At 34.8% G+C, this 72,089-nt stretch overlaps 1 protein-coding gene across 1 annotated transcript; it reads right to left on the bottom strand.

The window, feature by feature from the left end:
* Positions 1-17,498: 17,498 nt before the first annotated feature.
* On the bottom strand, positions 17,499-69,135 carry LOC111055312 (sodium channel modifier 1). The gene is made up of 6 exons (XM_039440046.1): positions 68,901-69,135; positions 57,100-57,170; positions 38,514-38,602; positions 25,467-25,634; positions 22,932-23,172; positions 17,499-21,943 (listed from the first exon to the last, which is right to left on the bottom strand). The coding sequence occupies exons 1-6, from the start codon at positions 68,949-68,951 to the stop codon at positions 21,862-21,864; spliced, it is 702 nt and encodes a 233-aa protein (XP_039295980.1). The 5' UTR covers positions 68,952-69,135; the 3' UTR covers positions 17,499-21,861.
* Between the last annotated feature and the right edge of the window lie 2,954 nt (positions 69,136-72,089).

Here is a 72,089-nt window from a genome sequence, read left to right as displayed (position 1 = left end):
GTGGTCATTCACTGGATAAGACGTAGTCATTTACTGGATTACATCAATGATACTGGATTATTTGGTTGTTTCATCATTGAGGTTTTTAATGAGACACAATTATATTTGTGTTGAAATAAGCCTAATTTTCTTGTATGGCGCTACAGCCCATGGTGAGCCTAGGCCTCTGCAGCAATCAACCTCCCCGCATCTCTATCATTGACTATGCCTCTCGATCCCCTCACTCCCAAACTCCTAACATCATTCAGCACCTCATCCAGCCATCTTTTTCTGGGTCTCCCTCTTTCTCTCCTATTGTAAAGCCTTTCCCGCATCACAATTTTATGGATTCTGCCCGCAGTAATCCTCCCCACATGACCCAACCATGATGCTCGACGGAAAAAACCCTATAAGGTGGAAGTTTTGTCATACACAGATATAGCTGAGTAAAAAAGTGGAAAGAGTAAAGTGAAGAAGACTTGAAAAAATTGAAAACAACGACAATTAAGAGTGATTTGTCACATGATGTGAGTGGTGAGGTGATACATTGGATGAATATAAAGGTTTTATGGTTCCAGAAATCAACACCAAATTATATTTTAGTGAAAGCCAGTCATATAGACTTTAAAACTGATGTCCTCGAATAGGGTGAAAAAATAAGAGGAAAAACTTCACTTGAGGTGACTGCCATTCCAAAGAATTATGAAAGTATCCTTCCTGTTACTGAGAACAAGAAACATGACGTTATACACTTGTGCACATCTGGAGTCATCCCAAACATGTACCATGATTATTACATGAATTTACTTACTTCAAATTTACAAAAAGAAAATTTGCCAAAGCCAGTACATGATGGAATCTGGTACTGATGATAAGACTAATTCATGCAAATATTTGTTTCTTGGAATATATCAGCCTGAAAATATAGCTAAGCGTTTTATTTCTCTGACTTTTTCTTGTAATAGTTCAACCTAGAGTTTCCACTGAACATCAAGCTAGTTTTTAATTCATATGACCATCAATCTGCAATAATCTATTAGATAATTTCCACAAAAACACACTAACATTAATGCTAAAGTTGATGCCCAACACTGGTTTCCGTGCTTGCAAGATTATTTATCTTAGAAACAAAGTATATTTTTGTGGAAATTCTAATAAATTATCAGAAGATTGCAACTTCAAAACTTCGATCAGTAACTTAATATAAATTGATGAACATAAAATAATTTAGAAAATCTGTTTCACCTATTTCCAATATGCCACTTTTATGATATTATATTTATATAATTATAATAAAAACTATATTTCAATACTAATTTGAATAATAAAGAGTGGATGAACCGATAAAACCGTTTTAATAACAATGAAAGCATAGGCACTATGTTACTTAGTTATTCTGTTGAGTTGTATGAGCTCAGAGGCAAAAGGTTTCATGTGTACATTTTAGTGAATTTTTCACAACCTCTATTAATGGTATCATTTATATTTTTACTTTGGCTATTTAGCTGATATATTGTATGCATTAGAGTATGAGAATACATAAAAACACATCAAATCACTTTGCTTATATGATTCTTGATTCAAATAAAAATATAAAAACTTTTAGTACCCTTTTATTAAAAACTTTGAAATATTTTAATGACTAGTTTCGACCGTAGGTCATTTTCAAGTTAAAATGAGAAAGTTTATTTTAACTTGAAAATGACCTATGGTAGAAACTAGTCGTTAGTATTTCAAAGTTCAGTATTTCAAAGTAGGTACACACTGCCATGTGTACCATCTTTGGACCACACCAGCTTTCACCACTGGGCCATGTGCGCCAAAAATGGCTCATACGTCACGTTTCCAAGCTCTGTGGCACAGGAATGGTACACATTGTAATGCTCTATGCTATATCAGATGAATGCTGAAGCCTCAGAGAATAATAATGTGTTCTTACCCAGTGCCATTATGATATTTTTAATTAATTGTGGAGTTTTTTGAAAAATACAGTTTTTCATTTGTGCTCAGTTACAAGATGCTAAATATTTATATTTATTATAGTTTATTTTTGCTTATTTTTCTCAAATATATGTATAACATGGTTAAATACAGCTGAAGCAGTCATAAATATATCACAAATACTGCATTTAGAAGGCACTGACCTAGAATAAAACAGATGAAGATGAACAGAGGGTTATGTTGGTTGTTTTCATTCTGTGCTCTGTAGTGTATCGTTATTCTCAATAATAAAAGTATAAAATGGATGATTATTTTATTCCCAATGAAGAACTATATCGTGCTTTGGATGAGAGTGATAATGAAGATTTAGATATGGAGTTTGAATATAATAGTGATAATGATCCAGCATATGAACCAGATGACGATTCTGATGTGCTGAGGACAATGGTGAACACAATAATTATGTTTTACAAGGTGAACAATTTCAAGAAAACATAGGCGACATTCATCAACAAGCTGACAATGATGAACAATCTCCTGCAATGAACAATCAAATTGAATCAAATGCCAGAGGACAAGAGAGGTATACATGGGGTGCTGTTGGTGAGTTGGGCCAGTTGACTAATTTCGACTACAATCTCAATAACAAAGACATAGGATTGAATAGTGATGTCATTGATACAATGACGGACTGTGATCCAGTTGATTTTGTTGAACTTTTCGTCAATGAAGGAGTTATTGTTTTACTAGTTACAGAGACTAATCGGTATGGTAATGCCAATAAAGTTGCCCATGATCTTGCTCATGCTGGGAAAAAATGTACTTGTAGGATTAAGAAATGGGTAGAAACTGACTGCTATGGAATGAAATGTTTCTTAGGCATAATTATGTTCATGGGAATGAACATCATGCCCACAATTCCTCACTATTGGAGGACAAACAGCAAGTTTTTATCCATGCTTCCCAAATATATGCCAAGAAACAGATTCGAATTGTTACTATCCAATTTCCATTGTAATAACAACAATGAGACCCCTGTAGGTGATAGATTGCATAAAATTCAAGGTTTTATTGATATTATGGTGGAAAAATTTTCCAATTTTGTCATTCCAGAGCAGTCCATGAGTGTAGATGAAAGCATGGTTCCTTTTAGGGGACGTATTGTCTTTTGCCAGTACAACAAACAAAAGGCCCATCCGTATGGAATCAAAGTTTTCAAACTTTGTATAAAAGACTGCTTCACAGTTGCATATAAAATATATGCCGGTAAAGAGGCAACTCCAGGTACAGATGTTTCATCGAAAGTAGTTAAAGAATTGTGTGCCCCTTATTTGAATAATGGTAGGACAATATTTGTTGATAACTGGTATACCAGTGTCAAATTAGCAGAGAAAATTCTTCAAAATAAGACACATTTGGTAGGGACATTGAGAAAGAATAGGAAATTCAATCCAGAATATGTAGTGGAAAAAACTTAGGAAGGGGGAAGTTGTTGCTCAAAAAAACAATAAAAATATAGTCGTTCTAAAATGGGAAGATCGAAGAGATGTGCTGATGCTATCCACAAAGCATGTGGATAACTTGGTAAGTGTGGTGAAGAATGGAAAAGAATCCACCAAGCCACAAATGGTTATAGATTATAATTCAGGAAAATCATTCATTGATCTGTCTGATCAAATGAGTGCATACCATTCTGGCTGCCTCAGAAGAGGTATCAAATGGTATCAAAAAGTTGCTTTTGACCTTCTGATAAATACAACTGTGGTCAATGCTTGGTCAATTTTCTAAACAGTCACCCAGAAATCATTGACTATAACAGAATTCAAAGAGGCGATTGTTGATAGTTGGCTAGAAAAGAAAAATAGGGTTCAACTAGAAGCTAGACCTCCACCCCAACCAATTCCTGCAACCCACACCGTTATCAAATCTGACAAACGGCAACGTTGTAAGAACTGCTATAAAAAGATCGCTAAGACTTTCGGTCGTTCGGTTGCTATTTCCAAAACTAAGAGAGTTCAATCAAAATGTAATGTATGTGGAATTACAATATGCAAAACCTGCTTTTTTGAACAGCACAAGTCTGTCAAGAAGTGATCATTTTTATTACTTGTATAATTTACTTCTATTAGTTTATTGTAGTTATGTACTTTTTCATATAAAATAAATGTATAAATTGAAACTGTTCATCTTATCTCTCTTTGAATCCTTAGAAGATTATTTGATGTATTTTGGAAACATTCAAACTTGCACACATGGTGTGTGTTTGATGTGAACATGAATGTTTATTATCTTTCACAACTAACATTGTACAGTATCTTTCTTTATCAGTAATCGTTTTGTCTATACTGTGAAGCTCAAGTCTCCTTAGTTCAGTACATGATCATTCCATGTGTGCAGGACCTTAGCCTAAGTTAAGCACATTCATGATTTTTTGAGCCCAGATGAAAATGCTCCAATCAGGGGACGTATTGTCTTTTGCCAGTACAACAAACAAAAGGCCCATCCGTATGGAATCAAAGTTTTCAAACTTTGTATAAAAGACTGCTTCACAGTTGCATATAAAATATATGCCGGTAAAGAGGCAACTCCAGGTACAGATGTTTCATCGAAAGTAGTTAAAGAATTGTGTGCCCCTTATTTGAATAATGGTAGGACAATATTTGTTGATAACTGGTATACCAGTGTCAAATTAGCAGAGAAAATTCTTCAAAATAAGACACATTTGGTAGGGACATTGAGAAAGAATAGGAAATTCAATCCAGAATATGTAGTGGAAAAACTTAGGAAGGGGGAAGTTGTTGCTCAAAAAAACAATAAAAATATAGTCGTTCTAAAATGGGAAGATCGAAGAGATGTGCTGATGCTATCCACAAAGCATGTGGATAACTTGGTAAGTGTGGTGAAGAATGGAAAAGAATCCACCAAGCCACAAATGGTTATAGATTATAATTCAGGAAAATCATTCATTGATCTGTCTGATCAAATGAGTGCATACCATTCTGGCTGCCTCAGAAGAGGTATCAAATGGTATCAAAAAGTTGCTTTTGACCTTCTGATAAATACAACTGTGGTCAATGCTTGGTCAATTTTCTAAACAGTCACCCAGAAATCATTGACTATAACAGAATTCAAAGAGGCGATTGTTGATAGTTGGCTAGAAAAGAAAAATAGGGTTCAACTAGAAGCTAGACCTCCACCCCAACCAATTCCTGCAACCCACACCGTTATCAAATCTGACAAACGGCAACGTTGTAAGAACTGCTATAAAAAGATCGCTAAGACTTTCGGTCGTTCGGTTGCTATTTCCAAAACTAAGAGAGTTCAATCAAAATGTAATGTATGTGGAATTACAATATGCAAAACCTGCTTTTTTGAACAGCACAAGTCTGTCAAGAAGTGATCATTTTTATTACTTGTATAATTTACTTCTATTAGTTTATTGTAGTTATGTACTTTTTCATATAAAATAAATGTATAAATTGAAACTGTTCATCTTATCTCTCTTTGAATCCTTAGAAGATTATTTGATGTATTTTGGAAACATTCAAACTTGCACACATGGTGTGTGTTTGATGTGAACATGAATGTTTATTATCTTTCACAACTAACATTGTACAGTATCTTTCTTTATCAGTAATCGTTTTGTCTATACTGTGAAGCTCAAGTCTCCTTAGTTCAGTACATGATCATTCCATGTGTGCAGGACCTTAGCCTAAGTTAAGCACATTCATGATTTTTTGAGCCCAGATGAAAATGCTCCAATCAGCCCTGGAAACAGACCGATTGTTTGTTTCTGCCATAGCATTTCTACAGAAAAACAGACAGTTTCCAGTAAAAATCCTGTTTTTTTTTTGTAAAAATGCTATGGCAGAAACAAAAAATCGGTCTGTTTCCAGGGCTCTTGCAAAAGTGAACACTGTAATAGATTGAATTCAAGCTAATGACATTTGAAATGTTGTGGTTCATTTTTTGGTACACATGGCCCAAGAGTGTGAGAATCAGTCAGTCCATCAGGCCATGTGTACCAAAAGTGAGTCACACCTTTCTTCTTGCAAAAATTACTTAATGTTCAACTTATATTGAAATTAAAGTGGATTGGAAGCTCAATAAGAAGAAAAAAGTTGATACAAAGGAAAAAACTATGATGGCTTGAGTGGAAGTGTCACAAGATAGTGCTTGGCAGTCTACGTGTTAATAAAAAGGTACTAAAAGTTTTTATATTGTTTTTATAAAACACATGTCTTTGACATAACTAGTGCATTCTCTTTTCTAAGAACTTAGTACTCGATGTTCTTCAAACAGCAAGAGAGATTGCAGTCAATTTAGAACCTTTTGCAAATAAGACGATGCATTGGTCTTCGATTTCGATAGCACAACTGTTTATCGAATACAATTTATTGATTGTTCAAATTGACTGCAAGCACGTTGTTCATGAATTTCGCGTCAAAATTGAGAAAGTATACATTGTACTTATAAAAGTGAGGGATTTGTAGCCTAGTGCAGTTTAATATTACCAAAACATGATAAAATGTCTCAGTTTAAATCAGTGGATCATCTGTTGAATGAAGATGAACTGTAAGATTATTTGAATTACCGTACATAATTGATAATGGTTATGATTCTGAAGACAATTTAGAAATTGATGAAGATAGTTTGGATTATCTTGATGATGTTTGTGTTGATAGAACTACGACTACAGATTCGGAAAAGGAAAAAGATTTGACAACTGGACAATAACCACAATCAGAAGAAAATCTTTGTAATGTTCCTGAACAGTTTTCGAGTGCACCCTCTACTTCAGCTACTACATAATCTAGTTTACCATCCTCTACTACTTTGGATTGGCCCATTACTAAAGTTCCTAGTGCAACATCCTCTGCAGTTTCCTCTTCAACTAGGCCTTCTAGTTCAACATCATCTGTAGCTTCTACTTCGAGTGGGCTTACTACTACTGAAATTTCCAGTGCTCAATCCCCTTCAGCTTCTACTTCAAATAGACCTACTAATACAGTTAATTAACAGTGCTCCATCCTCTGCAGCTCCTACTTTGACATCCTTGGCTGATAAAATCGTGATTAGACACTAACTTAGCATGGGAGGAGAAACACTTGAAATTCAATGATGAACAACTTGCATTTGAGGAAGGGATTTTGAGCCTCAAATTATGGAGCTGGACTCAGCATATCAATTTTTTATGTTTTTTATGACAAATGAATTCATTGAAAAAATTGCCAGGGACCAAATTTATATTCAGTACAGAATAATCCAAACAATCCCCTCTGTGTAAGTCCTCTCGAAATAAGAAAGTTTTTTGGTATTCTGCTTTTTATGTCAGTGATTCACTATCCACATGTACGGTCCTATTGGTACAATAGACATAAAAAACAATGCCTGTCAATGTCTTTGAAAAAAATTAGGTGATTCATCCACTTCAATAACAATGAGAATCATCTCCCTCCAAATCATCAAGACCATGACAGACTCTAAAAAATAAGGCCTCTTGTGGATCATTTGAATTCAAAATTTTCGTTAGTGCCATTAGATCAGAGACTGTCAATTGATGAGCAGATGTGTGCCACGAAAATTCATCATTTCATGAAACAATACATTTCTAATAAACCTCACAAATGGGGATTCATATTGTTTGTTTTGTGTAGTACTTCTGGCTATGCATATAGATTTGAAATATATTCTGGAAAGGCAACTCCAGATAGGTTGTCCAGTAAAGAGGACATTGCAATTGTCGGCAACACATGACTGTAATCAATGCTTGGCAGCTCTATCAAAAAGTGAGTCGCATCAAATAGAATTGATGAGTATGCCTCAGTTTCGTAGTGAAACTTTTAGCTGCAGCTTTATGTACAGTGGGAAGTAGTCATGTACCAAAATGAGGAAGGCCCAGCTCCAGTAGCATAGAGAAAGAGATAGAAGAGAAAAAGCATAGGAGATCCACTCAATGTATACCACCAAAAGACGTTTGAATGGACAATACTGGCCATAGGCCTGAAAGGTGCACAAGAGGTCGATGCAAGAAACCAAAATGCAAAGGTTAATCACAAACAAGATGCAAAATATGTCTAGTTGTGCTGTGCAATTCAAGAAACATTTTTCTTTATGATTTCCATCTGCAGTGAATTTATATTTGCTTTGTACTATTATCATTTATGAATTATTTATTAGGCATAATTTGAAGGTATTAGTGTATAATAATAGTTGTGAATATATGTATAATATTTTTGAGTAAATAATTAATGAGAAAGTCAGTGGCAATATTTTAGTGGTAAAAATATTCCAAGTTCAATGCAAACATTTTATTCGAACTTTTTTCCCAAGAGTGAAAATGAACAATAAATCAGGGTGAAAGATGAAATATAACATCTATTAATAAGGTAGGACAACAGTAATAAAAACAATTTTTCTGTGTGTTGTTTCTCATTAATCCAAACATCATCATCACCTAAGCTTACAATACTTCTAGAAAGTCACCTTTGTAAAATAATAAGTAAATAAAAATAAAAATATAAATTTCTGGTGTTGGTAGATTTCACTAGAAGATCTCTTTGTGTATGGTGTTGCAGATTTGCAAAATACCTTTTTTCCATGATAAACATATGGAAACTTCTACATTACAATGATTTTTTTAAATATTTTTATTGTAATCCTAAGGGTTTGAACTATATAAAAAGAAATTTTCACTGGAAAAATAAAAAATCATGCATTTGAGAAAGGTCTCTTCACCTTTGTGAACAAAACGTTATTCCCTCAAAATACCATACATATTTTGTATTATTAATTGGATAGAAATGGATAACAAATTTGTTCCTAAATACCGTAATTATTATAAAATTTAAACATGCTCCTGAATACTATAAATTATGATTCATATCAACCCACAGCTTGGAGAGGCTGTAATAAATATAAGCATACAACAGACGACTTTCGACCCAACAGTAAACAAACCTCCACCATATTGTGATAATTATGTTCCTTAACAAAATATAACAGAGGTTAACTGGCCAAGATTGGGCAGTTAACTCTTTAACGACAAATTAGTCAAAAGTAGCTCTAACAGCGTGTGGTGAAATTCGATTTTGTCAGTTAAGGGTCTTGTTAAGGTTTATTTAAGGGCTAATAGGAGTTTACACTTCCTCTAACGGCGCTTTTAGTTCCTGGTGAAACCCGACCTTGAACAAGTTGTGCATACTCTTGCCTTCTCTGATTACCATTATGAATAGGGCTGACCGTGACGTTAATGCCTTCACTCCAAATACCCATTGAACAGAATCCTACCCCACCACAGGTAGGACTGTCAACTTCGTCTTCATCGACACGACAACACCGAAGTCATCCAACTACTAGACAACACTGAAATCACAAGGAGGTTGAAGAGAACAAAGCCCTTCAAGTTGGTGTAGAGCTAGTGAGGTGAAAAAAGTTTATTAAATAAAAGTGTAGTGAAAGAATTTAGAGTAGTGAAATTATAGATTGAAACTATAGGCTTCACTGGAAGGCAATTTGTGAAATTTGTTCTTAATGTTTTCAATAAGCATGTGGTTGAAGGGAAGGCCATTGGAAAATCACAATTCAATTAGCACTATGAATCAACAGCAGACTTCATAAAGTTCATTTTGAATTGGTGGCGAATTGTGAAAGTTTCAAATATTACTTACAAATGCCTCTTACTCCTTATCAAGAAAACTTCAAGTCTCTGGAGAAGTTTCAAGATTGGCTTGACGTTTGGAAGTAGAAAAATCTTCCAAAAAACAAAGTGACAAAAGAGACACATGAAGCATTAAGTCACACTACTCACGCTCTTCTAGAAATAATAAATGATTGCATCAATGAGTTTGATTTCAAATATATTCTTCCTAGAAAAATTCAAGCAGATCACTAGAAGCACGATTTGGGGAGTATAGAGCAATGGAAGAATCACAATACCTGATCTCGTTACCTCAGGTATTAGAGGTGGAATCAAAAATTTGAATGCAAAATCTACTTCCACCAACACTGAAATCCAGCAAATTTAGCAATATTCAAGTTGAATTAAGTGGAGAGGTATTAAACAGTACAAATGATCCTTCAGACTAATCAGTCAATGGATCAATTCAAAAAAAAAAAACTTTGAAGACCTTGTCTTTGAAGAAGAGGACATTGCAAATATTGAAAAATATATTGAAATAGACAAGTCAACGTATGTGAGTAGATGATAATTACTCAACTGGTAGTCAAATATTAATGTTAAGAGCCCTTAAACTATGTAGATCTTTGTGAGATAAAAACTTGGCAACAAATATTTTATATTTGATACATTAGAACTGACACGTCTTATTTCATATTTACGATAAAAAAAGGATTGAAACCTTATCGCAATCATTTAATGGATCAACTCCAAAAAACTTTGAAGACCTTGTCTTTGAAGAAGAGGACATTGCAAATATTGAAGAATATGTTCCAGACTCACGTATTTAGCTGGTTATCGTGCAAGAGCGGTGTTAAAAAGAACAAGAGTGATCACTGCCGTCAGTCTCTCGTCCTGGCTGACAAATCATTCATTGTTGAAGAACAGAACTCTGCAGACTATGTTACTTACTTACTTACTCCTCAGCTCTACAGGTCTTTGCAACCCTTGGCATCCCTCACATAGCCTCTCCATCTGTCCTCGGCCTGCCCCCTCCAGTTACGAACTCCAAGCGTTCTCAGATCTCGTTCCACATCATCCGTCCATCTATTTCTCGGTCGACCTTTTCTTCTTCTGTTATATATCCTGTCCTTCCATATACATTTCACTACTCTTTCATCTCCCATTCTCACCATATGTCCCATCCATCTTATTCTGCCAGCTTTAATAAACCGCACAATGTCTTCATTGTTTAAGAACTGCTCTATTTCCAAATTTTTTCTTCCTCTCCAAAGACCATTCTCAAAAACAGGACCCATGATTCTTCTCACTACCTTCCTTTCAAAAACTCTCAATCTTTGCACATCTCCAGCTGTAAGCACCCATATTTCCGATCCGTAACTCACCACAGGCCTCACCAATGCTTTGTATAATTGTAATTTCGTAGCTCTAGATATCAATCGAGATTTGAACAACTTGATATTAGCATAGTATGCCCTGTTTCCCGCCATGATCCTGTTGTTAATCTCTGCTGAGACTTTCCCACTACTTGTCACAAGTGTTCCCAGATAGACAAATTCTTCTACCTGTTGAAATGTGTAGGGTCCAATTTTCAAGTCTCTAGCAACTCTCCTACCTAGGTCTACTGCTGGTGACACTCTCAGATACTTTGTCTTGGCCTCATTTATCTCCAATCCCATTGGTTCACTATTTATTGCCAGTGATGTGAAGGCTTCTCTCAAGGCTGGTACTGTTCTAGCTACTATGACCAGATCGTCTGCAGACTATGTTACTTACTTACTTACTCCTCAGCTCTACAGGTCTTTGCAACCCTTGGCATCCCTCACATAGCCTCTCCATCTGTCACGATCCTCGGCCTGTCCCCTCCAGTTACGAACTCCAAGCGTTCTCAGATCTCGTTCCACATCATCCGTCCATCTATTTCTCGGTCGACCTTTTCTTCTTCTGTTATATATCCTGTCCTTCCATATACATTTCACTACTCTTTCATCTCCCATTCTCACCATATGTCCCATCCATCTTATTCTGCCAGCTTTAATAAACCGCACAATGTCTTCATTGTTTAAGAACTGCTCTATTTCCAAATTTTTTCTTCCTCTCCAAAGACCATTCTCAAAAACAGGACCCATGATTCTTCTCACTACCTTCCTTTCAAAAACTCTCAATCTTTGCACATCTCCAGCTGTAAGCACCCATGTTTCCGATCCGTAACTCACCACAGGCCTCACCAATGCTTGTATAATTGTAATTTCGTAGCTCTAGATATCAATCGAGATTTGAACAACTTGATATTAGCATAGTATGCCCTGTTTCCCGCCATGATCCTGTTGTTAATCTCTGCTGAGACTTTGTATAATTGTAATTTCGTAGCTCTAGATATCAATCGAGATTTGAACAACTTGATATTAGCATAGTATGCCCTGTTTCCCGCCATGATCCTGTTGTTAATCTCTGCTGAGACTTTCCCACTACTTGTCACAAGTGTTCCCAGATAGACAAATTCTTCTACCTGTTGAAATGTGTAGGGTCCAATTTTCATGTCTCTAGCAACTCTCCTACCTAGGCCTACTGCTGGTGACACTCTCAGATACTTTGTCTTGGCCTCATTTATCTCCAATCCCATTGGTTCACTATTTATTGCCAGTGATGTGAAGGCTTCTCTCAAGGCTGGTACTGTTCTAGCTACTATGACCAGATCGTCTGCAGACTATGTTATAATACAAAATATTGACAGAGGTGGATTATCATATCCTAAACCCAAAGCTGTGAACGCCAATATTTTGAATAATATTACAATTTAAAAATTGATTGAGAAACCAACGAAAAAAAGTTTCTTCAAGTTGAAAATCAACGGCAATTACAGTATCAATGCAGCTTACAAAAAATTGATGGATGAATATGGTTTCCAAAGAAGTCTCAATTGTGGAGTGCATAGCAGAGAATTGGTGCTAAATGGTCTTCAGAAGGTATCCACGTACATAATGCTCACGAACTATGTGAGGATAAAGAACGATTGTTTTTTTATTAAATTGAAAAAAGAAAGTTGACAACTGTCCAACACTGAAAAGTGTTGATGAGTGTGAATTCTGTAAAAATTTGGAAGAACTGTACATAAATATGAAGAATCGGTGTGTTGAAAAAGGGTAATATTCCAAAAAAAGAACTTTTTAGTTAAGATAGCCATTTTGCTCTGAACACATAGGCGCATCCAATGAGTCGAAGAAGGGTAAGATTCTTCAACTCTAAATACCATATCTGACGTCTCGAAAACTATGCTGAGTGGAAAAAAGGTAATATTCCAGGAACCTTATCTTTCTTCCACTCAAGCAAGTAGTTAATTTGTGACATGTCAGCAGCGCTAGTGGTCAGGTCTGTGAAAACCTGTCATTAGTCTATTTTTGTAGGTTATGTTACAATTGAGTGAATTGTTTAATTGACTGAAACTGAGTTTAGCTGGTTTTACATTTTTAATTACTTGTAGTTTTTAGTGAGTGATAAACAAAAATGTCAGATGTTGATGATAATAGTGAAGAATTGGCTGGGAAGAAACGAAAGTTAAATAAAGCTGAAAATTCAAGGGGAAAAGAAAAAATTGCTAGGCGTAAGGGCGAAGAGTTCGTAACTTCACAAGGACTATTAGTACTTGGTAAAACAACCGGAAAAAAACTGTTCATGCCGAAATAAATGTATGGATGGTTTTTCCGATGAGGAAAAACAATCAATAATAAAGAGGGTATATGATGGACAGCCTAAAAATGAGATGGATGTTTATTTGATGGGTTTTATTGAAAGGCAAAATGTAGCTAGGCACCGTGCCCCAAAAAATGTGGACTCTAAACAAAATCTGTCATCTTTTACACTCTTTCCTATGAAGGGCAATAGCCGTATAAAAGTTTGTCGAAATGCATTCATTAGTCTGCACGCTATCTCTAATAAAGCTGTATCTCGTCTAACGAATCTTTGATGATGTGGAGAGTTTATTTTCAAGAGTAGAATAGATATGAATTTGCGGGTTTCATTGGATGAATGTCTTCTTTCTCTCTTGGAAATTGTGAGAAGATATTCAAGATACATGAGTTGTTTTCGTATAATGTTGATAATTATGGACAGAAATTTATGAGTCTGCTAATTGCTTGGAATGTGCATCGATTGAAGTGGATTAAAATGTTAATATACATGTATTATCTAAACTAAAATTCCTTACCCAGTCATATTATGCAAGTTCCGACTCGGCAAAATAATTCATTGCTTATTTTTTTCTCAATTAAAAATATGATGGTGCCCCGAACAGGACTTTTAGTCCTCGGGGTACTTAAAATTATTTATTCTTCTATTGATGTAAATGAGTTATTGTGATTTCTTTGTACGTGTAATTGAATTATTTTATTATCTTTATTTTTATAATTTGCAATATTGTTGTTTTGATATATCTAATCTACTGTTCATAATTTCTGATTATGTGTAATGTATCAATTGGAAGAATGCAAACAAATCTCCCATTGATGGCCGAGGAAAGCATTTCAATAGGCCACAAGCGAAGCCGATATCTGCTAATAGTGACATGCATGATCACATGAAGTCAATTCCAGCGTACTCTAATATATATTAATAATATATATTCCAGCGTATGGATCTAAAAAGTTCCCTCAGCACACAAACGTGGCTAAATATAAATACTACCTTAAATATTACAATGAAAATTTCAACTACAGATTCGGAGGATCCCAAGTGGGCGTGTGTTCTACCTGCGAAGAGTTAGGTATAAAACTTGAATCACCTGCTTTGAATGATGCAGCAACTAATAGTGCACAAACGTCGGGCAAAGAAATTTTGATGTTAAAAATTAAGTGAACAGGACCCTAAAGTAAGTGGCATTGTGTTTGATTTTATGCAAAATTTGCCGTTACCTTTCATTCCAGTTCAGGAAATGTTCTACTTACGAAAATTGTGGTACTTCGTATTCAACATTAGGGACTTTCAAAGTGGAGCATCTGTTTTCTACAACTATCCTGAAGGAGAAGGCCATAAAGGTCCTGATGAAGTGTGTACATTCATCATAAATTTAATTAAAAACTATGTCTCAAAGGATGTGGAAAAACTTTACGTTTTTTGTGATGCATGCGGCGGCCAAAACCGCAATCATACTCTTATCAGAATGCTTCTTACTCTTACAATGGATGGACGTTTCAAGGAAATACACTTACAATACCCTGTAAGAGGACATAGTTTTATGCCCTATGACCGGAGTTTCGGTTTGATAAAACGAATCTTGCGGAGACATGACCGTGTATATTCGCCAATCCAATACAATGAAGTGATCTACAATGCAAAACAAACTGCTCCCGCTTATATAGTGACATACATTGACCATGAAAATATTCTGGTTTTAAAAACGTGGTGGCCTAAATTCTTTAAGAAGACCTGTAAAAGTGAACAAACCAATCCAACAGATGTGAAAGTAACACTTACTGTTAGTAAGTACAGACACATCATCTTTGGACAGAAGAGGGGGTATATATCATGTGCTCAATTCATAGATTGAAGATGTTCGCAAGATTCTGCAGTAAATACCTCAGGAGTATTTGGTATTCTACAAGGAAATCATAACGTGGCCTACGTTAAAGGGAAATGAGGAGGAAGGTGCAGAAAATGATGTCTAAAACTCAATGTATGTACAAACATTATACTATCAAGTTCTAAGCTGTATTTGTTATTAGCGAAAAGACTTGCTGTAACATTTCTTAAATTTTCAAGTTTTGACAAATTTAAATTGATAAAAAATTGGTTTTATGAGAAGTATTTTTTATTTTCAAAGAACAAGAGTCTTTATTTCCATTATATGAGTTGATTTTCACTATCCTGTAATAATAGACTTTCTTTATAAACAAAATATTTCTATATTCGTGTTTTTCCCCCAACTTTGAGTGGAAAAAGAATAAATTCCAAATTTAAAATGATTAAAATAAGTCTTATCGTTAATTTTAAAAATAAAGACTACAATATTTATGTCTATTGCAATTAGCACTACGAACCTTCAATTGAACCGTCATAAAGTTGATGGTTTAGCTTTTAAACAGTTTTTTTTATTTCCCAAAAGTTCATTTTTTGAAATATTACCCTTTTTCAACTAACCGATTCGTGTGAAACAACAGTTTACATGAAGTGTGAAAGAACAGTGTAAATAAAGTGTGAAAGGAAAACGTAATTAAAGTGTGAAAGAACAGCGTAATTAGAGTGTGAAAGAACGCGTAAAAGTGTGAAAGAAATGTTAAACTAATAAACTAAAAAGTAAATGCAAGTGTTGGAACTGTCCATAACATCATAAGATAGAAAGGTTTCAACTAACTGGAAAACATTCACCTGATGGGTTTCTCTGTACCACCGATTTATTTTGATCTATGTCTGTGGGAGCCTCTTCCCTAAAGAGCAGTTACCTCTGATTTGGTTGTGATCACTAACAACCACCAGTCACATTATTTTTAAGGTCAACTACAGTTTGTTCATCAACTACAAGCACTACAACTTCGAGACCTAACAACACATCACCACCATGCATAGTAAGTTTCTCAAGTTCTGATTCCTCCACTGAACCTCCATACAACCATACAAAAAGAGAAAGTTGTTAGATACATTTGTTACTAAAGAAAACGTAACTAAAGCCGAAATCTTTAGGTGCTAGTTATCTGCCACAACACATATGTCACTGCAAGCTGCAGCATCTGCAACATCTTTGATAAAAGTCATGTTTCCTAATGATGACATGGCCAATGGAATACAACTCCAAAAAAACTAAATATCGTAAAATTGGGTACATAGAAACAGTGGGGTGAATAGCAACAAAACCTCGAAAAAATTCAACTGTCTGTAAAAGTAATACAGATGCAGATAGCAGGGATATTATGTTATTTGCAGGTTGCTCACTTAACAGACTAAGGCCCGGAGCACACTTGCGTCATTTCTAGTCGCGGTTTTACGACCAGAGCGACAACGAGGTCACTGGCGTTCTAAAAGTTGTTAGAAGTATATGGGTTTCGGACGGAGCAGTGCACATTACAGTGTCGCACGCCCGCTCACGCTTTGCCGACGCTCTGCTGACGCATGCCAGCCGCCACTTTCTTTACGTCACGGCGGGCAAGCCACGTTTCATTCTCTACTTCAAAAACCTAAAACGCGTGAAAATGCTGAATTAGCTAGGAAGGAGATGGAATAGTGATTTTTCTAAAGCAAAGGAACAAGAAAATGTCGAATCTTTATCATATGATTTGGAGAAAACTTTTCCTCTGCCACGAATTCCGACAAATATAGCATATTACAAACGCCAGATAAAGTTTTATAATTCAGGCATCTATTCTGATGAAGATAATAAAGGCTTTTTCTATGTTTGGGTGGAGAAAACATATAAGAAAACATAATTTGAACCATGTTGGACCATGTTGGACCCAATGTTAGAGAATTGAATTTATGGTCTGATTCATGTGGCGGTCAAAACCGCAATATAAAAATTGTTTTGCTTATTCAAACACTTTTCCAAGAAAGGCCTTTTTTGAAAAAGATAAAATTCAAGTATCTTATTCCTGGACATAGCTTTATGCCTAATGATTCTCACTTTGGTGATGTAGAATCAGCTTTGCGTTTTCAGCAACGGATTTATTGTCCACAAGATTACATAAACATCATGAAATCTTGTGGGAAGAAAAATAAATTTATTGTTACAGAAATGAATGGTGAAGATTTCAAAAGTACCGAAGTAATTGAAAGTCTATAACCAAAAGAAAGAAAGATCTGCATGGTAATAAAATAAATTGGCTAAAAATGAGGGAGATTATGCTGGACAGAAGCAAGCCGATGACATTGCTTGTGAAAACAAGTCATGAACAAAGTGAAAGTATTGAAATAGATATTAAGAGAATGAAAGAGAAAGGGAGACCTTCAACAAATGATGTTCTTCTCCATTCAAGACTGACTCCTCTGTGGCCAAATGGGAAGAAAATTTCAATTGAGAAGAAGAAAGACACAGACTATAATTCATCTGATTCCAAAGGATTTACATAATTTTTACAAAGGTTTCATTTCAGAAGAGGGCTTACAAGATTATATAGATGGATATAATGCTGCAATTGACTTCACTTTTGATTAATTTTTATTATAATTTGTATTTTGAATACCAGTTTTTGCAATAAAATGTTTATTTCTATCATAGCTACTATGTGGTTATTTTAAATAAATTCCTTTTGTATTTATCGAAACAGAACCAAACGCCATTTAGGATGATAATTAAATGGATTTTGGAAATTTTGTATTAATTCTATGTTGACAGGACAAGAAAAATCAAGTTTTAATCAATCTATAAGTTTTAAGTCATGCAGTTTGAAAAGGGATTTTTCAGTGATGCAAGAACTTTGGAGCTCATTTTCTCCATTATGACTATTTGGTGGTTGGTTCCTTTTATATAAAAGCCGTCCAATTATGCCTCAGTCTGTGCTTGGCAATTAGTGAAGACAGAGCTCTTAGAATTTTATCTGAAATTTCTAAAATCGTATACTAAAATGGATTTCAATGTAGATACTAAAGTTTGAATAAGTGCAGTCCAGAAACATCCTGTAGTTTGGGACACCTCTTCAGAAACGTACCACGACCGTTTCAGGACAGTGAGTATATTATATAATGAGACAAATAGCCTGCACACAATATATTCAATATGGATTATAATTTTCTATGTTGTCAGCTCAATGTTTTTTGTTTTTAGGTTTTTTGTTGTCAGCAGTCAGCACTAATGTAGAGCTATCCAACACAATAGTCTAGCTCTGAAGTAGCGACTTAGGGCAAAGAGCTCTAGAAATTTATATAATGCTGACAAAGAGAAAGATGAATATTTGAATTAAGTAATCTACTGTGCTAACATGGAGAAAGTAATAATGTTGCCACGCCTAGATATGTTTAAATCAGCTATATTTGCACACAGAATAATTTCATACAATGAAAGTTTTGTACCTGTAGGTAAGAAACAAAAACATTCAAAGCCCTTTGCTGCTGTTTGGCATGAAGCCTCATTTGGAAGAACCAAAGATGGGTTGATTAGCACATTTTATCAGTTTTTTTTTTTGACAAAACGGGATGCAAAACGCATTATTCTGTGGGTTGACATTGCACAGCTCAGAATAAAAACTGGTCGTTGTTTTCATTTTTTTATTTATAATAAATTCTGATGAAATTGCTTGAGATGAGATCATTGTACGTTATTTTGAACCAGGCCACACATTTATGGCAGCTGACTCATTCCATCACAGAGTTGAGCTGTCAATGCAGAGAATGGTTAATAAGTTGTATGATTTCGAAGATTTTGTTAAAGCAGTGAAAAATTCGTCATCTAACACTAAGTTTTGTCCTTGGACCTGAAACATTTCTTTATATGGACAGACTACTCTTCAGAATACAAGTTTCCCAAGACAAATCCTAGGCCCTACCTTCATGATAAAATGGTTGAAGTCATCTTTACAAGAGGATTGAAATCTATCAAGTAAAGGAATGACTTCTTCAATGATGAATACATAGAGCTAAATTTCCTATCTGCTTCAATAACTAAAAGAGATATTCTTCCAAAGCCACAGAAAAAAACTAAATTTATTGGCATAAGTACTGAAAAAAGACAAAATATATTGAATAGTCTCGGTGGATTATTTGAGAAGAGCTGTCTCAAGTTTTGGGATAACCTACCAGAATGTTAAATAATGTCATCATCAATAATTTATAACAGTATTGATTTTTTATATTGATGATTTTAATAGTGAATGTTTTATGTTGTAATACAATATTTTTCACTCCTAATGTATTTTTGAGTAAGCTTGTATTTTTTTAAAATAAACTTTGTATATTGAATAATCTTGGTGGATTATTTAAGAAGAACCGTCTCAAGTTTTTGGAAAAACTACCAGAATGTTAAATATCATCATCAATAACAGTATTGATTTTTGATATTGATGTTTTATGATTTTTTGTGAATGTTTTATGTTTAAATACAAGATTTTTCAATCCTAATGTATTATTTTTTCTAATACAATATTTTTCCCAAGTTCAAGTGGTTTTTAAATGATCTTCTACTTCTATAATATGAGATACGACTTTATTGCTTACATTATGTTTACACTTCAATGCTACACTTTAAAACTTCAATGCACTTAGCCAAAAAGTCGTATCTCCTGAATATTGCAAAATTATTCTTTTTCTGAGTTTCACATGATAATTAGTTGTAGATACTCTATTCAATATGATTAGGTTCAATATGAAAATTTGGTTATTTGGTGCGGGATAGAGTTGAACTAAAACCTCTCTATCCAAAAATGACAATTTCCTGAGATACGTCTTTTACGCTTACGAGGGCAGTATAGAAGCCTTGGAAGATCAGTTAGGGTACCTGAATTGATTTATGACAAACAAAAAACAAGATTCTTCATCACTATGGTGTGGTATGTAAGAATTCGGTCTTGGTAAACATAAACCTCATACTCAAATTGACTTATCACTAGACAATGAAACAACAACTTCATTTCACATTCAAATCAGCGTGATGAGTTAGCAATAAGACATTCCAATGACTTTGATGATCACGTAACAGACCTCAACATATCATTTTTAGAAGATCAATTCAATTTTTGAAGCTTTTAAAGCAATACAGAACATTCATATCAATGCTACTGGGGTCGGCAAAATTCCAATTGGATTTATCAAGGAGATATTATTTTCAGTTCTACCAACTATCACATTCATGCTTAATAAGTCTCTTGAGAACGGATATTTCCCTGAAAATTGGCATGCTTCTCTAGTTTGTTCTTTGAACAGGGTACCATCTCCCAGTAGAGTTGAAGGCCTCAGACCCATCAGTATTTCATCTGCACTTTGATTATCTGTCAATGCTGTAGGCGTGATTCATGGTATCATACCGTTTACGTGTATAAGAAACAAAACAACAATTACAAAAATTAAGTGATAATTCTTATTCTGTGCAAAAATGTAGGTAGACTTGTGATGTCTACCTACCAGCAGTCCTGGGGGTTTGAACCACCTTGAAAACCTTCACATCATCCGCAAACATCAGTGTGAATCTTCGATCATATCAGGCCGATCATTAACAAACAAAAAAAAACAAAGGTCCAAGATTCGATCCCTGATACCTCGATCTTTTTTCCGAGAGTCGACAATTATTTTTTGGACCACCGCCGATTTATGTATTCACATTACAATATTATATTATGACATTCAAATTATTGAATTTAGTCTTCATTCTGATTAATAATTTTTCATAGTTTGTGAAATTCAATAATTTAGCATTAATGTGATTTATTATAAATTAGTGTTATAAGGAATGGCCCAAGTTTGTGGGTTAAAAATGTATGAGGAATCTTCATCCTGGGAAGATAGCCTCTCATCGAAATACTTGGGGTCTATGAAATGGAAATTCCTTTTTCGAAATATTAATTAATTTGCTAATATAATCAGATATTTCAAAAAAGGGATCATCATTTCATAGCCTATCACATTATATTTCTATGAGAGGCTATCTTCCCAGCACTAAAATTCCTCATATATGACCCACAAGGGTGAGTCATTCCTCAAAGAATAGGCGAGTCCTTAGTGTATAAGCCAGAATACATAGTAACTTACATGAATAAAAACCTCCAATCTAATCTAAATGGAATCATCTTCGAGAATTAACAACTAATATTATTTTATTAATGCATTTTCAAAGTTTTGAGATCAGTTCTTTAGAAATAAACAACATTGGTACAATATTTTTGGCTAAACCCTAGAACTGTTGTTAGCTCTCCTGCAAAGAAGCCGATTTGTACATTCGCTATTTTACTACTTTGGTCAAGATAGATCAACATGATTGCGATAGATCTGCAAGCCATGATTACCACTACCTAATCTTTGCTTCCTTCAAAGGCAAGGAAGTCTCGCTTTATCCATTTGAAAAACAATCTCATATTGAACTACTGGAAAAATATTTACTTAAATTTTATACTGCATACAAATATTTCATCAAAATTGAACCCTACAGCATCAGATCTAATATGTAATAGTATTAATCAACAATGAAAAACTGACCAGTAATCGCAATTAATCAAAGTAACTAGTAATTAGCATACCTGGAACGCTCAACTATTCACTTGAAACAAACTGTTCACTTCAATAAAGTGATGATCCATTGTTCGGCTCATGGTTGTGCAGCACGATAACAATATCCAGAGCTGGTAACAAATATGTGACTGCACTAATGTTGTCGTAGAGATGTGATGTCACCCACTCTAGGGCATTTCCTCGTCACTGTCAAACTCAGCGTCAGGGTCTTTGACCCAATTTCCAGATGCATCCTTCAGCCATCCAGACCTGCAATTATTAAAATGATGAAATCGAAGAATAGGAATGAATGAATTGCGTATAATGTGATCAATAAATGTAACTTTTTTGTGTTAGAGAAAAAGAATGTAACTTCACCAGAACTCTTAGAGTGGATTAATTTAATTTTTTTATACTATCCACTCCTGGTGCTGTATTATTTTATGATATTTTGCAGTTCCTCCATAGAAATTGGATTTGAAAAAAAATAATATTAACTGGTCTATCAAAAGAAGAAATTGCTTCATGTGTATCACTCATATCTGTGTATAATTTTCTATGTTCGATTTACTATTTTGTACAACTGAAAGGGAAAACTTATTAACGTTGTTGGCAATTTGTTTCAGCTCATTATCTATTTCACCATTCTGTAACACTATCTGATCTAGATTATTATTGGATTTGATATTGCCCAGAAGTGTATTGACAGTTTTCCATTGATCGTTAATACTATTTCTATTTAATTCAATAATTTTATTGTGATAATTCTGTTCTTTTTCTCATTCTATATTTTATGATATTTCTATAATGTGTGTAGGCCTATTCTGTTTTCAAATTAATATTAGTCGGCTGGTTGTGATGGTTCTTAAATAAAATATTTCTATAATTAATCTTCTTCATCAATCTTCTGTAATCAATTCCGATCTTGATTTAAACTTTCTTATATATATTAGACTTCTTTCTCCGACTTGAAATCTTCCATTTGTTTTAATTGGAAGCTACAATCTACTTTCCTCCTCAAGCCTATTATTTTTGGGAATAAGGAATAGATAGAAAAAGGCATTGAGGCTTTGCTGAAGCTCTGCAATGATAAGTTTTATTGTGCTAATAAGAGAGGAACAAGAAATAATATAAAATTATATTACGATAATTATAACTGATGCAAAACACTGAAATATGTACATTGTGAAAAATTACCTACATCATCAAAATAGTATTAGGCTATACAAAAATGCTTGGTTTTATTCTTCATACTTACATGCGGCGTTCGATGTCTTCATTAACATGCGAATGTTCAGTTTTTGGGCATTCTGTTTTCCGGGAAAGTTTTTTCTTGATTGATAATTCTCCAATTATTGTTCTAGTAGTTGAGCATAGAGAACCTTCTCTCATTTCATCAACTAATTCCGTAAAAGACTGAGTCTGGGCAGATTTTTTGATGTAGCTTTTTAATTGAGAGGTAGCACTTCTTGGAACAATTTTTTTTGGTGGTAACTTGTCTGCAAGCAAATAGAAAATACATTATTAACCAAAATCTCCATTCACAAAAACTCCCAGATCCTGGTAACGAAGTTATTGTGGTTGCACACATATGTGCATTAAATTCAACCGCGGCCAAGTTGCATTATTTAACATTATTTAGTCAATACCACGAGTAATGTAGCCGATATTTACCATGAATCAATAGAGATATTCAATCCGAGATATTCCATTGTTTAAAAATTCAAAAGTGTCGAAGACAGTAAAAATTGATGACAAGTGGAATTGGACTGGAAAATTAGATTTTCTTGTCAGTCGATTACGAGGATGGAAACTGGAACTATGAACAGCAGATGAACGTGCCCGGCTGTACCCCTCTGTATCGACACCCCTCTGTATCGACAGACACCATTGTCCAGGACAGTTTCTGTACGTTTTTATCACGATTATTTAATCATCTAATTCAACGGCAAATCCTCAAGTAATAATTATTGTTACTGTTATTTTCTATTCAAAACTTATTTATATTCTATTTCAAATCAAATGTTCTTGTTCTCAATTTTCAATTAAATCGATTTTTCAGTTCTCTATTAAATATTTGGTTATATTTTTTTAGAAATAGTTCCTTTCTCATAAGTTATAAGAGTTAGATCCATTTAACGTCTCGCAAGCCAAGTGATTCCCCCCATTTTAAAGTGATTAGAAAGAAGATTAGACCTTCTCAGTACCATAGTATCAAATCTAAGTAAAATGAGTTCAGTTCCAGAATTAAAATTCTATAAACAATTTTGGAAAGAAGAATCAAATATTAGTTACAAGTGAGTTGAATGGAGAAGTCCAATACAATAAGAATCACAACCTTGATAGAGAGAAAGAGAAAGTGCCGAATCAACACAGAAAAACTACAATAGTTAGATTCAATTCAACAGACAGACGGATCAGTGGTGGAAGAAATAGAAATAGGAATGGCGACCGTAATGAAAATCGAATGACTAGATTTTTCAATACTGTAGACGTAATAATCACTGGTCTGACAATTGTTTCTATACAACAAAAAACGTGAAAAACATGATCCTGAGCTTAGATAAATCGTACTCAACCTTGAGATCCGGATCCAATTTTAAGGAAATTGAAACACACGGATATAAACTACCAACCCACAAAGTTTCCTTGTTTCTATTGATTACTAGCAGGTAACCCTTGCTCCGCAAGGGCCTGGAAAAATTAAGGGACGTACTGAAATCTTAGAGAATTTAAAATAGTCCTATAACCATCCTCGGTAAATAAGGAATCAATACGCAAAATTACAAGTTGATCAGTCCAGTATTTCAGACGTGATTATTAATTCCTGAATTTCCTATCCCGTACGTATATAACCCAATTCTTTCTTTTATTATATTACTAGCAGGTAACCCGTGCTCCGCAAATGTCTCTTTAAAGCACGAATAGATTGAGTTCAATTTTATAGTTCCATGCTGATATTGAAATTAATAATTTACAATAGCAAAACGACTTGATTGGGCCTTTATATTACGTAAAATTTGCATAAAAAATTGAATAAATTTGTTCTAATTATTAAAATTTTTATCAATCGATTAACAAATATGAAAAAGTCCTATAACCATCCTAGGTAAATTAAGAACCTTTAAGCAGAATTTCAAGTTAATCAGTTGAGTAGTTCAAACGTGATGATGTGCCGAATTTATTTCTTATCCCGTACATTTATAAGCCTATTGCTTTCTTTATATAGTAACGCTATAGAAGAAGATATAGATAGAAGAAAAACCGTTGGATACGTACACTATTTTATCTATGACCACTCTCAAGCAAAGTATAACTAACTGGAAGCATGACGAATTGAAAACTTGACAAACTGAAAACTTAGCGTACTAAAAACTTGAAGTACTGAAAATAGGCCAATAATCATCATTCGTAAATTGAGAACCTCTATGCAAAATTAGTTAATTTCAAAATGGTGCTGTGGAGAAGCTACTGACAGAGTTGGATCCATTTAACCTCTCGAAAGCCAAGCGATTCCCCCATGCCCATTATTACGTGATGACCTAGTAAATTAGTCAACTTCCCCAACATAATGCAATAAATACCTATTTTTAGTCTTCTATGCTGACATCACAATCAAACAATATAATAATTCAATGTTATCTGCCCCATTGGCCATTGCACACGAGAACCGAAGATCGAGACAGAGGACAATGTAATCCAGTACCTCAATTCAAGTGCAACAAGGCCGCAAATCTTTCAAAGTGAATGAAAGGCTTAAGCATCAAGTAGTATTACTAGAATGAGTACTTACTAGAATCAATCACATCCAGTCTTGGTTTTCTCTTCATCTCGAGATGCTTGAACTTGGCAGCTTTACAGCCCAACAACGATTTCTCGACATTTCCTTTGGTTTCCAAATGTTTGCTTTTCACGTCTAATAAAGATAATTCTTCCTTCCTTTTTAGAAACTTTTCCAATTCTGAAAAAATCAACATTCAAATAATATTCCCATTTCCCAAATCTAGTAATTCAACATATCATGTCTTAGTACAACAACATAATTTATGTTAGTGTTACTGACAAAGTCATAAATGAAATATTATAGATTTTAATATCAGATAATAAATTTCAAATTTCCAAGATACTTTAAATGAATTATTCAATAAAAGGAAACAGGGCTATGTTGGACAACTTTCATATAAACACTCTCAGTTTGATTTGAATGGTGATCACCGTAAAACCTATACCAATTGAAATCGCAGGATTTTAGCTTATTAGTCCGGACGCAAATGTCATGAATAAGGCACTCCGTGGTCATTTTTGGGTAACAGCCGTGGAAGATGTCTCAATTTCTTCGTTAGGTCTAGCATAATAAGGATCGTGATGATGGTAAGTCGAAATCACAGGCAAACACCTCGGAAACAAGATGGCCGCCAAAATTTTCAGGGTTTTGTTATATCGCTTGTATTTCAATAACCGTTCAAGATAACCGTTCAAGTTATTAAACCGTTTTTCTAGACGAAAATATTTTTAAAATCTCCCTCTACAACTTTTGTTTTATAACATTTTCCTCTAAAGCGCATATTTTTTCAGTTATAACCTTCAAAAGCCCAAAAAAACGTTTTTTCTATTTTTTATCAAATTTCATTTCATTATAACTTTTTTTTTGCAAGAGATACATAGAAATTTTGAATCTATGAAATTTAGAGCGTTGTTTCAACTTTGGAACGATATATCTTCATGCACTATACGTCAAAGAAATAAGTTCCCCAGCGCCCTCCAAAGAAACCCCTGCACGGTTTCTGGTGCGTTTTTCAATACGCATGAGGTAACAAGCTATAGAACTATAAAATCGATTTTTTCATGACTAATTCAAGATAGAGACTTGCAAATGGTCTCAATCTCTTTGTTACAACAAGCCGAATAAGAATATTGATGACTAGCAGAAACCCGTGCTCCGCAAGGATCTATTTCAAAACTTGACAAACTGAAAACTTGACGTAATGAAATTTTGATGAATTGAAAATAGGCCTATAACCATCCTTGGTTAATTAAGAATCTACATGCAAAATTGCAAGTTAGTTTCAGTCCAGTAGCTTAGACATGATGATGCGTCAAACATAATTTTCCTATCCCGTACGTATATAAGCCAGTTCTCTACTTTATTATAGATATAGTTAACGACTGCAAGAGATAGAACTGTGGAACATAATAATGGTGAAACTATGATAGCGCCAGAAGTGTCTCAAACACAATAGTAGGTTACTACATGAAATTTTTGAAAATGATTTGAAAAAAGAATGTTAATAAAACAGAACTAAAAGTTGTCAACGTTATTTTGTTTGAGCCGAATGTAAATCTATATAGACCTACATAAAAATGAATGTCTGTTTGTGTGTTTGTATGTTTGTTTGTTCCCTATAGACTTGAGAACTACTTGATATAACGGCATGAAACTTTGGGAATATGTTGTGTGAATATTGAAGATGGTTTCTGAAGATGAATTTTAATAGGAGGGGGGGGATGATAATGATAATTATTTATTGATCCATTTTACAGACTTATGTTTTCGAAATTGTCTAAAAAATAAACAGAGCGGCTACCGAAGAACGGAAAGATGATAATGATTCAAGATCATATTGTGATAATATGATTGAGCATCTGAAGTTATTACCAGCTGTATAATAAACACGTCACCCTGTGATAAATTGTGTACTGGTATTAAAACGGTAGTTTGGAGTTGAAGTTAGTGTAGTTGATTGGTACCAGCTGCAGATAATCGTTCCTTACAAGACCTATACAAATAATTATCACTCCCCTATCATTTTTTTGGTAGAGAGTTAGTGGGGAGGATATTTTTAATATTCTTTCCGAAGAATGGACATTGATATGTCCAAAGCTCCGCCAATTTATGTAGATGCATAACAATATAATTATTATCTATAGTTATTATATTACAAATTGCTTTTTCATATCATAAACAGTTCAATAATTATTTTCTTAGTCTATATCATGTAAATTCATCTATAATTTTGCTGTATTGTAAGCTATTGTATATAAGTGTATAAGACAGTATATATTGTAATCTACATAAATAAAGTACTCAATCAATCAATCAATCATTGAAAAACTGGAAAATGTTGGAAAAAAATATTCAACTCATGAAAGAGAGTTGTTCATATTGCATCCATTAATTATTACTGAAGAATGAAAGAATAATTTAGAAAAAATTGAATTTAGCTTAGCTTATATTCATCCTAAACTAAAATGGAAGATGGAAAGAATATGATTGTAATTCTGTGTGATTCATCATACATCGCATATTTCCTGGACCATCTATTGATAATCAACAACAAACTATGAAAACATTGAATTCATTTCTGAAACACTGATTTAACCTATCTATTTTTTTATTTTTTTTTTTTAAATTCAACACTTTACTGATAGATATTACTACCAATTGATTAAGTAGAATATGTTTTCGGAATAATGAATGCTGCATGACTAAGCACATAGGAAGTCCGTATTGAGATGTAAATAAAAATATTGATTGTCAGATGAATTTCATGATTCACCAAATAAAGTCAAGTGTGACATGAGATACATTGACCTTTTGGCGGTACGAAGTTCGCCGGGTAGGCTAGTTGTAAATAAAGCTTTATTATTAATAGTCAACGCTGAAAAAAGACAGGCTCAATCACCAGGAATACTATAAATTCTATGAGGGACCAGTAAGCCATTAATTTTGAGTAGTTCAATCACTTCCACTATGGACACTGGATACATTATGGATAATCAATGAATCAATACATTTTAGTAATTCAATTCAAAAATACATATGAAATTTATTAGCTACAGAATAAAAAACTTTTGATTGCAGTGACACCGACTACTACAATATGAATAACCATTTGGATCAAATATAAGGAATTACTCACATCTCTCATCAACTCGTATTTTTATTCACAAAATATTAACAAAAAATATATATAAGTTATATTGAATGAACTCACGACTAAGGTTTGCCTTTTTCTGGTCGTGCTACAAATAAATGTAGGTATATGTTCGAATTTTTTTTTGTAATCTTGTTGTCTATTAAGAAAGTTTTCAATGAGATTGATAGCAATAGAATTTAAATTTGAAAAAAGAATTATCAACAAACTCCTAACCAAAGAAAATCTCTGTGCTCTGTTCTAATCGGAATGTATGAGACTCCACATCATACAGCTGATAGAAGGCGCAAACCGGACTGGCCGAGCATACAACAATGGAACTCACACATGGCAAGCTGGCGCTTTCGATCAATGAAAAATTAATTCGATCAGCTGATTGTTAAGATTATTTTAAGCTTTCCAATGATTACAACATAATGTTAGAATATCATGTGTCAATAATCTCAGTTCCATATGGCGTTCACCTTACCATGTTCATAACCTTACTCAATAGGATCCTTTTTCATCTTTTGAAATCCTTAAAGGCAAAATACCTCAAAATCCGTTCTTAGTGCGCCAAGTTTAGCATGCTTGAAGAATATTTGTGCAAAGTTTTAAGTCTGTAGGCCAATCAGTTTTAGCTGTAGTGTTGTTTTCAATTTTACATTGAAAATTTCAAAAAAGCCCTCTCCTGAACCCCCCCTGTACTCCTGATCGGAATTTTTCTGCATAGATCTAATTATTTTTTGTAGCTGAACAAACGAGTTCCTCATGACTTTGCTGTGGAATGAGCGGTTAAAAAGTACACATTTTTTGGGGGGCCCCAGCTCCCTCAGGAGGGCAAATTTCAGAAAATCCTTTCTTAGTGGATGTTTTGAGGCTACCATAAACAATTGTGCAAAATTTCAAGCTTTTAGGCTCAGTAGTTTGGGCTGTGGTGTGATTTCAGTCTGTCGGGGCTTAGCCTTTTATAGATATATAAGAGAAGATAATTATGGAAACAACAGAAATATTCGACATCATTGCAAAATTCAAGATTGCGGTCATTATTGACAGAAATTTTTCATATTGCTTGCTATTTAATTATTGTGAGTGATATCGGATTGGTTTTATCACCAAAGTGTTCAGAATCAACCAAGATTAGGAGTTTGAAAACCATCTCAGTTACAATTGTCCAATTCATCCCCATTTCTGAGCTAACATTGGCCGAAAGAAAGGGATGATTTTATATTTTTAACATTTTTTGAGCATATTAAATGAAATGGAATAAATAATAGGATAAAATGAATATAACGATTCTATGACAAAATTTCAAATCAGTTTAAAAACATTTGAACTCTTTCAACTTTAATTTTTTACTTTCCTTGCCCTATTACCATAGGTAAGGAAAGTATTGCTTTCCGAAAAAAATTAAGGTACCCCAATTTCTAATTCTCTATATGTTTCAAGGTACCCTGAGTCCAAAAAAGTGGTTTTTGGGTATTGGTCTGTATGTGTGTGTGTGTGTGTGGTGTGTGTGTGTGTGTGTGTGTGTGTGTGTGTGTGTGTGTGTGTGTGTGTGTGTGTGTGTGTGTGTATGAGGGTATGTGCGTCTGTGTAGACGATATCTCATCTCCCAATTAACGGAATGACTTGAAATTTGGAACTTAAGGTCCTTACACTATGAGGATCCGACACGAACAACTTCGATCAAATGCAATTCAAGATGGCGGCTAGAATGGCAAAAATGTTGTCAAAAACAGGGTTTTTCGCGATTTTGATCAAAATCATTCCTAAAATAGTCATTGATAAGCTATATCAACTGCCACAAGTCCCAAATCTGTAAAAATTTCAGGAGCTCCACCCCATCTATACAAAGTTTGATTTTAGATTTCCAATTATCAGGTATCAGATATAATTTAAACGGAAAATTTTGAGTAGAAAAGATTGAGCATGAAAATCTCTTCAATTAATAACCAGTAACATTTTCACGTAAAATTGAAAATAAGCTTGAAATTTGAGAAGATGTGATTATTCAATTGCAAACTGTTGGCAACTGTTGATTCTATTAAATCATTCACTATGAAGAGATAGCAGATCTCGTGTGTATCCAGCGTTATTGTCCTGTCACCAGCTGGCTCAGATCTTTGAATAGTAGACTCTCGAGATGCGCGGGAACACTAGCGTCAGGAGATCAATTTTCATAACGGCAAGGGAAGTTGTGTGAGTGTGCCACACCAGATTTTTCAAATATTGTGAAGGCTTCTTCTTACTGAAATCAGATATATTTCCTTACACACACATCTTAAATATGTTTATCATAGATTGATCCTCAACAGTTAGATAGATCCTGCTTCTATAATTTCTAAAACTTTCCCAATTAAATAGTTTACAGACTTCATTTGAGGCGATTTGATGACAAGTAAATCTTGATTGGTTGCACTTGAATTTCCACATTATATGCATGGCGAATAAATGTTATAAAATTGTTCTCGAGGATAATTTTTCTTTAATTATGGGGCATCATATTATTTTATAGATTATACCAGTACCTTCAGTCACATTCATAAAAAAATAAATGAAAAAAGAAAGAAACTTTATTTCGCTAAAATACAAAATACAGAATCACTAGAAATATATTTTCAATAATTGAAATATACATACATAATCATAGAAATTAAAAAATACATTGTACGAAATAAAACCCTGCATGCAAATGACCTTGATAACAAGGTCACGTCCGCATTACAGGAGCATCATTGAACAGAGAAAGGTTATTTGAAGAAAGCATAAATAATAAAAAAATGAGAACCAAGAATAATAAAAATAACCAGAAAAAATAGAGAAAACAAAGTTTTTTTAACAACCATTTACAATTATTTCTCATTCATAAAATAACATATTTACAAACTAATATTTGAAATGGGGCTACATTGGACACAATGGGAAACTGAGATGGACACTGTGAAAGTACGAAGAAGACGCGCATCCTACCTGGCTGAAGTTTGGTCATAAATCATTTTCGTAAGCAGAGAGCGCGCGTCATTTCAGTGAGCGCTCTCTTCGTACCTCACTGATTCCACCCTTCTGACAGCTTGACAGAACTTTTGCATGCGCGCCGTCTTCGTTCTCTCTGATAATATATATAAATATACGTGCTAATACTTATTCTCTAGTTTTCTTCAATGAACCCCTTCATCAAAAATCGGCGTGTTGAGGACCGAATGGTGAATATTAAAAAATATTAATATTGTAGATTTCTGTTAGTGTTCTCCAGTTGTGTGATTTGATTTAAGCCGAATTTATTGATATGAATTCCAGTGAACTTCGATTTATGTTAACTGTTAATTATATTTCTGTGTTTAATTGTAAGTGTTATTTTATTTTTTGATTGGAGTACGATTCTGCTAAATAACTTCTAAGCTGCTTGAAAGCTGCAATAATTTCAACAACATAGAAGTAATTTAGACTTCTATATTGTTGAAATTATTGCAACTTTCAAGCATTTCTACAGTAGCCTATTGTTTTCAAGTTATTGTTGTGCAATACTGCAATGCACAATGTGCATGTGCATTCGAAAAAAACTGAATGGAATTTGACCACCATGATTTTTGTACAAGTGCAGTTTTTTGGGAACTAACCGACAGGCTCGCTACACTCGCCTTAAAAATAGTAAATTTGTTTCTATATTCTGAAAGAGTGAGTCAATTTTATTGTCCAACAAACTTGACATGTAAAAAGGTTTGAAGAATTCATGTTCGAAATTTGAAGCTGATTGATCAATTCTATCTAAAGTTCTTGTTTAACACTGAAACTGGCAGAAAACGCCTTCAGTAAGTCAAAAGTGAGAACTTCGCTTACGCTCGTTCTAATGTGGAGACTTAAGTTTCAAGCTAAGCTATATATACTCAGCCTGAATTTTGAAACCTTGTCAAACTCGAATCGTAGAGGTACGAAGAGAGCGCGCGTCATTTCAGTGCCTCACTGATTTACCCTTCTGACAGCTTGACAGAACTTTTGCATGCGCGCCGTCTTCGTTCTTCCGGACACTGTCCACAGTAACCACACACATGCCCAATGTAGCCCCAATTGCGATAAATAAAGAAAATCATCCATCCTTAATCTCAAAATAGTTTTATCTATCCAAGTTGGTGATCATATTATCATTCCCAGTATATTGGGAAATATACACAATGTTTATTGTACATGATGAGAAATCACTAATACTGAGTGCCTGAATCACTACGATGAAGTATCTCATATTATTTTAAGCAAAGAAATGAAATAATATAAAAAGTTAATTTTCTTGGACTTTTTCACCATTGGTCTACAGGCCAGCTGATAGATATGAAAAGAACTACAGATTTAACTGTTAGGTTCACCAGCTTGACCATCAATGTATCAGAAATTATTATAATGCCCAATGTTGCCCCACGTCCAAACCAGTCCCAGTATTCCCTACTCAATCAGATCTTACTCTTATTTGCTAAGGATGAAACCCAGGATCGCTTGGGCAATGAAATAATGATGTAATAAACCATGATAATACAATTTATGGCCATTTTCAGGTGCATTCCGAATAACGGAAGACATTTGTTTTCAATGTTCATACCTGTCTGCTAGGAGCTAGTGGTCTCAAGAACTTACACTTTATAAAGAGAAAACCGATAGAATTACAGTCTAATGTGTTCGATTGGATACAAAACGTTCATGACAGTGGGGACCACTAAAGCTGCGCGTGCACTAGGTCGGTGGCACCGTTAACTAGTCGTCACGTACACTTGTCAATTGCGATTTGAATTAAGACATAGTTGTTCAAGTTAGGGTTCTAATTTGAAATTAAAGATTACTCTTCAAATATTAACTTACTCTGTCGCTTCAACATCTTAAATATACTAATATGAATCCACCAAATTCATTATTTCGATACAGAGTTTCAAAAGAAAATAAATGGCAGAAATTGCACATTGATAGCCTATATCAAGCCATATCATTTTGTAGATGTAAAAGTTGTGATTTATGCACTATAATGGATTATAACTCGCTGAAGAACTGTTGTATTGTAATCTTTGAAGCCCGCAACTTTCAATGATACAGAGTTGATGAAAATTCTGAAAACAGCTGAATACTTCTCTCAAGAACACTTTAACAGTAGGTTTTATAGGGGATCCTATTTGAAATGAAAAAATCTGGTGTGGCGCACTCACACAACTTCCCTTGCCGTTAAGAAAATTGATCACCTGACGCTAGTGTACTCGCGCATCTCAAGTCTACTATTCAAAGTTATGAGACAACTGGTGATAGGTCAATAACGCTGGAAACACACGAGATCTGCTATCTCTTCTTAGTGAATGATTTGATAGAACCAACAGTTGCCAACAGTTTGCAATTTAATAATCACATTTTCTCAGATTTCAAGCTTATTTTCAATTATAGGTGGAAATGTTACTGGACATTAATTGCAGAGATTTTCATGCTCAATCTTTTCCACTTGAAATTTTTTGTTCAAATTGTATATAATATTTATTATATAAGGTATATTATATATTATAATATTTCATATTATGAAGGCTGATAATTGAGAATCTAAAATCAAATTTGCATGGATGTGGCAAAGCTCCTGAAATTTTCACAGATATAGGACTTGTTGCAGTTGATAGAGCTTATAAATGACTATTCCAGGTATAAATTTGATCAAAATCGTTGGAGCCGTTTTTCAGAAAATCACGAAAAACCCTGTTTTTGACAACATTTTCGCCATTTTAGCCGCCATCTTGGATCGCATTTGATCGAAATTGTTCGTGTCGGATCCTTATAGGGTAAGGACCTTACGTTCCAAATTTCAAGTCATCCCGTTAACTGGGAGATGAGATATCGTGTACACACACACACACCAATATCCAAAAACCATTTTTTCGGACTCACGGGACCTTGAAACGTTTATAAATGTAGAAATTGGGGTACCTTAATTTTTTTGGGAAATCAATACTTTCCTTACCTATGGTAATAGGGCAAGGAAAGTAAAATTACTCTTCAAGTATGAACTTACTTTGTCGCTTCAACATGTGTCAGAGCGTGTTATAGCTATTAAATTGTCTCAGCTGAATGGAAAAACTGTAGTATAATTGCATGGAATAAATTCTTCAGATCACTAAATTATAAATAATGATAAATCATAACAAATTTTTCTTATGCACTTTGAATGTTATTTTTATATCCTGAAAAAGGACGAAGGAGTGTGTCAATTTTGTTGTCCAAGGAACTTGTCCTGTTCGAAGAATTGTGTAGTCCAGTCAAATGGTCGTTTTTCAGGAAACAGCCCTGAAAGAATTTTTCTCGACAGTTCTATATATAGCCTATTTTGAGGCGCTGAATTCGAATCCGAAATTTGCTGACACGCCAGAGGGCGGCTTCACCCCCAAAACCCCCCAAAATTTCGGACTTTTTTTCGAATTTCTCATTCAATCTCGAAAACCTTGAGTTTCTCAAGAAAAATCATTCTCGACAAAATTAAAGAAAATAGAATTTCCAATAAATTGAGTGGTCGCGCAGGTTTTTGGTTCCGGAGCTACGAATTTTCAAAAAAGGGGTATTTTTTATGAGTTTTTCAAAATTATGCAAACCCACCACTTTCACCCTATACAACTTGGATATTTCACTAGTAATGATGAAAAACCACACATCACGTGAAAGAGCAATTAATTTTGAACAGGATTACTTGGGAATTTTCGAATTTGGTAGAGGGGGAGGGGGTGACACCCAAAAATAGAAAACAAATCATCCAGTAAAAATACAAATTTTTCATTATAATACCTTTTCAAGGCCTTCCTAACCAAAAAAAAAAAAACAAATTTCGGCTGAAATCATCAGAAGAGGGTTATTTTTCATGAGAATCACCCGTTAGATACACTTAATTCCATTATTTCCGGGTGGGGGGACACCCATAAGGATACGTCAAGGATCAAAACTTTAAACACTTTTAATTTGAATGAATGTCAACTAACTTAACTTTTGACAGAATGGTCAAATCTCCTTGTTCTAATTTTAAAGTGACTTGGGAAATGTCCAGTTTTCATACATCTATTGAAAATTAATGTAAGGGGCTGAGCTATGAGAGTTGCTATTTTTTTTAAACAAACACTACTTAAATTATAAAAACCAGAAGATGCACCATTTTTTAAATTATTTGTTTTATAACTTCTAGTGAACTTGTAGGATGCAAAAAAAAGAATTCACTAGTCGGAAATTAGAAACAGCAGTGGTTTCCAGATAAGGAAGATTTTCATTTTCCTTGAAGGCTCTCTCCGCGTAAGACCTTCCCACTCCTGAAAAATAATTATTTAGTAGTTCAGGATCAATACCAGGCAGAACATTTTGGCGTTTACTGTTTAATATTTCTTGAATGCAGCTCCATACCTTTTTATTGTTCCCTTCGCATGATTTTAATTTGTTTTTATGAAAGTCGATTTTTGCTGATTTGATAAGTTTATTTAGTAAATTTCTATAGACTCTATAATTTTCTCTCAACGTGACATTAAAAGGTTGTTTTTTCAAAGTATTATGCATTTTGTCTCTTATTCTTATTGAATTCACCAAACCTGAACTTATCCATTCCTTTAGAGGTCTAGATTTACTTTTTAACTTTATTTGATGAGTTGATAGTTTATATAAGATAATAACTTTTTTTACGAATCGGTTTACTATATCATCCAAGTCAGTAGAGGCGTCCAGTTCAGAAAGTTCATCAACCCATGTTTCCTCCTTCAACAAATCGAAGAGTTTGGTATAATTTATTTTTTCCTTGTATTGATTCAAGTTGTTTTGTTTATTAGGTGCCTGTTTTTTATATTAATATGGAGAGTTGTACAAAAATGATCGGTTATAGAAGTTTAATGAATTATTCCTAAAATGTTTTCCTCCCCAATTTTTGGACTTCTGTAGGAAATGTGATCAATAAAGGTTTCAGAATTATCATTTACTCGTGTTGGCTTGTAACGACTTGAGACCGTTTATTTGCATTAAACTGATATATTCATTTGAGGTTTTACTATTCTGTAATAGATCGATATTCAAGTCACCCAGCAAGATAATTTTTTGTGTCTTATGAATGTCTCTCAGTTGTGTATCAAGATCACATCAGAAAACATCGATGTCAGCGGCTGGAGATCACTACTATACTCTATCAAATTTATAATTGAACCATTCATTTGTAATCTTATTGAAAGAGTATCTGCTCCCCTATTTACATGAGTGATTTCATCGAATAATATACCACTTTTTATAAAAACACATATACCATTAGTTATTCAGATGACCTGGTTTACTTAGTGCAGTGAAACTATCTAAACTATAATTGAAGCTTATATTCTCATTTATCCATGTTTCTGATGAAACTATAATATCATGGTTTAGTTTGCAATTCTGTAAAGTATAACAAAACTCATCAAATTTTTTTCCTATGCTTCGAATATTCATATGAATAACATTAATGAAATCATTGGAACTATCATCAAACTGGTCAGGGTGAAAATTAACTATTTCATCATTCTCCAACGTTCTGTAAAATTCCAGATCTATCAAATCATTGAAGCTATAATTATTGTTATTAGTTATATAACTCAAATTAATTATATCGTAATATGAACTTATATGAATAAAAAATGAAGCAGAATGAAGCGTGAGAGGAGTAAAGGAAGAAAGGTATATAGAAAAAATCTGGTGTGGTACTCCCACACAACTTTCCTTGCTCATTGAACTGTAAGCCCCATTCTTAAACGAGAATAATTTAGGCGAATAACATAATGACGATTGGCGGCAACATATTATTTGAAACTACGATCAGACTTCTGTATATGTGTATATATAATTATTGTTTTCAGAGTACTTTTTCCATTGTGTAAATTGTGAAATTCGATTATTTTTTAAAAGTCGTGAAAACAGCTATTCTATATACCTCATGCACGAAAAGGAGGTTAAAAATTCCTTTCTCAAGGATGGGGTGGACCCCCCAAGTCATTTTTGAGAAAATCGTGAAAACATGGTTTTTCGGATTCTCATGGTATAAGGACCTTAAGTTTAAAATTTCAAGTCAATCGGTTGATTAGGAATGGAGTTGTCGTGTTCACAGACATACACACACACACAGACCAACACCCAAAAATCATGTTTTTGGACTCAGGGGACCTTGAAACGTATAGAAAACTTGAAATTGGGGTACCTTAATTTTTTTTGGAAAGCAATACTATCCTTACCTATGGTAATAGGGCAAGGAAAGTAAATTACCTATGGTAATAGGGCAAGGAAAGTAAAAAATGAGATAATATAGAAGATATATTATACGAGAAAAAAAATAAAAAGGTGGAAAAAATAAATTAGACTTATTAATCCGAGAAAAAAAATGTGTCAGAATGTATCGATTATCGCAAAGATATGATCAAAAAACAAAAGACAATGAACCTATGCACTGTGCTTTTTTGACATTACGGAAAAATATCAATCACCGTTGAATATGTCTAGGTCTTCATCACAAACAATTCTTTTTGTTCGCGACTTTTCGCTCTCCTTTACAAATATTTTACAGTCGTTAAGACAAACATGAGTCTATTTTTATTTCTCAATTCCTTGGCCTTCCCGAACAAACGCTTGAAGAATGATGAAAGATGTTCGTTGATATAAACCTGATTGTCGGTCGGCGAATTGCAGATTTCCTTCAGTTTAATTTCCTTCTTCTGTTTTGCCGCCGTTTAGACTTAGCCATGCAGCCTTTTTCCTACGTGATGTGAATTTGACAATAATTGATCGTATTAGTTTGTGAGACTACGTTTTCGTACTAGTAAGATTACTTTCAAAATCATTGTTATCTAATTACAAATAATTCATTGATATTTTTGAGCAGAAATGTTTAGGGCACATAAAAAACGGATTTTTGAAATACAAACATACGGTACCTGCCAAATGTCGCTTGCCTCTTCTGTGAACCGATAATACATTGGTTGTGTCGAAAACTGGTCGATGTACACAAATCAAGCAAGTGATCCTGCAATCGAACAGAAATGGATTAGCAACTACACAACTGAGCAAACTATTACAGAGGTGGACGTTAATGCAGCAACAAAAACCCGTTCAACAGATTAACTAAGTTTTATCAACAATTGAACGTTTTACTTAAACCAATTAACAACGTATCTTAATTTATTTCAACTGAATGCATTTATACAAACGTGAATGGAATTTTAAATTGATTTAAACATCATCTATTTAATTCGTATTAACTTAACTTATAGTCTAGCTACTCAAACATATTCCGTCAGCTCTCATTTATTGAAAACAAGCAGGTAACCCGTGCTTCGCAAGGGTCTATTTTAAAACTTAACAAACTGAAAACTTGACCTAATGAAATCTAGAAGAATTGAAATAGGCCTATAAGAATCCTCGGTTAATTAAGAATTTATATGCAACATTTCAAGTAAATCAGTCCAGTAGTTCAGACCTGATGATGCGTCAAACATAATTTCCACTATCCTTTACACGTGTATACGTGTATAAGCCAGCTATTTCCTTCATTATAGTATAGAAGATGATAGATAGATGGATTATATATCAGTATCTTTGAATTAGAATAACTTTTGAATGGTTTGAGATATCGATGTGCGGTTTTCACCATATTTTCTCTTGAAATCCTGTATCGAAATCATATATCATATGACCACTTTCCAATTTAAAAAAAATGAAGTTGAATTCAAAATGGTGGTTCAAAAATGCTAGACGAAATTTGGGTCGACGGAAAACCTGTTTTTATTATTCGAATAGGTTTCCCAATCATACCTATCTTCTAATTTCCCTTTTAAAAGAAATGTACAGCTGCTTCCATACAACAACTGGAAGCATGACAAATTGAAAACTTGACACTTGACAAACTGAAAACTTGATGTAATCAAATCTTGAAGAATGGAAAATAGGCCTATAACCATCCTCGGTTGGTTAAGAATCTATATACAAAATTTAAAGTTAATCAGTCCAGTAGTTAATACGTGATTATGTGTCAAACATAATTTTCCTATTCAGTACGTGAATAAGCCAGTTCTTTCCTTTATTATAGTATAGATTATTATGTTGCTTATGAATATAGAAATTGGCCATTTTTTGTGTATTGGAATATGGGCTTAAGTACACTCAACAATAAATTTTCCATTTTTCGACCGAATTTGACTTATGATGCATGATTTTGAACCGTCTTGACGAGCCGAGAAGAATGAAGTGTAGTACGATGAAATCTGAGCATTGTGTCAAAAATTATAATTGTTTGAAATTTTGATCCTTGAGGTGTCCTTAAGCGCGCCTCTCCACTAGGAAATACTGAAATGAAGTGCATCTAACGGCTGATTCTCATAGAACATAATCTCATGAACTTATGCGAAATACACAATACATTTTGAATTCAACTTCATTTTTTTTAAATTGGAAAGTGGTCATATGATATATGATTTCGACACAGGATTTCAAGAGAAAATATGGTGAAAACCGCACATCGATAACTCAAACCATTCAAAAGTTATTCTAATTCAAAGATACATCCATCTATCTATCATCATCTATACTATAATGAAGGAAAGAACTGGCTTATACACGTATACACGTGTAAAGGATAGGGAAATTATGTTTGACGCATCATCACGTCTGAACTACTGGACTGATTTACTTGAAATGTTGCATATAAATTCTTAATTAACCGAGGATTCTTACAGGCCTATTTCAATTCTTTTTTCGTCATTGTGCGAAATACAAATGTGAGGACAATGAAGCTGCTTGAAGCTGAAAATGAGATGTTTTTCACAATACAAGGAGCATTGTTGTCAGGTGTACCTGGAAATCTATATGAGATAGAGCGCTATACCTGATCTCAGATTGTAGAGCACAAAAATATGCCCAGAGGGATCTTGAATTACACATCTAAATGGTAAGAATCGGAAGATATTGTTGATCAAAACCTAAAATTCATCAAGATTGATTTTTTTTCAAGATGATTATATATATATATATATATATATATATATATATATATATATATATATATATATACAATTCCTCCTGAAATGTAACTATCCTGAAAGGTTGTTACAGAAACAAATCTCCAAAACTGGCACTAGTCCAACCACAAAAAATTCCCAAATCCCACAAACTCCAAAGCTCTGTACCACCTACTTCTCTGGAATTGAGAACCTCAAACCTGTCCTTAAAGATCTGTTCCATGTCGTCTCCTCCAATCCCTCTACCAAACACCTTTTCCAGCAACCACCCATCCTCATTTATAAGCAACCTCCCAACCTCAAGAAAATTCTCAGTGAAAACAAATCACTCACCTCTGATGGAATCCCAACTCCACCTGGTACCCTACCTTGCAAACGCCCCCGCTGTAAAACCTGTCCTATCACTGGAAGTGGAGTGGTGCACATAATGTGGGACTACACCCTCCACCCCTTCAACCACCTTCCTAGTAAACCTTGCAAAACTGGTGCTCACAAGCAATGCCTTCAGGTTTGAAGATAAATATTATCTTCAGACTTAGGGTACAGCCATGGGCACCAGGATGGCACCATCCTATGCAAACCTGTTCATGGGCCTCCTTGAACAGGATTTCCTTTCTAAACAAACCATATCCCCCCTGATATGGCTCCGTTTCATTGACGACATATTCCTCATATGGCCTCATGGACATGATACCCTCTCCTACTTTCTCAATCAACTCAACTCCAACTACTCTGTCTCCTTCACCTGGAATATCTCTGAATCCTCCATCAACTTCCTAGATGTCAACATAATCCTTTCCAACTCCAATGCCTTATCCACCAATACTTTCATCAGATACACACACACTCAACAGTTCCTACACTTTGAGAGTTGCCATCCCTACCACATCAAAAGATTCCTCCCACGTTCTTTCTTAATCCGAGGCCAAAAAATTTGCAGTGATCCCCACCACCTTGACCAGTACCTCAAAAAACTCCACCAATCCCTCCTGAAATGTAAGTATCCTGAAAGGTTGTTACAGAAACAAATCTCCTCCAAAACAGACACTTATCCAACCACAAAAAATTCCCAAATCCCACAAACTCCAAAGCTCTGTACTACCTACTTCCCTCGAATCGAAAACCTCAAGCCTGTCCTTAAAGATCTGTTCCATGTCGTCTCCTCCAATCCCTCTAGCAAACACCTTTTCCAGCAACCACCCACCCTCATTTATAAGCAACCTCCCAACCTCAAAAGAATTTTTAATAAAAACCAATCACTCACCTCTGATGAAATCCCAACTCCACCTGGTGCCCTACCCTGCAAACGCCCCTGCTGTAAAACCTACCCTATCCTTCCATTTCCTTTACCAGTCCTATCACCAACTACACCCACCAAATCCATCAATCCAGTAATTGCATCTACCTCCTTTCCTGCAACTTCTGTCCTGCCTTCTACATAGGTGAAACCACCACTGCCCTAAACCTCTGGATCAACAATCACAGTGCTTCCTATAAAAATAATACTTCCCTACCCATCCCCACCCATGGCTCCGAGCATAACAAGAACTTTGACCAATGCTTCAAAGTCAAAGTACTTGCCACTCTCCCTCCCACAGCCCCCTCCATCGATGTCAAGAAGAAAGAATTGGCTTTTATTTGGGTGCTTGGAGCTGCTTCCAGTCCTGGTCTTAACAGGCAGCAATAGTACCATAACTATCAACTACTCTACACCAACTGTCCAATTAAATTGAAATAAATTTCATCATATAATTATAAGAAATTTCACAGCTATCAAATATATAATAAATTTTCAATAACAATAAAAATAAAAATAAAATCAATTCCAATTCAATTCTATAATTCCATTTTCTAATTTTATTCTACTTCATTTCGGATTTCTAATTTTAAATCTCCTCTTTTCTATCAATTCATAATCTACACCTTTCCTTATCCATATCCCACTCAAATTTGAAATTTCCCGCTTGAAATAACCCATCATGGCCCACCAACTAATCCCATAATCAGTATCAGTTCAGAGCTCGAACAGCTCTCTTATCGCCGATGATTAAACTGTAGCAACCTGATCCGTCTATGGACAATTCTATTGAATTGAGCATTCTAACCTATTAATTGAGTTAATTCGTGAGCTTTTATGACAGTTTGAAATTATTACTTTTAGTTGTGTTAGTTGTTGTGTATTAATTGAGTTATTCATGACAGTTTGAAATTATTACTTTGAGTTGTGCTTATAAAACTGTTCCAAATTCGTAATAGTATGAGTGCCTGTGGAAAGTGCAACCAACCGGTTAATCGATCTGATGTAGCTGATAAACTCTTCTGTAAGGAGTGTAATTTTTATTTTCATATAGCTTGTCTTAATATAAAATCAAGTGATTTATCATTTTTGAAAAACTCATCGTGGTGCTGTCCTGGTTGTCTTAAACAACAGCGTACATCAAGACAACACTCGTTAGATAGCACACCAGTTAAAACTAACGTGACCCCCGAGTCAAACTCTTCGAATATGACCGATCCTACTGTCTCAATGGAGTCTTTGGAGCAATTAATTAGAAATAGTCACTCGCAGTTCTCCGCCAGTATAGAGGAGTTAAAAAATATAATTAAAACCGGTCAGGATGGGCAGAGTGAACTTAGTAGTGTGATTAGTAAGCAGAGCGAGATAATTGATCGGCAGCAGCAGCTCATAGATTCACTTTGGATTGAAATCAAAGAAGTTCGTGAGCGACTGCAGTCTACTGAGGATCGTCTCGATGACCAAGAGCAGTATACCAGAAGGAATACGATTGAGATCCACGGTGTTCCCGGGAAGGCGGACGAAGATGTGATGGAGATGATTGCTGAGGTGGGACGAGCGGTGGGCTTGAACGTGACGCCGAGTATGGTGGACGCCTGCCATCGATTGCCGATTTGTACGGAGGACGTCACGCGGCGGATGCAGCTGGCGGCGGTATGCGGGCCCCCCTTCGGCCATCGTCGTCAGATTTGTGAGACGTCTCAATGCTGATCAGTTCATGGAGCTGAGAATTAAGATAGGCGTCCTCAGAAGGCAACAGGTCCACGGTCTTGAAGGTCAAGGTCCAATCTACATCAATCACAGTCTCACTGCTAAGAGAAGAAAACTTCTAGGGATGGCTCGTGATCTTAAGAAGAAAGGAGTAATCAAAGATGCATGGGTTGATCGGACTGGATGTGTTTGTATCCGTAAAAGTGGAAATGATAGGTCACCGACAGTGATAAGAAATGACAATGATTTAAACTTCCCCAAGCTTTAAATTATCTCTCCTCAAATAAGCTTTAATTGTCAATCCATTTGTACTGGAGTCACGGATATATTATTATTTTACAGTTTCTGGTAAACGGCCAGTTTGTTACTTGTGAATATACAAACTTTTTATTCGGTTTTCATCCTTCGTATCTTATCACAGTATTCGCTGTTATTCTTAATGTAGTGATAGTTCATTCTTTTTCTGGCTGATGCAATGTATGAAGATACAAGGTGCAAAGTATTTAATTTTATTCATGATTGTTCTCTTATAATAATTTTTCGTTCTGAATCACACTAATCAATTCTGCTGCTATCAAGTTGTTTTCACTTATTGATGAATTTGATTTCATTTTATCGGTCCTATTCAGATAAGATAGGTCACTTTTACTTTTCGTTAGCAATACAGTTAGGCTCATAATAAAATTCAATATAATGGCAGTTCAATAGCAATATATATATATAGGGCATTAAATGATAAACAATCTAAGCTTCCGTACTTTCACGATTACAATTTTTCATTCTAAATTAAATCGATTGCTGCTGTTTTCACAATTTTTATTCTTACATGGTTTCAAATCGCATGTATATATAGTTGGAGTTACTATTATTGTTTTTTTTCTTCTTCTATGAATCAGGAGTTGGTTAGGTAAATCTCATCTAATGTTATTATAATGTCCATGGACAGGCTTGTGTTATACTTTAAAACAAATACTAATAAGATAATACTTAATACTTCATCACATAATTTTTATCATCCTCAGTTTAAAATTTCACTGCAATCACCTATCATATTTCATTTCTTCTCTCCCCCATATATAATTATTTCTTTTTTATTTTATTTCATTTTGTTCAGTTTTTTTTTTTATTTTTTGCTCATAATACTGGATTTCAATTCTCATACCAAAATGTTAGAGGTCTGTGTTCCAAAGTTCCAAGCTTTTTCCGGAAGGTTTTAGAGTGTGATGCTGATGCAATTGTCCTCACTGAAACATGGTTGTACGATGGAATCATAATGAGAATTGTTCGATGAGCTGTACACTGTCTTCCGCAGGATAGGTCGGTGATCAGGGGTTGAGGGGTGGTGGTAGTACTTGTTGCTGTTCGCAGTCCCTTACGGCCGTATTATTATCATAATTTTTTATCACGGTTTGGTTGAATCTATTTGGATTAAGATTTTATTGAATAATAAAGATCCGTACTACATCAAAGCTGTTTATTTTAATCAAAAGTGATTTCAATCCAAAGTGAATCTATGAGCTGCTGCTGCCGATCAATTATCTCGCTCTGCTTACTAATCACACTACTAAGTTCACTCTGCCCATCCTGACCGGTTTTAATTATATTTTTTAACTCCTCTATACTGGCGGAGAACTGCGAGTGACTATTTCTAATTAATTGCTCCAAAGACTCCATTGAGACAGTAGGATCGGTCATATTCGAAGAGTTTGACTCGGGGGTCACGTTAGTTTTAACTGGTGTGCTATCTAACGAGTGTTGTCTTGATGTACGCTGTTGTTTAAGACAACCAGGACAGCACCACGATGAGTTTTTCAAAAATGATAAATCACTTGATTTTATATTAGACAAGCTATATGAAAATAAAAATACACTCCTTACAGAAGAGTTTATCAGCTACATCAGATCGATTAACCGGTTGGTTGCACTTTCCACAGGCACTCATACTATTACGAATTTGGAACAGTTTTATAAGCACAACTCAAAGTAATAATTTCAAACTGTCATGAATAACTCAATTAATACACAACAACTAGCACAACTAAAAGTAATAATTTCAAACTGTCATAAAAGCTCACGAATTAACTCAATTAATAGGTTAGAATGCTCAATTCAATAGAATTGTCCATAGACGGATCAGGTTGCTACAGTTTAATCATCGGCGATAAGAGAGCTGTTCGAGCTCTGAACTGATACTGATTATGGGATTAGTTGGTGGGCCATGATGGGTTATTTCAAGCGGGAAATTTCAAATTTGAGTGGGATATGGATAAGGAAAGGTGTAGATTATGAATTGATAGAAAAGAGGAGATTTAAAATTAGAAATCCGAAATGAAGTAGAATAAAATTAGAAAATGGAATTATAGAATTGAATTGGAATTGATTTTATTTTTATTTTTATTGTTATTGAAAATTTATTATATATTTGATAGCTGTGAAATTTCTTATAATTATATGATGAAATTTATTTCAATTTAATTGGACAGTTGGTGTAGAGTAGTTGATAGTTATGGTACTATTGCTGCCTGTTAAGACCAGGACTGGAAGCAGCTCCAAGCACCCAAATAAAAGCCAATTCTTTCTTCTTGACATCGATGGAGGGGGCTGTGGAGAGAGAGTAGCAAGGACTTTGACTTTGAAGCATTGGTCAAAGTTCTTGTTATGCTCGGAGCCATGGGTGGGGATGAGTAGGGAAGTATTATTTTTATAGGAAGCCCTGTGATTGTTGATCCAGAGGTTTAGGGCAGTGGTGGTTACACCTATGTAGAAGGCAGGACAGAAGTTGCAGGAAAGGAGGTAGATGCAATTACTGGATTGATGAATTTGGTGGGTGTAGTTGATGATAGGACTGGTAAAGGAAATGGAAGGATAGGGCAGGTTTTACAGCAGGGGCGTTTGCAGGGTAGGGCACCAGGTGGAGTTGGGATTTCATCAGAGGTGAGTGATTGGTTTTTATTAAAAATTCTTTTGAGGTTGGGAGGTTGCTTATAAACGAGGGTGGGTGGTTGCTGGAAAAGGTGTTTGGTAGAGGGATTGGAGGAGACGACATGGAACAGATCTTTAAGGACAGGCTTGAGGTTTTCGATTCCAGGGAAGTAGGTAGTACAGAGCTTTGGAGTTTGTGGGATTTGGGAATTTTTTATGGTTGGATAAGTGTCTGTTTTGGAGGAGATTTGTTTCTGTAACAACCTTTCAGGATACTTACATTTCAGGAGGGATTGGTGGAGTTTTTTGAGGTACTGGTCAAGGTGGTGGGGATCACTGCAAATTTTTTGGCCTCGGATTAAGAAAGAACGTGGGAGGAATCTTTTGATGTGGTAGGGATGGCAACTCTCAAAGTGTAGGAACTGTTGAGTGTGTGTGTATCTGATGAAAGTATTGGTGGATAAGGCATTGGAGTTGGAAAGGATTACGTTGACATCTAGGAAGTTGATGGAGGATTCAGAGATATTCCAGGTGAAGGAGACAGAGTAGTTGGAGTTGAGTTGATTGAGGAAGTGGGAGAGGGTACCATGTCCATGAGGCCATATGAGGAATATGTCGTCAATGAAACGGAGCCATATCAGGGGGGATATGGTTTGTTTAGAAAGGAAATCCTGTTCAAGGAGGCCCATGAACAAGTTTGCATAGGATGGTGCCATCTTGGTGCCCATGGCTGTACCCTGAGTCTGAAGATAATATTTATCTTCAAACCTGAAGGCATTGCTTGTGAGCACCAGTTTTGCAAGGTTCACTAGGAAGGTGGTTGAAGGGGTGGAGGGTGTGGTCCCACATTATGTGCACCACTTCACTTCCTGGTTGATTGACAAAGGGGGCCCAGCCCCCGAAAATTCTCAAAACTGCAGTCTGCTCGGTTGAGGAAGGAGACTCAGTCTCCGAAAATTTCCCCTATTTCTAATGTAAGTTTTTAAGTGTTTTTAATCTATCCATGTTGTGTCTATCCTTTATATATATATATATATATATATATAATATATCTATATATATATATATATATATATATATATATATATTGTGATGAATTTTTTAAATAGACCTCATGAGAAGAGAGGAAAATTGTGATTACCTTTTAAAATGAAAGAATTTGCTAAAGGAATGGTTAGCGACCGAGCGATAAAGCTTCATTATCAGTAACTGTATACCAGATAAGAGTACCGTTCTGTACTAAATATTTTCTAGAAAATTATTTAATAAAATTATAATTATTCTGCAAATAAAGTACAAACCATTTATGAATTGCTCATTGAATTTTGAGGTTACACTTTGTTTACTATCGATCAGATGTTTTAAAGCAGCTCAAACACAGCTGACTGATTCAACAAATTTTAAAATGGCATGCCAGATTCATGCAAGCTATAATTTTATTTCTAAAAAAGTAAAAACTATCAATAAAGGACCAAGAATTTCGAATAAAAAATAAAATGTATGTATTATTGTTGAACTTATTTATTACTTAAAGAATTATATTATAATGTCAAGTATTATTGTAACTAACTAGGTCGTAGCATGAACATTATATTATTGATAAAAACAGCAGAAATTAATTATAACAGTCTCAGACATAATAAAAATTGTATAAGAATATTAATTTATTAATTATTATTTCAACTGAACCACATGGTGATTGAATCTCTTTGGCAAGCCTAAGCCAATCATAGTGCATAGAAATAGCACCAAAAAGGTGATCGTTTGAAAACAACATATGTTAATCTGCTATCAAACAACAAACCTGCCTTATCATATATGCTAGCACATGTACATTGTATAAGAGGAACTATGTCTAGGAGATTAAGCAGTTTTAAGAATTATACAAATTGAATTATTATCGTAATTAAAGGAATTATATTCTACTGCTTGCCACTGACATCATGTCTACGTCACAATCGTTCTACCAATGGCAAATTTTCATGCAAATTGATTACACCGAGATTCTCAGAAAGAAAGGTTCTAGCCAAGAAGCTGAGAAAAAGACTTCACTTCCCTTTTGAAATCCTCACCGTTCAGATCTCGTTAAAGTTACCAAGACCTATTTGTAAGATTTTCGTTCGATTTTATATGTTCTATTTGTGAGCCAATATTTTAGGCTAATCTATTTGTTATTTGTAAATCTATTTTCATCAATCGATAAATTAAAAGTTTAAAGTTAAATTATCCCTTAATTAATTTGGTGAAGGAGATATTTAAATTAAAATTCCCCACGTGCTGAGACCGAAGCCTGGACCGCCGCCGATCAAACGATTTTGATCCCAAGAAGAAAACCAAGACCGCCAAGGAATTTCACGTGAGTTATAAGTTTAAAGGGGCCCCAATCTACGCTTTGAAAAAATATTTCAGTGCATAAATATAAAATTTTCTTCGTTAAATTATTGGCCACGCCGACAAGCGCTTATTAGTTATTAAGAGCCTAGAATTTATCCAATATAGAATTTATAAGAATTTGTAGTTGATTAACTATCCTCCGCTGCCAGAACCACGACCCCGAGCAAACTTTTTAAAATATTTTATAATTTATTTTCACCATTTTTTCACAAACTGTTAAATTTTATCAATTGTAAAATTCTGTCGAATCATGCATGGTGTCATGCAAGCACAAGAAAATTTTTAACTCTTTTGTTAATGCTAAATTATTATCAACCTGTGAATCAAATTCTGAATCTGCACTGTATGATCATATATTTTATTATAATATATTTCAATTTTGTTAATTCGTTTTCCAAGTTCGATTATTTCTTAAGCCTGTCAATTATTGTGTCTGATACGTTCTATATCATCAAGAACCGATCGAATACGATCATTGCAATAATTGAATTAAGCTGGATATTGGAACAGGTCTAAGTGGATGTAGTGAGTGGGGTCAGATCGAGATATTTATTCTTTGTCCTTACCTGCTCATATGTCAGCTTTTATCTGTTACCGACCTCGACTTAGGAGCGAATACATCAACAGTACAGCAGATGCAGCCAGAGATCATATAATTTCCTACAATAGAGCTTAAAACCCGGCAAGACTCTGTTCTCGAAATATATTCTGAACAATATTTGGTCCAAGTACCGTATTTTAATCCTTCAGAACTTATTAGAGATGCAGTCCCGTAAATTATCTACATCGGGATTTTTGTTTGACCTGTATGATTTTGTATGCTCATTCTTCACAGGTAATAATTTTAAGGAATCCGTATTCAGTGTTTAGCGATCGCTACACTACTTATAAAAATTTCATCACCATACAATCTGTCATAAGAAGAATCAAGGGTGAGCGAGCGTTTAGGCCTCCTGCGATTCCGACAATTGTATTGAATCTTGTAGTGAGTCAGTCAGTCTGGTGTACACTTAGCGTCCACGTACGCAGTTACAAAATTTATAACCTCAATACAATTGACTCAGTGCAAGATTCACCCTACGTGTATCGACTTATCCTTGGAGGTGAGAGTGACTCCCCCAGGAAAAGCTTCACAATTATATATATATATATATATATATATTATATATATATATATATATATATGGATTAAAACAGGAGACACAAGACATAAATAGATTGAAAACACTTAAAAACTTACATTAGAAATAGGGGAAATTTTCGGAGACTGAGTCTCCTTCCTCAACCGAGCAGACTGCAGTTTTAAATCCAATGGTCGTGTGACCACAGAGTACGCACGGAGACTCAATTGTAGCAGCAGAGACCACAGATTACGCAGTGCAGATGAATGGAGAGAAAAAGGGTACAGATTCAGGGGACATTATGAGGTATTTATGGGGCGGTTACAAACGGGATATTAAAGATTTGAGTGAGTTATGAATAAGGAAAGGTGTAGCTTATGAATTGATAGAAAAGAGGAGATTTAAAATTAAAAAAAAAAATAAAATAGACTAAAATTGGAGAAAGGAATTGTAGAATTGAACTTGAATGAAATTTATTTTTCATTTTTATTGAACATTTAATATATATTTGATAGCTGTGAAATTTATTATGATATGATGAAATTTATTTCAATTTAATTAAACAGTTTGTAGCTAAGGTACTATTGCTGTCTGGAAATGGATATATATGGATATATACATCCATCTGTCTGCACAGCGTAATCTGTGGTCTCTGCTGCTACAGTTGAGTCTCCGTGCTTACTCTGTGGTCACATGACCGTTGGATTCAAAACTGAAGTCTGTGCTCGGTTGAGAAAGGAGACTCAGTCTCTTCTATATATATATATTATAATGTTACTTGTTAAAAAGATAAATAATTTGAATTTAGCGCTGAACAAAACATTGATACTGTATAATCAAATGGATAAATATTGATAGTCGAAAGTTCATTTGTTGATGTCTCGTTTATAATTTCAAAATAATGTTTGTAGGTTAGATGCCAACAAAGTTATTATATATAAAGTTTCCAATACTAAAATTTTAAAATAAAAAATAATAAAACACTTTAAAAGATAAAATTATTGATAATTTTATTGAATAAATCAAAAGAATTGTAGCCTACCAATTACATTAACACAAATTTTACATAATGTTATCATTTACAGAATTACAATAAAACAATAAACAAAAAGCCAAATATAAATTTAAATCAAATAAATAGCATTTTTATTAAATTTGAACAGTAAATAAATAACAAAAATAATTATTCTAATACATGGAGGGAAGTTGAGTGGTATAAAACGTTATGGCAGTTGAAAACTGGAGGGAAAAAGCAAAGTCTTGTTCTGTTTGGTATTATTCGTGATGGTAGACGTACAACCAATGTCTTTGTTGTGTGTAAAAAGATTTAGCTAGTGCAGTTTTATTATCAAAGGTTTATCTTGAATTAAAATGAAAAGTGATATAACGGAAAAGAGGAAATGTGGTATTAATGTGGAGATGAAATGTAGTTTTGGAATGCTTAAATGTTATTAAAGTGGGAATAAAACTTGACACACTTTGTGGGATAATATTATTTGTTTTATTATGAATTGACAGAAAAATTACATAAAATGTATTCAAATTATTAGCTTCTATTATTAATTGTATGTTTTCTAAAAGGGTGAGTCACTATCATTGTCATTATTATTATTTAGAATAAGTATAACCTATGTATTGTAAATTGAAATTGAACTCATTTAAGGACTGTGTCCAAGAACATGATTATAAAATTAAAATCAGCATGTTACTAGATTAAATATGTTCTTATTTTTTACTATCAATTCCATTAGGTTATCATTTTCATAATAAAATTTAAAAACTCCCTTAGGCTTTATGTAAGGAACTGTTTTGTTATGGATTATGCTTCTGACAGTGGTAAAAATTAAAGAATTTTATTTAAATTATTATACTTAATTAAAATATTAAAAAAGACGGGTGTGGCAATATATATATATATTATATATATATATATATATATATATATATATATGTGTGTGTGTGTGTGTGTGTGTGTGGTGTGTGTGTGTGTGTGTGTGTGTGTGTGTGTGTGTGTGTGTGTGGTGTGTGTGTGTGTGTGGGTTATATGGGTATATATTTATGTTTAATGGATCTCTAAAAAGGCTCTAACGATTCTCACAAAATTTGGAACAAAGTAGGTTTATGATATGAAGATTCGATTGCACTAGGTCTCAATCCTAGGATAACTCGCTGAAGGACATTAGAAGGATAGATACGTCCTTGGAAAAACAGCTGGAATTTTTGTCGTCTGTCGATACCATAATGGAAGAGAGTGAACGAGTGCATGTGTATGGGATCATCCAGCTGATCTCACGAGAAGAAAAATTCAGCAAGAGAAACTTATTTTTGTTTATTTCTCCCTTTTTCACTTCCCTTGCCCTATTACCATAGGTAAGGGAAGTATTGCTTTCCGAAAAAAAATAAGGTACCCCAATTTCTAAATTTCTATACGTTTCAAGGTCCCCTGAGTCCAAAAAAGTGGTTTTTGGGTATTGGTATGTATGTGTGTGTGTGTGTGTGTATGAGTGTATGTGCGTCTGTGTACACGATATCCCATCTCCCAATTAACGGAATGACTTGAAATTTGGAACTTAAGGTCCTTAGACTATAAGGATCAGACACGAACAATTTCGATCAAATGCAATTCAAGATGGCGGCTAAAATGGCGAAAATGTTGTCAAAAACAGGGTTTTTCGCGATTTTCTCGAAAACGGCTCCAACGATTTTGATCGAATTCATACCTAGAAAAGTCATTGATAAGCTCTATCAACTGCCACAAGTCTCATATCTGTAAAAATTTCAGGAGCACTGCACCATCTATGCAAAGTTTGATTTTAGATTCCCAATTATCGGGCTTCAGATACAATTTAAACAAAAAATTTCAAGTGGAAAAGATTGAGCATAAAAATCTCTACAATTAATGTTCAGTAGCATTTTCACCTAAAATTGAAAATAAGCTCGAAATTAGAGAAAATAAGATTGTTCAATTGCAAACTGTTAGCAACTGTTGATTCTATTGAATCATTCACTATGAAGAGATAGCAGACTTCGTGTGTCTGCAGCGCTATTGTCCTGTCACCAGCTGGCTCAGATCTTAGAAAAGTAGACTTGAGATGCGCGGGAACACTAGCGTCAGTTGATCAATTTTCATAACGGCAAGGAAAGTTGTGTGAGTGCACCACGCCAGATTTTTAGAAAACATATTTACTTCAGAAAGTCCAAAATAGTAACTAGATGCTGTTGGTGTAGAATAGTACATATTATATTAACAAATATTGTAGCACAGTAAATCATAGTAAATCGAATTCATAGTATATCTATTTGTAATTGATGATGTGTTTGTTTTTTGAAGTATGAATAAATTGTTATTTTGATGAGTGATAGTAGCTTAGCCTAGATTTTGATTTGGACTGTAGTATAAATTTGAAAAGGGACAGTTTTGGGCATAAGCCTGTTGTGCCTCCTCATATAACTGTATTAGTATATTTCGCACCTAGGGCCGAAAATGAGACTTTTTCGGCTCGAAATCGGTTTTCAAGATTTAGAGCCGGAAAAACATGTTTGCCCATGGTGAGCATCTCACACGTTATTTTTCGCCACACAGAAAAATAAACAATATAAATATGAGAATAATTGTTTATTAGGCACTTCCAAAAGCAAAACTGGAAGGTCATAGCTCTAGCAAATCTGAGGTAATCTGAATATCAGGAAATTGTCCAAGTATTTTTATTTTTTATTCTGATTTGTCTAAATAACCTAAAAGATTATGTTCAATTATGTAAGAGGTTGAGTTTATACTTTTTATTCTTCCAAATGACAATAAGATGATATTATTATAAATGTTTTGATTCTTGAATAATAAACACAAATAATGAAAAGTTTTTTGATCAGCTGTTTTAGCACACTTGAAATTTGGCCAATCTGAATGTCAATGTCAACAATGCTTGTTGTCGTTGACTTCGGAAGTTTAGTTTAGAAGTTCTATCCTACTCTGAAAATCGAATTTGAATAGTTTATAATATATATCTTATCTGTATTTTATCCATCCAAATAAAATTATAGTATCTTATTGCAGGATACTTATTCAATTCTAGAAGCATAAACTGATTCCGTTTCATAAACCATTTTGTAAACACGTTCACATCAAATCAGAATCAGCTGACTTCAAGGTTACTTTACAGCCCTAGGGCCGTAAAACTTTTACCGGCCTGGTCAGAAAACAATCACTTTCGGCCTCCATATGACGCACAAAAGCCAGCTCATTACATCCAAGTGGGGCGAAATAGTATAGTTCGCACCTAGGGCCAAAAATGAGACCTTTCCGGCTCGAAATCGGTTTTCAAGTCCGAGGCCGTAGGCCGAGGACTAGAAAAGATTGAGAGCTGGAAAAACATTTTTGCCCATGGTGAGAACGTTATTTTTCGCCACACAGAAAAATAAACAATATAAATATGAGAATAATTGTTTATTAGGCACTTCCGAAAGCAAAACAGGAAGGTCATAGCTCTAGCAAATCTGAGGTAATCTGATTATCAGGAAATTGTCCAAGTATTTTTATTTTTTATTCTGATTTGTCTAAATAACCTAAAAGATTATGTTCAATTATGTAAGAGGTTGAGTTTATACTTTTTATTCTTCCAAATGACAATAAGATGATATTATTATAAATGTTTTGGTTATTTTACAGCCCTAGCACCGTAAAACTTTTACCGGCCTGGTCAGAAAACAATCATTTTCGGCCTCCATATGACGCACGAAAACCAGCTCATTACATCCAAGTGGGGCGAAAAAATAATTGTAGGACTGAGAAATGAATAAATAAATATAAACTATAAATTCAATCTTTCGTTACAAATTTTCTATGCTTTTACACTCCAGAGCAAAGCTCGGTCCCCCGATATTTATTTATTAATCCATTTTACAGACCCATGTTTTCGAAATTCTCGGCCGAGCGGCTACCGAAGAACGGGAGATGATCATGATTCAAGATCATATATTGTGACAATATGATTTAGCATCTAAAGTTACCAGCTGTAATAAACACGTCACCCTGTGATAGATTGTGTACTGGTTATTGCATTCATTGATTACTGAAAATTTACTTTTTTCTAATTTAGCTTAGCTTATATTCATCCTAAAATGGAAGATGGAAAGAATATGAAATTCTGTGTAATTCATCGTACATCGCATATTTCCTGGACCATCTATTGACAATCAACAACTATGAAAACTTTGAAACACTGATTCAAGTTTTTTTTCAGTTCAACACTTTACTGATAGATATAACTACCAATTGATTGAAAAGTATATGTTATCGGAATAATGAATGCTGCATGGCTAAGCACATAGGATTGAGATGTAAATGAAATATTGATTGTCAGATAAATTTCATGATTCACCAAATAAAGTCAAGTGTGACATGAGATACATTGACTTTTTGGCGGTACGTAGTTTGCCGGGTTAGCTAGTTCAATATAGATATTTTACCACATCACCTTCAGAAAAATACAGAAAGATTAAATTCGAAGATCACATTAATATTTTTTAGTCCCCCCCATTTTCAATTTTTATTTTAAATATAAGTTCATGTAAGCCTACCAATTTAAATATTGCTTAACCGAGGAAGAGGTACCTGATTTTGAAAATATCTTCTAATGTACCTATACTATACCAAAGTTAGTAGACAACATCATTAGAATCGGTGATTCCTTCGCTATAAGTACGGTGAATTTGAAATTTCTAGGTCAATCTTGAGGGGATTAAACGACGATGTATTCAAAGATACAGTGAATAAATTATATGCTCAGTATGGTTACTCTATCACTTTTATACTACACGTGACGTCACGCTGGCGTTCCCCCCACCACTTTCAATCTTACACTTGTGAGTGATCAACCTGCTGTCTACTAACGTTGATACTATACTGCCCTTACGTTTTCTACAACTACAAATAATATTGAAAACAGCTGGCTACAAATTCTATGAGCGCTACTACAAGATGCGCCAGAGAAACTTACTTATTTGAAAGGTCAATAAAAGCAAAAATACTTTAGCTATTGTTTTAATCTTTTTTTGTATGAGAATACAATATCTCAATTTTTTCCATGCATTCTTGAAAATGACATGCGATCAATGGCGACCCCCCATTGTACATACACTGATTAAGTTGACTTTTGAAATTTGTATCCACTCGTTGCAGTATATCAATCGGTATGTTGGCAATGGCGTCGGGGATGTTGTTCTTGAGGTGTGCTATGGTCCGTGGTCGATCGACATAAACCAGGGATTTCAAATAATCCCATGATAAAAATCGCATGAGCTTTGTCACTGAAAAAAATGACCGCGTCTTCAGGCAGGTTGTCAATCAGCATATCAAATGCATTTTGAAGTACAACAATATCGCGTTCAGTCAATTCTTGAACAACAGCCAATTTACAGGGATGAAATTGAATGTCTTCATGGAAAATTCGTCGAACAGTGGAGTCAGAAATTGCCATAGCAGCTACTTGTTCGCGAGCCGAACGCCGGGGAGAACGCACATCTGACTGCCTCACTCTTTCGATATTTCTGGAGTCCTGATGGTTCGTTAAAGTCCATTCCTGGGATTAGTGACACTTCCACATTCCAGAAATGAGCTGATCCACGACAGAATCGAATTACGGCCAGGAACGAGTCTTAGGATGAATTTCAAATCGAGCGCGGATGACAAGTTTCTTTGCAACAAGTGATCGACCATTACAAAAGAAGCTCTCTATTGCGAAGGCCCGCTGCTCTCTAGACAAGAGCATAATGGCTACTTACTTGAGGGAGGATAAATTTGATAAATACCTCCTCCAGATGCGGCCCCTCCTGCCCATCTACACGACCAATACACCACGTGGGATTTTTTTCAAATTGGTAAGTTTTTCTGGCGCAACTTGTATAAAACATAACTATTATAACCTGGAATCACCAGGATCAGGGATCATTGAAAAACTTTATCTGGATTTTTGAAATTAGCTATTTTGTTGAATGTTCCAATTCCAGATAGCATTTTCAATACACAAATGAAACCATTCACTAGATATTTTTCAAATTAACTCACCTTCCATTGCTCAGCAACTTTGCTTCATCAACCGGTATATGATTCCCCAGCAATTCTTTGACACGGAGATCCTGAAAAATACAACAATTGTCTATTTTCAATATTTTAGAACCAAAATGACTAGTAGTTCTGTGAACAGTAGACCTCACGCAGTATTCCCATCCACAAGTACCTGATTGAAACTATAGACCTTATGGAAATGCAGCAATAGACTGGCTTCTCCACACATCTGTGTAATCACTCGCCAGCTGATTTATGATGAATAATAATTCTATAGTCTGATTTTTACTCTAATATTGGCGTATGAAGGAGGCCCCTTTCTCCTTTTATATTATCCTTGAAATGCAAAATTTCCAAAAACCTTGTATATACGTCGACGCGCAATTAAAAAAGGAACATACCTATCAAATTTCATGAAAATCTATTACCGCGTTTCGCCGTAAATGCGCAACATATAAACATTTAAACATTCAAACATTTAAAGATTTAAACATTAAGGCCGGTTACAGAGCTCGACCGACCGTCAGTGCGTATGTACCATCCTGACCGTATGCATCGATGAATCAGTTTTACACATTCAGAGCTCGACCGACCGTCAGTGCGTATGCACCATCCTGACCATACATATCAGTTTTTCTGACTCACAAAATGGACGCCTTTACAGATTGTTTAATTGCAGCTTATTATCTTCGTAAACGAAAGATTAAAAGACGTAGATATCAAGTTCACCCGATGGTCGCCCAAAGAGCATTTCAAAGGGAATTTAGTACCATTATATAGTATATTCATCATTGCTTGGGGTGAAGATACATTTTTCAACTACCTCAGAATGTCCATCAGAAATTTTGATAAGTTATTTCGAGCTTGTATCACCATTGGGGATACTTGCAGTCACTTTAAGCTACGGATCAAATAAATGTAGATAATATTAAAAATATATTATTTTTCAATAAGAAATTTGGAAATTATTGAAGAAATGTATAGAAAAACTCTGATTTCAACTATGACACTATTAATTGAATTCATTCATTAGGTATGCTATTCAATTCAATATCAGCTGATTGTCGGGCAGAGGTGTCAGCACATTGGTTATGTTGCGATAGGGCTACTGATCAGTACAGCTCTGAAAGCTTCTATTTGTTTCAATAGCGCGTCAGTCGACCGATGGAACGGATGCGCACGAGCTCGACCGATGGTCGTCGTACGCTGTATAAAACGCATGGTACTGACCGTACGCATGCGTGCCATCAGTCGTGCTCTGTACGGATACATGGAATATCTATGGAAAAGAGAAGCGCGACTGACGTACGCACTGACGGTCGGTCGAGCTCTGTAACCGGCCTAAGAGAAATGCCAAACCGTCGACTTGAATCTTAGACCTCACTTCGCTCGGTCAACAATCTATCCAAACTATAAATTTTTATAACACCACTGTTAAAGGAGTATATAAATATAGATAGAATAAAACAAATTGAAACTTGGCCCTCCATTCGGGGAATTCAAAGTATTGTCAATTATTGTAAAATTGCGATTTTTTTAAAATTTTATGATTAAGGTTGAAGGATTAAAAGGAAATTTGATTTTTTGATAAAATTGAAAACGTTGCGAAAATATGTTTTTCTTTTGAATAGCCTATCACTTCTCTCAGAATTATGATATGTCGTAATAAGTAAGAATTTTATATCAAAATAGCCGGGATAATGTTTCCTCTCTTCCTCTATATTAGTATCTGAATCATTTATATCTGACCTATAGCTGTTTTTAATGAGTTATGTTCGTCAATGTCTAGACATCTCAAGCAGAAAACATGACATTTTCGACAAGCTAAAACCGTTTTTGTTTTAAAAGGTAATTGGACACTTGCACATATTTATGCATTCAATGTGATCACACTCACATATAACAGTCCGGCTTCTTATGGCTCAAAAACAGGGTTTCGTGGGCAGTTCGTGAAGATGGAAACAGACCCAAATATTATGATTCTAGGGTACCTCAGGATATCCAAACCACTTGATGCACATTTGGGCGTCGCGACTGGGACGCCTAATGGCCGATTCAAAATGACGGATACAGCATTAATTGAACTATAGAATTGACAACTATTTGTAAGATTGCCATCATGGATATTCTATTTCTACACATGATAACGAAGAGATTGATATTGGTACCATTTCCAAGTCGATACCTTTAAGGATTATTGAGAAATACGGTTTTCTAAGTGTCAGCTTAAGGCTAGTTTCACACACATTCGGTTCGTTTCGTTTACGGCAAATTCCGATAAGTGTGAAACGGTAATTCGGTTTGAATTCGGTACCGAATAAAAACCGCATATAACCGAATGCCCATTTGATTCTAATAAATTCGATCAGGTTCAAATTCGTTTCTAGCTAAGGGCTACTTACACACACACTTGGTTCGGTTCGTTTTCTGCAAATTCCGATAAGTGTGAAACGGTGATTCGGTTTGAATTACGTTCCGAAAAGCAACCGCTTTTCGACACGAATAGGTTTTATCATATTCGAATTCGTTGCTAGGAAACCGGAAATAACAGCAAAGTCTTTTACACACGCTCGCTTTTTTGTTTTTATTTTAACCTGATATATCGTGATTATCATTTTTTCATTTCATTTCATTTATTGTATAAAGCACTATAATCATATATATATATATATATATATATATATATATATATATATATATATATATATATATTATATAATTTATTATGACATTGGAGGAAAAACTAGGCTGAGCCTGTACTATTTCTCTCCAAAAATGTTAATAAAATGTTAATGTTGTCTCCAAAAGTTCAGGTTATGTAATCACACACTGCTTTGTCACTTGATTTTTGGTCCAGGAATAATAATTTGAAGATTTCGAATTTTGAAAATTGACGTAATACTCTAAATAAATAACAGAATGAATCAAAATAGATTAAAAACTTGAGAAATATTGTATTTATTTTGAAAATTTGAATACAAAGTCACAAACCTACTAGTGATTAGGTAGTACCTAATTTAATTTAATTTAATCAAATCTGTTTAAAAATATTCCATTTCAAAATCATACGGTCAATTCATTTCTGTTAGCTTACTGGAGCATTTTTTTCTCAATTGCTAAAAAATATGACGATAAATTAAAACTCAGGGAGAATTTTCATTTTTTCCATGAAAATTACATGATTTTATTAATGGAGAGAAGAGATGAACGTTATGTACCATGTGTCAAAATTGAAACAAATTTTTGATTCAAAAAAATAATCACTCTGAACGTTCAAAATTAATATAAATATAATAAAAAAACTATTCAAATAGTTCACAAATTTTAATTAAATTGAAAATTTTGTTGTTCAAGAGATCACATCTTACTATTTGAACACCAGCTTTTATATTATTTATTACTAGCATGAATTGTAAAAATCCAAACACAGCTGTGTTTGAAAAGATAATGAATAATTAGAACCGTACGAATTAAAACCTGATATGTATGGAAGCCTCATTCGTTTTCGGCAACGAACCGAACCGAATGAAAGCGAATGTGTGTGAAGCTAGCCTAAGCATAGGCCTAATAAAAAGGGAAAAATGTAACTTTGGCTGTAAACCATATTTTTCTCTCTTTTTCCAATGACACTCCAGAAGAGAAAAATGGACTTATAGTCCTCAACTAGATGTCATTTAAGCTTTGGGAATACAAAATAGTTTCAGTAATAGTAGGTTAAGTTCACTGTGAATACATTTACAGAGTAGAAAGTAAAATTTCGTACCCAAAGATTGTATGTTCCAAGTTTTTGAAACTAAATTAATCATTGAAAGAGTCATTAAAATGAGATTAATATCTAGAACATTATATTTTGGGTAGTTATGAACACTTTGGTGGTAGAATCGATCCGATATCTCTTATTATAACTGAATAAAAATCGATATATAAAACAACTTATCAGTTATGACCGCCATCTTGAATTTGTCAATTATTTAAAAAAATATTCGTTGCTTTCTCATCTATATTCTTATTTGGCTGGTTGTAACGAAGAGATTGAGACCATTTGCAAGTCTTTATCATGAAGTAGATGTGAAATAGCTATTTATGTATTAAGAGCGTAATGCGCGACTTTATCGCTCGCGCAAAACTGTGATAATTTTGCAAGAGCAATAATAGTTATTTGTGCAACTAGTGCGCAAAGTGACAGTTTGCTGCACCGATAGAAACGTTTACGCCCGAGCCGTAGGCTAAGAGCTGTATTAAGAGCTGTAGGGAATGGTTTGTTGAGTGCAGCAGAGGAACTTTGCGCACGTATTTCACATTAAATTTTTCCTACATTAACCATTGAATATGAAAAGTGGGTTATGGGTGAAATTGCCTGAAATCCATCAAATGTTTGTGTCTGTGATGCTGTTATTAATAAAAACCTCAATTTATTTTAAATAGAATGTAGTATGTTGTGTGTTTGAATGGCGGGGGGGGGGCTGTCATCCACTGTTGTCCACCACCTCAAGACTCTTTTAACGTGCTAGACCCACAGTCACAGTTACCAACTTAATTTTGATTTTGCTGCACTGGTGCTCCATAATAACCTACTAACTATTTTGCGTTGTCATGCTGCAAATCTGGAGTATGCAAAGTACTCACTTTGCGCACTAGTGCGGAAAAGTGATTCTTTGTGGCCTGCAATCAGTGCAGAAAGAGTCACTTTTCAGGGTATCTGTAGGAAAAGAAGCATTATGCGCGAATTACATACAATTTTTTTTCTACAACTGCCCAAACCTGTTAAATTACTTATATAGGCAGTTTAGACCAGTTATAGAATAGACACCGATCATTGTATATTCATACTGAAAGTCGATGAATCCAACATCTACTACTAAATCCACCCATCTTGACGTCACAACAGTGACGTCGCGCAACGTATAGAAATTATAGAAAACTTTTTGAGTTTGTTGTTCAAGTGTTTGTGGTGTTTTACTTACATTGTTGTTAAACAATGCATTGTTTGTTTAATAGATAATAATGATAGATAATGCATTGTTTAATAGACATAGCTTGTTTTCCATAGCAGATTGTTATTTATTTATGTAATTATTATTTATGAAAATGGTAATCTCCTGCGCAGCATATAATTGCACTGGAATTTTTAGGGAAAAAAGTGGAATATCTTTTCATGCGTAAGTTGAAATTTATACACATAAATAATATTGTAAGTTGTAACTGTAATATTATCCTTGGTTATGATGTAAGTGAACTCATTGCAGCATGAAAATAAATTAGTTTTGTAGGCTACCGTACCTTATTATTTTCAAAACACATTATAACTTTGAAGCCGATATCACATAAAACATTATAACTTAACCGATATCGTTTTTACCCGTTGCTAGAAATAACCTAAAAACACCATGAATCTGAAATAGACACAATCTGAAAGTTTTCCATACGATGCGCGATGTCACTGTTGTGATGTCAAGATGGGTGGATTTGGCAGTAGATGTTGGCTTCAGAGGCTAGACTTCCCAGCGTGTCTATTCTATAACTGGTCTAAGAGGCGGAGTTACAATTACCGACTTTTTAGGTTAAGATCTGACTTTTTGGCGAGCTGCTTACAATCAGCTGATTAGGGAGCGTAAAGAAACTCTTCTGCACATGCGCGAATGATTTGGGAGCGTAAAGTAAATCTACTGCGCATGAGCGGATGGTTAGCAAGCAAAAAATAGATTCTCCTCAGAAATAAGCTGTTTTATTCTTGTATGCTGTGTAAATTCTTTCTTTACGCACAGTTGTAGAAAAAATCAATTTTATAGTTCTTTTAATGATAGTTAATTGGCTCAGCAGCTAGAATGACATCATAACTCCAAAACAAAAGGTAATAAAAGCTTCAAACAAACGGGTATAGATTATAAATTCTATTTTGAAGAAGTTTTGTTTGGCACTTCATACAGTATCCAAAAATTGTATTTGAAAATAGTTATTCAAAAAAAATTCTCTTAAAAAATTAAATATTTTGAAAAAGTGCATTTTTGTAGGTTAAATAATGTTTTAGGTGGAAATGCGTGATAACAAACTTGATAGAATAGTTCATTGTGATTCGATTCGCATTTACTAGAGGTTTCTATACTGAATGGTAATCATTCTATGACCGTTTTAATTAATGCTGGATCCGCCATTTTAAATCGGCGCTTAGGCGGCCCATCACGACCCCCAAATGTGCATAAAGTGGTTTGGATTTCCTGAGGTACCCTAAAATCAGAATATTTAGGTATGTTTCTATCTTCACGATGTGGTTGCACTTTAGTATATGGGCCGTGGAATCTAGCATTGAGACCTACATAGATCGATAGAGGAGATCAAGACGAGATCAACCATGTATAACATTGTTGTCGATTTCCAAGGGAGAACTTAGGTTAGAAAAAGCTTAGATTGGGGAAAGCTTAGGTTAGGAGGAGCTTGGATCAGGAAAATATTAGGTTAGGGGAATCTTAGGTTAGGAAAAGCTTAGATTAGGGAAAGCTTAGGTTAGGATAAAATAGGGTCAGGAAAAGCTTAGGTTAGGGAAATCTGAGTTTACGAAAAGCTTATATTAGGATAAAAGCTTAGGTTGGGAAAAGCTTAAATTAGGAAAAGCTGAGGTTGGGAAAAGCTCAGGTTGGGAAAAAGCTAAGGTTGGAAAAGCTTAGGTTAGGGGGAGCTGGGTCTGAGAAAAGCTTAGGTCAGGGAAAGATGGGTTAGGAAAACTTGCATTAGAAAGAGCTCAACTTAGGAAAAGCTGAGGTTAGGTAAAAGCTTAGGTTAGGAAAAGCTTAGGTTAGGAAAAGCTTAGATTAGGAAAACTAAGGTTAGGAAAAGCATAGGTTAGGAAAGAGCTAAAATTAGGAGAAGCTTAGGTTAGGGGAAGCTGGGTCTGGGGAAAGCTTGGGTTAGGAAAAGTTTGGATTGGAAAAAGCTTAAGTTAGGAGAAGCTTAGGTTAGGGGAAGCTGGGTCTAAGAAAAGCTTAGGTTGGGGGAAGCTTGGGTTAGGAGAACATAGAAAAGGAAAAGCTTAGGTTAGGAAAAAGTTGAGGTTGGGGAAAGCATGGGTTAGGAGAAGCTTAGGTTAGGGGAAGCTGGGTTTGGGAAAAGCTTAGGATGGGGAAAGGTTGGGTTAGGAAAAGCTCAGATTAGAAAAAGTTTAGGTTAGGAAAAGCTTAGGTTAGAGAAGGCTGGGTCTGGAATAAACTTATTGTTTATAGTGCCTCTATCGGGGGGGCACTTTAGTTTATGGGCCGCGGAATCTAGCATTGAGACCTACATAGATCGATAGAGGAGGTCAATACGAGATCAACCATGTATAACATTGTTGTCGATTTCCAAGGATTAGCTGAAAAAACATGGCGAAAAGTTCAAAATTTTTATATAAATTTTTATTTTTAATAATTTTTTTATGGCTACAATATGTTTTAAACTAGTGCAAACTTATGTAAAATTTGACGAGGAATCCAATGAAACTAATTTCAGGTTTGTAACTTCAGTAGTTTTTTAGATATTGCAAAAAATGTGCAGAAAAATGCAAATTTTTTGCTTTAAAAAAAATTAACTTGTTTTCATGATGATTAATAGGTATTTTAAACTATTGGATTTAGTAGAATCATGAATTTCAAAGGAAAAATGTTCAGTCACTTGATAGCCTAAACTCACAATTGTTCGAGATATTTGGGAAAATAAAAAAATTGCACACTCAATACTCATCAATTCTCATATTTAATTTTTTTACTACTTTTAGTGACTACTAAATTGACTAAATCCCATTGGGATTTTTGCAGGGAATTCATTAAAATAGATTTGAAGTAAGAAAATTTTATAGATTATTAAGATATGTGGAAAAAATACAAGAAAATGTAATATTTTAGCTTTAGAAGAGTTCAATATGTTTGCATAGGCATAGTGCAGACCGAAATTTAGGATCATATTTTATTCAGCTTCCAATGCAATTCAAAAGCTTTAAAAGATTGTAAAAATGATTGAATCAAATCAAGCTTTTCCTAACCTAAGCTTTTTCCCAATTTAAGCTTTTCCTAACCCAAGCTTTCCCTAACCTAAGCTTTTCCCAATCTAACCTCTTTTCCTAACCTAAGCTTTTCCCAATCTAACCTCTTTTCCAACCTAAGCTTTTCCCAATCTTAGCTTTTTCCTAACCTTAGATTTTTCCTAATCTAAGCTTTTCCTAACCTAAGCTTTTTTCTAACCTAAGCTTTTCCTAACCTAAGCTTTTTCTAATCTAAGTTTTACTAACCCAAGCTCCCCAACCTAAGCTTTTCTCAGACCCAGCTTCCCCGAACCTAAGCTTTTCCCAACCTAAGCTTTTACTAATCTAAGCTTTACCTAACCTAAGCTTTTCCTAACCTATGTTTATCCCAGACCCAGCCTTCTCTAAACTAAGCTTTTCCTAACCTGAACTTTTTCTAATCTGAGCTTTTCCTAACCCAAGCTTTCCCCAACCTAAGCTTTTCCCAAACCCAGCTTCCCCTAACCTAAGCTTCATCTAACCCAAGCTTTTCCCAACCTCAACGTTTTCCTAACCTAAGCTTTTCCTTATCTACATTTTCCTAACCCAAGCTTTCCCCAACCTAAGGTTTTCTTAGACCCAGCTTCCCCTATCCTAAGCTTCTCCCAACTTAAGCTTTTTCTAATCCAAACTTTTCCTAACCCAAGCTTTCCCCAGACCCAGCTTCACCTAGCCTAAGCTTTTCCTAACCTATGCTTTTCCTAACTTTAGCTTTTCCTAATATAAGCTTTTCCTAACCTAAGCTTTTTCCAAGTTGAGCTCTTTCTAATGCAAGTTTTCGTAACCTATCTTTCCCTGACCTAAGCTCTTCTCAGACCCAGCTCCTCCTAACCTAAGCTTTTTCCCAACCTGAGCTTTTCCTAATTTAAGCTTTTCCCAACCTAAGCTTTCTTTACCTTTAATACCTTTAATACCTTCTGCTTCATCCATTACCCACATTTGTGGGATCAATGGCATCATAGAGTTCAATTTCAACAAACACAATAACACAAAAACTATTCAGATGGCAGGTAAAACAGTGATCACTTTTTGAAAAAAGTTCAGATCATCACTCATAAATTCATTTACACTATAATATGATTTATCACAAAGCAGCTTCCTGACAACTCTCTTGAAGGCGGCCTTATCCAACTGCTTCACACCAGGAGGCAGCTTGTTGAAGAATAGCTGGCCTGTGAACGGTGGAGATGTCTCCTGGGGACATCCAGCAGCTCGCGGTGCCTGGTGTTGTGGTAGTGAATATCACTACGGGCAGCCAGAGTATGCTGTACCCTCTTGACATACACCAAGCACAGGAGGATGTAATGGCTGAAGACCGTCAGCACACCAAGGCGAGCAAAGATGGGCTTGCAGTGGGCAAGATGATTGCTGCCTGTTATAATTCTTATAGCCCTCTTTTGCAGTCTCAGTACATCAGCAGTCCCCGCTGAATGACCCCACAGAAGCAAGCCATAGGTAATGTGGCAATTTAAGAGCACGTGATACATCATTATAAGGTACTTCTCAGTCACCAGGCCCCTCATCTTGAGCAGCAGAAAGCAAATGCGGGAGAGTCGACTGGTTACTTGCTGTATATGACTGTTCCAGCTGAGTTTGCTGTCCAAGACAAAACCCAGCAGCTTCACTGGATTCTGAGGGTCACGTGGCTCACGTGACAAGCTGCAGATGATCCTTTGGGTCTTGTCCTCATTCAGCTGGAATCGATTAGCCAGGAACCATGAAGTGGCAGATCAAAGATGCTCCGCAGATGCCTCCAAAACCCGCTCAAGCTCAGCACCCGATGACAGTAGAGATGCATCATCTGCAAACATCAGAGAGGAACCGTGGTCGTCGAGGTCATTTATCATGACAAGGGACAGTGTAGGCCCCAGCACTGATCCCTGAGGAACACCAAAAAATACCGAAGTGTCCGGGAGACCGCACCAGTGAGGGAGACAAGCTGAGTCCTTCCAGAAAGGTAAGAGCCCAAGATGGAAAGAGCAGAGTCTCTAAGACCATAAAAGCTCAGCTTTCTAAGAAGAATGCCATGGTCTACACAGTCAAAGTCTCGGCTCAGATCACAAAGAGCAAGAGCAAGAGACTCACCATCCTCAAAGGCCGCGTCAATCCGCTCAGCTACATGGCCAACTGCACCCACTGTTGATCTCCCAACTCGAAAGCCAAATTGCATGTCAGAGAACAGGCCATTTTCCTCAAAGAAAGCCTCCAGCAGTCGCTTAATCACCGCCTCGATCACCTTGCCAAAGACAGGGGTAATGGAGATGGGCCTGAAGCTACGAAGGCTCTTACGATCACCCTTCTTGAAGACCGGGACAGTCCTTGAAGTTTTCAAGAAATCAGGAAATTTTCCAGACTTCAAGCACTCGTTGACAGATGCACAGAGAGGAACTGCAACAGCATCCACAACATCACGAAGCATGCTCACAGACATGCCAAACACATCTGGGCTTTTAGAGGGCTTAAAGGAACGTATAATTTTCCTCAAGGCTGCTGGTGTGGTGGGGTGGAAAAAGGAGAGATGCTTCTGGTTCGGCTGGACTCTTCCCTCCAACAAAGCAATGGGATCAATGGCAGCATCAGGCAGGTCTCCCACTATGTCCTGAACTGAACCCACAAAGAACCCATTGAAGTCATCTGGGCTTGCAAAGTCAATACTTTTACGTGGCATGGATCTGTTGGTATTAATCACGTCCCAGGCAGCCTTGCATTGATTGTGTACATCCTCAATTCATCGCTCGGTAGCCAACCTCTTAGCCAGCTCGATCCTCATCTTGTAAAATTGTTTGAAATTTCTATACCTAGCCGAGTTGTCGGCATCACCATCCTCACATCTGTTCATGAGGGCGAGCAAGATTCCCCTAAGTCAGGCCAGATCATTGGTGTACCACTCCTTGTGACCATCACAGTCATTAGTTTTCCTAATATAAGCTTCTCCTAAGCTAAGATTTCCCTAACCTAAGCTTTTCCTGACCCTAGCTTCTCCTAGCCTAAGCTTTCCCTAATCCGAGCTTTTTCTAACCTAAGCTTCCCCTAACCTAATATTTTTCTGATCCAAGCTTTTTCTAACCTAAGTGCTCCCTAGGTAGCAAAAAATTGAGTTGCAATATTTTTATTTGCCTAAATATCTCGAACAATTTTGAGTTTAGGCAATCAAGTGACTGGAGATTTTTTCTTTAGAATTTATCATTCTACTAAATCTAATAGTTTAAAATACCTATCAATCACCATGCAAACAGGTTCACCTCTTTTAAACAAAAAAATTGCACTTTTTCGCACATTTTTTTGTAATATCTCAAAAACTACTGAAGTTACTAACCTGAAATTAGTTTCATTAGATTCCTCGTCAAATTTTACATAGGATTGCACTAGTTTTAAACATATTGTAGCCATAAAAAAATTATAAAAAATAAAAATTGATATAAAAATGTTGAACTTTCCGCCATGTTTTTTCAGTTAATCCTTGGAAATCGACAATGTTAGACATGGTTGATCTCGTCTTGATCTCCTCTATCGATCTATGTAGGTCTCAATGCTAGATTCCGCGGCCCATAAACTAAAGTGCCCCCCACGATGTGCCCACGAAATCCCTAAGTAACCCTACTCTAAGGTAAAAGAAGATGCATCAAAAAGTCTGACATTGGATGTATTGGATATAACTTGAATAGACAGGAAGTAAATTAAATTTAAAACACATCAACTGAGGTATCCTTTTAGTTGACCGTTAAACTAATAGATCATCTTATACTTACGTTAAACTTACGTTACTTGTACTTACATTCAATTTTTTTTTCATATCTAGAGTACATTCTTCAGGTTGATATGTCATTTTTAAAATAAACTTTCGCAATATAATATACCCTATTTATTTTAATAATAGCACGGTCTTCAATTGTTAATTTAACTCTACAGTTCACGATTTCAAAAATGCGTTTTTCAGCGTGTATGCTTGTTTGCTTCTTCGCTTGTAATCCTTCTATCCTTGCAGCCAAGATGCAAAATGAAACATGAAAATGAAAAAGTGAGGTTAGACCTTAGACCAGTTATAGAATAGACACGCTGGGAAGTCTAGCCTCTGAAGCCAAAATCTACTGTCATATCTCCAAATCGTGACGTCATTATCGGATAGAAAACTTTTAGATTGTGTTTATTTCAGAAGGATGTGAATTATTATTCATTAAAATGGTCAACTCCAGCTGCGCTCTCGCTGGAATAGACCCAATCTGCTATTGAAAACATTGTAAACAAACTCAACTCTACAGGTAGGTTTTCTATCTGTTGCTGATGTTACGATTTGGAGATATGGCAATAGATGTTGACTTCATCGACTTTCAGTATGAATCATTGATATAGAGAATAAGATTAAGAAGAGCGAAGTCCGCTATGATGCCACTGCGCTAGTGTAGCTACCAGAAATTTCGGGCAAGAAGTCGGGTATTTGTATTCGCTGTGTAGAAAAAGAGCCTTTTTCAAATGATAATATTTTTTTATTGAAGCAATAAAAAATATTCAAAGTATGGTAGTTTCATGCAGTGCTTATGGATGTACGAATCTGCATGCGCCAGATAAAAATATTTCTTTTCATACGGTACATAACTATTTTTATATTTTCATCGGTCATGTTTCATGCAGGCTAAGCCTAGTGCCAAATGATCGTTTCAAGGAATTTTGTGCTTAGGTTGATTCATTATCATTATTTGCCAAGTAATAAAATATAAGTTTCGGTAATATTATAATAAATATTTTATTTCCATAGATCCAATATAGGTATCCATATACCATTCCATTAATTTGTCTTATATTGTAATATTTAGTGAACTATGAAAATATTGTATGCTAAATTTGTATTAAAAATTTTATTTGCTAAAATTGTCTATAAATTCTTCATCATTGCTATTGTTTTATTTTTCCCGTTCTTATAATATGTAGTTATTTATTATCTTATATTAAATATAGGAACATATATATAGAGTATATATAGAGTATAGTTAGGTACCTATACTTAAGTTGCAAAACGAATGAGAAACAGTTTCACGGAAATTAATATTGTGATAATGGTTAATTTATTATTATTTGCCATCTAATAAAATATACAGTAATATTAGCGATCTATAATAAATGTTTTATTTTCAATATCCTAAATACATGGTAATAGGAAAATTTGTAGAAATGAGATTCATTTGTTAATAGAATGGATCAAAATCTGTAGTGAGGTAGGCTCACTAAATTAGATGTTTGGTCGAGTTAAAAATAATGTTCAATGAACAAATCATTGTATCATAATTATGGTAATGGAAATGACGAAAAGTTGAAAAAAAAATATATTGAAATCTATCAAGTATGTCGAAAGATATAACGCAATGAAAGTCAATGTTTTCCCATATAAGTCTGTCTGGGCGCCTGACTTCTTGCCCGATATTCAATGGTGACGAGAAATGAAGGAGGCATCATGCTTACAAACGCTTGAAGGTATAGCTTAGTCATCTAACTATATATATCAATGGTATGAATATACAATTGGCTGTTTCTATTCAATAACTGGTCTAAGGGTTAAACCTTAAAGCCTTGTACACACGTCCGTACAGATTCGCGCGAACAATCGTATGTACACATGCCTCGGCATTCACTGTACGTCCTTGTGGACGCGTTCCATGTATGCCTCGGCATTCAAATGCTATCTGATTTGCAGACGACACAAAGACATGATAGATGTGAATTTTCCACAACATGACAACAATGGCGTCATTGCATCATTGAAGATAATTATCACAAAATGCAGCTGTATCATTTTATTTTAATGACTTATAAAATAGAATCGAAAATAAACCTTAACAAACGATGTTATTGGGTTGAACGATTGTAGGTTGAAGTAAGGAAATAAATTGCTACATGACATAAGATATGACATTGACAATTCAAACTTTATTAGGATGTCAAAACATTATCTTGTTAATATACTGAATCTAATTCAACTAGTTATCCAAACAAATGATACCATCATGAGGGAAGCAATAGCTTTACAAGAACAATTGGCTCTAACTTTGTTAATCATGATACAAATTATATACTCCATGCATGTTTCTATTTAAATATTTGACAATCCACATATCCTACAAAATTACAAAAATCCTACAATTTACAATTAGTTATTGGATCACAATTTGATTTGTCATTCATTAACCTAATTCATTGGAATTAGGTTATGACGCCTTGAATGTTTACGTTTCGCCTCACCCTTATGGCAAAAACGCGTCCACACGCACATTCAATGCTCGCCCGAGGCGCCTTTGAGAACTCCAAAATACTGACAGGGTTCCGGTTCGCCCACATGCCTCAGCGAACAGTGCTAGACGTGCGAATGCAAGCCCATGAGCTCATATGCTCACCCGAGGCAAACGTACGTGTGTATACCATTCTAGACTAGTGCCGGCACCACAGTATACATACTGTATGGAACTTGGCTAGTACCTTGTCGCAGAAATCCGCCATCCTGTTAGGAAGCAGCGCATTGTAATATTTAGTGAGGAATAGAATAGAATAGAAATAGAATAGAAATTTCTTTATTGACATAAGACATTTAACAAAATGTATTGTCAATCGTCACATATATTTATATATATACATACATACACATATACATATAAAGATATATACATATACACATACATATATAATATTAAACAAAAAATTCAAAGCACAGAAACAATACGATTCTACAGTACAAAGTAATTTACAAACCCATTTTCACAATTCATACAAACGAAAATCAATTTCATAAAAATCAGCCTTTGTATAAATGCATTCTTGCTGCAGGATAAATTTAACAGTTTTTTTGAAACTCATACAAGAAAGGCTTCTAATAGATAGTGGCAAGAAATTGTACAATTTTACTCCAATAAACAGCCAGCTTTTTTGTGATCGTGAATACCTGAGGTATTCAGTTCTTATGTTATTTCTGTGCCTCGTA

This window comes from Nilaparvata lugens, chromosome 1 (genome assembly GCF_014356525.2).
Source record: "Nilaparvata lugens isolate BPH chromosome 1, ASM1435652v1, whole genome shotgun sequence".
In the NCBI taxonomy this organism is placed as follows: Eukaryota; Metazoa; Arthropoda; class Insecta; order Hemiptera; family Delphacidae; genus Nilaparvata; species Nilaparvata lugens.
This window is presented reverse-complemented; position numbering and strand designations above follow the sequence as displayed.

Bases quoted from the DNA above. Each gene is read 5' to 3' on its own strand.
- LOC111055312 (XM_039440046.1), bottom strand. From the start codon at position 68,951: ATGACATATCAACCTGAAGAATGTACTCTAGATATGAAAAAAAAATTG. The intron at 57,171-68,900 runs GTAAGTACAAGT...TGTATTTTTCAG, and splicing joins ATATGAAAAAAAAATTGAAT to GATCTCCGTGTCAAAGAATT. The intron at 23,173-25,466 runs GTAAGTACTCAT...ATTTGCTTGCAG, and splicing joins ACTGGATGTGATTGATTCTA to ACAAGTTACCACCAAAAAAA.